At 52.7% G+C, this 70,579-nt stretch overlaps 2 protein-coding genes across 2 annotated transcripts; one reads left to right on the forward strand and one right to left on the reverse strand.

Annotated features, from left to right (window-relative positions):
* Positions 1-20,327: 20,327 nt before the first annotated feature.
* MESP2 (mesoderm posterior bHLH transcription factor 2) lies at positions 20,328-22,272 on the forward strand. The gene is made up of 2 exons (XM_039910262.1): positions 20,328-20,921; positions 22,096-22,272. The coding sequence occupies exons 1-2, from the start codon at positions 20,328-20,330 to the stop codon at positions 22,270-22,272; spliced, it is 771 nt and encodes a 256-aa protein (XP_039766196.1).
* A 10,108-nt stretch (positions 22,273-32,380) lies between these two features.
* LOC100084185 (alanyl aminopeptidase, membrane) lies at positions 32,381-57,523 on the reverse strand. The gene is given in 24 exon segments (XM_029051618.1): positions 32,381-32,997; positions 33,448-33,529; positions 33,898-34,038; positions 37,300-37,316; positions 37,651-37,804; positions 38,199-38,221; positions 38,223-38,310; positions 38,974-39,065; positions 39,537-39,684; positions 40,371-40,426; positions 41,003-41,136; positions 41,422-41,501; positions 41,869-42,044; positions 42,432-42,497; positions 42,846-42,911; positions 43,346-43,489; positions 43,780-43,893; positions 44,028-44,182; positions 44,288-44,414; positions 45,546-45,676; positions 45,795-45,937; positions 50,285-51,162; positions 53,911-53,991; positions 57,462-57,523. Coding segments are annotated over 22 exon segments (2,910 nt in total). The 5' UTR covers positions 50,905-51,162; positions 53,911-53,991; positions 57,462-57,523; the 3' UTR covers positions 32,381-32,844.
* Positions 57,524-70,579: the final 13,056 nt, after the last annotated feature.

Raw genomic sequence — 70,579 nt, forward strand, 5'->3', positions numbered from 1 at the left:
ACAGGAGGCTGAAAGTCCAGAAAGGAGGCTGTTATAGTAATCAAAGCAGGATAGGATAAATCCTGGATTAACGTGGTAGCAGTTTGGATGGAAAGGAAAGGGGAGATTTTAGCGATGTTGGGAATGTTGAAAACAAAGGATTTAGTGATACATTGAACATGTAGGTTGAATGAGAGAGATGAGACAAGAATAATACCAAAATTATGGATTTGTGAGACAGGATGGATGGTGGTGCTGTCTACAGTGATGGGAAAATCATGGAGAGGACAGGATTTTGGGGAAAAGATAAGGAGTTCTGTTTTGGACATGTTAAATTTGAGGTGTCAGTGGGACAGCCGAGTCGAGATGTCTTGATGGCAGGAGGATATGCGAGACTGCAAAGGGGGAGAGAAATCAGGGCTGGAGATTAGGGAATTACCTGCATAGAGAAGGGGATTATCTGCATAGAGGTGGTAGTTGAAACCATGGGAGTGAATGAGTTCTCCAAGGGTGAGGGTGTAAATGGAGAGTAGAAGGGGACCCAGAACTGAACCTTGAGGGACCTCCACAGTTAAGGGAGGCAGAGGAGGAGCCCGCGAAGGAGACTGAGAATGAGTGGCCAGAAAGAAAATAGGAAAAACCGGAGAAGACAGTGTTAGTAAAGCCAAGGTTGGGTAATGTTTCCAGGAGAAGCTGGTGGTCGACAGTGTCAAAGGCAGTTGAGAAGTCAAGGTAGATAGGATGGAGAGAGGCCATCTGAGTTGGCAAGAAGGAGATAATTTGTGACCTTTGAGAGAACAGTTTCTGTGAAGTGAATGTGACGGAAGCCAGATTGGAGAGGGACAAGGAGAACTGGAGGAAAGAAACTTGAGACATGGGTGTAGACAACAGACTCAAGGATTTTGCAGAGGAATGGTAGGAGATAGATGGTGCAATAATTGGAGGGGGGACATGGGGTCAAGGAAGGTTTTTTTTAGGATGGGGAGAGATAGGCATGTGGTGTCTTCCCTTCCAAACCCAGTCCTCTCCTTGACTTCCCCATCACTGTGGATGGCACTACCATACTTCCCATCTCACATGCCCGCAACCTTGGTGTCATCCTTGACTCAGCTCTGTCATTCATCCCACACATCCAATCCGACACCAACACCTGCCAGTCTCACCTTCACAATATCGTCAAGATCCACCCTTGCCTCTCCATCCATACAGCTATCGTGCTGGTACAAGCTCTCATAATATCCCCACTGGATTATTGTGTCAGCCTCCTCTCTGATCTCCCTTCCTCCTACTCCAGCCTATTTTTCATTCCGCTGCCCAGATCCTCTTCCTACAGAAACGCTCTGGCATGTCACTCCCCTCCTCAAAAACCTCCAGTGGTTGCCTATCAACCTCTGCATGAAACAAAAACTCCTCACTCTTGGCTTCAAAACTCTCCATCACCTTGCCCCCTCCTACCTCACCTCTCTTCTCTCTTTCTACTGCCCACCCCGTACACTCCACTCCTCTGCTGCTCTCCTCCTCAATGTCCCCCACTCACACCTATCCCACCATCGACCTCTGGCCCACGTCCTACCACTGACCTGGAATGCCCTCCCTCCACACATCCACCAAACTAACTCTCTTCCCCTCTTCAAAGCCCTACTGAGAGTTCACCTCCTCCGGGAGGCCTTCCCAGACTGAGCCCCCCTTTCCCTCTGCTTCCCCTCCCCCCACCCTCTGCTCTTCCCCCTTCCTCTCCCCTCAGCACTGTGATCATTTGTATATATTATTAATTACCCTATTTATTTTGTTAATGAGGTGTATATCTCCTTGATTCTATGTATCCTTGTTGATGTTGTCTTGTTTTGTTCTGTTTTGCTTTGCTGTTTGTCTCCCCATCATTAGACTGTGAGCCTGTGGTTGGGCAGGGATTGTCTCTGTTGCCGAATTGTACATTCCAAGCGCTTAGTACAGTGCTCTGCACATAATAAGCGCTCAATAAATGCTAATGAATGAATGAATGAATGAAAGCAGTGAGAAAGAAACCACTGGAGAGGGAACAGCTGAAGATGGCCATCAGGGAGGGAAGAAGGGAGGGGGCAAGCACTTTAATAAGGTGAGGAGGAATGGGGTGGATGTGCAGGGGGGCAGATTTACACTTGAGATACTGCTGAGAAAGATAGAAGAGTTGAAGGGGCAGGAGAAGGGAGGGACTTAGAAGGAACAGGGGGGATTTTAGGGCAATCACACCTGAGGGCTTCAATTTTCTCAATAAAATTGGCCGGGTGACTTGGGGCAAGAAATGGGGGGGTACAGGGGCTTTGAGGAGGGAGTGGAACAACCGGCAAGGGCAATGGCATGGATGCCCAGCAGAGAGCAGGCCTCTATTAGTCCCCCACCTTGGACTCCCCAGTCAGAGCAGGCTCCCTGGGGCAGGGATTGCAAGTCCCCCTGCCTCCCTATTGTGCCCCAAAGCCGTACTGGGAAGGAGAAGAGAGATTCCTCCCTCAGCTGACAAGTGGAAAGGAGGTTTTCTGCCCCTCGCTCCCCCTGCTCCCAGACCCCAGCCCGTCAGCCTCCCCGTCAACCCTCCACACACCCCGCCCCCGGCCCCCTGAGACCCCGCCCCTCCCAAAACCGCGCCCCTCCCCCACCTCGTCTTTCAAGTCTCGTTATCTCCCCACTTCCCCGCGGCTGCTCAGTTGGTTTGGGAGCGGCTGGCCTTAATGAGTTCTCCTGGCCGGGGAGAGGGGCCCGCCCATCTCGCGGGGTGTGAGGGCTTCACACCTTCTCTCCAGCCCATGTTTGCACAAGTGCCCGACTCCCGCTCCCTGCCCAGCCTGCTAATGTGTAACTCTGGGAACCCAGGAATCCAAGCAAACTCACCAGCCGGAGGCCAACGGGAGCGGGCCTGGCTGGCGGTGCGGACCCCCGCCCCTGGGCCCCCTCCCCTCCCTCTCCCTACCCCTGGCCCGGCCCTCCTGCAGCCCCAGGGCACGGGCTGGGAGCCAAGGCTCCTTAGGTGAGGGTTCTTCACTCCGGTTTGCTCTACTCCAGACTCTTCTCCCTCCCTGCCACAGGGGGAAAATTCCAGGTCGGTTTTGAGGTTCTAGGGAGCAGGCGGAGGGGGTACTACAGGGGTCCAGCGCTTAACACAGTGCTAGGCACATAGAAAGTTCTTTGCGACTACCATAATAATAATAGTGGGGAGCAGGTCTCCCGAGAAGGGGGTTCAGGAGGAAAGGAAATGCATTCCTAATGTTAATCAATCAATCAATGGTATTATTGAGTGCTTGCTCTGTTACTAAGTGATCGGGACCACAGAGTTAGTAGTCAAGCTCCCTACCCAGAAGGACCCCCACACCCTGCAGCCTGGTAGCCAAAGTCGGAGGTTAGAGGGGAGTGCTGGAAGGAGGGAGTAGGTATTGGGGCAGAGAGGGGGAGAGCATTCCTGGTTTTCACCTGTGTGGCTTGCTGAGCCCACTGCTCTGGGAGTCTGAAGCAGGACCCCACGGAGGGGGCCTAGAGCTGAATGAAATGTCTGGGAGCCTGGGGAGGCAGGGCCCCACCCAGAGCTGCACAGGGTGGGCAGCAAGGTACAGGCCTTGCCTGGAGAATAGGCATCCCAAGTTGGGCCACCGATGAGGTTCAAGAATGCCCAGATGCTTCCTTGCTAACCTGGGGAAAAATCAGACTGTCTATTAAAAACCCTAGGCATTCCCCTCCCATTTTTACGGTGCCCCTCCTGCCACCCACCCTCCTCCTTTCCTCTAGAGTAATCTAAACCCCTGGGGACTAGAACTGTGGTTACCATTGCGGCCTTGTCCTGAACTGCTAAAGTCCCCGGGCATGAGAAACTCCCTCCCACCTCCCTCTATGTTTTCTCATTAAAACCCCAGGGTGCCGGTATCCCCAGCCCTGCTGCCCAGACCTCTTCAACACCACCCCCCTTCCCCATTCTCATCCTCATTAGGGCATTACAGTACCCAGAGCTTCCAAAATAGGGACACCATATGGAATCAATCATTCCGGGCTGGAGATAATCAGTTTAGCTCTCCCAGAGGGGCCGTTTAATGTGCATCGAGATGGAGTCACAGAGGAGTGGGGGAGGGAGAGAGGTAGTCGGGAAGGAGGGAGATTGGAAAGATCTCAGGATAGGATCAGAGGCAAGGGAAATGACTCCTACTTGAAGGTCTGCTGATAATTATGCCATGAATATATAGCACCTATCTTCTGTCGGCATTCTGTCCCTTATCTCCTAGCTGTAAGAGGGAGGGCTCAAAGAGGGGGTGGGTGCTGGCAAAGCTGTAATTATCCTCATTTTCAGGTGGGGAGGCTGAAGCACAGAGAGAGGGTTAGAGACTGGCCCAAAGTCACCATCTCGTCTCATCTCTCATCTCTTGCCCTGCACAACTTTGGACTCTGGAGGCCTTCCTGCTCTTGCTCCTGGGCTCCCCTTCTCATGGCTGGGCTTGCTGAGACAATTAATTGATGAGGATTATGATGATTATATTTGTTGAGTGCTTATTATGTACCAAGCACTCTTCTAACCACTGGGGTACCTACAAGTTAACCAGGTTGGAGACAGTCCCCGTTCCACATGGGACTCACAGGCTAAATAGAAGGGGAAACAGGTATTTAATCCCCATTTTGCAGTTGAGGAAACTGAGGCACATAGAAACTAAGTAACTTGCCCAAGGTCACCCAGCAGACAAGTAGTGGAGCTGGGATTAGAGCCCAGGTCCTCTGACTCCTAGGCCTATGCTCTTTCTGCTGTGCTTTCAATAACTGGAAGGTAAGTTCCCAGTTCTGCCAATTGCAGAGTGGTTAAGACTGGCAATCAAGTGGTAGGGGGCACCTATGAACTTGGCTGGGCAACCCTTAAGCACTTCTGATATTCACACCAGCCCCACAGCACTTAGATACATATCCGCATACTCTCCTATTTCCCCTCTCAGTAATCAATCAATCAATTGTATTTACTGAGTGCTTACTTTGTGCAGAGCACTGTATTAAGTGCTTGGCAGAGTACAATATAACAGAATTAGTAAGCAGGTTCCCTGCATATATTGAGCTAATTTATTTCAAATCTGTATTCCCCTGTAGGCTGTATGCTCCTTGTGGGCAGGGATCATGTCTACCAACTCTGTTATATTGTGCTTAGTACAGTACTCTGCACACAATAAGCACTCAATACATACCAGTGATTGATTAATTGATGGGCATGTTTGAAAGCAGAGGAGAAGGAGCCATTGGAAAATGACCAATTGAACGTGGTAGTTAGAAAAGGAAGGAAGGAAGGAAAAGAAGGAAGGAAGGAAGGAAGGAAGGAAGGAAGGAAGGAAGGAAGGAAGGAAGGAAGGAAGGAAGGAAGGAAGGAAGGAAGGAAGGAAGGAAGGAAGGAAGGAAGGAAGGAAGGAAGGAAGGAAGGAAGGAAGGAAGGAATGAGTGTTTTGATAAGATGAGAAGGAATGAGATCTGAGTCACCGATGGAGGGGGGAGATCTTCAACCTTGTTCTCCATAAGAGATGTGGGGAGAGGGGACAGTAATCAGTCCCTTCTAGATGGTGCCTGGGGAAAAGAATGTCTGCGAGACAGGCTTCCTTCTAGCCCTCCCCCCCCTACTCTTTTAATGATATTCATTAGCACTTCTTGTGGGTCAGTCACTGTACTAGAAACTGGGGTAGATACAAGATTGGACAAGAGTCCATGCCCTACATGGGGCTCACATTCTTAATCCCCATTTTATAGATGAGCTAACTGAGGTCCAGAGAAATGAAGTTACTTGCCCAAGGTTATACAACAGACAAGTGGCCAAACCAGGATTTGAACCCAGGTCCTTTTGACTCCCAGGCCCATGATCTTTCCACTAGGCCATGCTGCTGCTCATCCTGGTCAGTGGCTTCCCACACCCCAGCCATCCAGGCCCTAAGTGCAGTTCTGGCCAGGCAGCCTGTGATGGGAGTGTGGATCAGAGAGGTCCTCCCTGGGGAGGTGCTGGTCTGCCTAGGTGGGAGGACTAGGGACAGAGAACACAATGAGTTAAGTTAACAACAAAGTTAACAATTACCCTTAACCTTGGGACTCCTTGTGTTTCACTATCTTCCTGGCTCAAAGCCTGATTTCTTTCAGGCCCAGAGAAGATCAGGGTCTTCTGAAACCCCAAGTGTAGGGGAGATCCGGGCCATACAGCTTTCTCAAGGCAGGCTGGCCCAGTTTCACCAAGCCAGTTCACCGGGAGGAGGCTTGAGCTGTGGTGACTGGAGCAGCATGGTACAGCTGAATAGAGCATGTGTCGTGGGTTCTAATCCCAGCTCTGCTACTTGTCCTCTGTGTGGCTTGGGCAAGTCACTTGACTTCTATGTGCCTCAGTTATCTCATCTGTAAAATGAGGATTAAGACTATGACCCCTCTGCAAGACAGGGACTATGTGCAACCTGATCTGCTTGTATCACCTCAGTGCATAGTACAGGGCCTGGCACATAGTAAGTGCTTAACAAATACCATTATTATCACTATGAGTTTAGAGGGGATGGGGCATCAAGAGGGAGGGGCTCATGGAAAATGGAAATCCTCTTTGGAAGTCACAGTCCAGAAACTCCAATATCACAATGTTTTCTGGAAGACTCGTGTGTGTGTGCGCCTGTGTGCATGTGTGTGTGTGTCCACCACAACTTCTATCCCTTTGTCTCGTTTCCTCCCTAGGATGATCTTTCTATCCCTTCTCCACTTCCCTATTTTCCTGCTCCCTGTAAGACTTCCCCAAGTCCTCTCATCCTGCAGAAGAACCTGGGTCAGCGGGAAAAGGCCACTTTGCTGTCACTGTCCACTCACCACCTCTCAGGGGCGCTGCTCCTGGGCACCTATCAGGGTCTGTGGTAATAGATACAAGACTCCGGCTGGTGGCCCTTTGACTATGGCAAAGGTCTCCTGGAACGTCCAGCTGGGGGACCGGCAATAATTCCTGGAGCCATAGGTAAGCCGTGTGGCCTAATAGATAAACCAGGGGCCTGGGAGTCAGAAAGATAGGTTCTAGTCCCGATTCCACCACTTGTCTGCTGTGTGACCTTGGGCAAGTCACTTAACTTCTCTATGCATCAGTGTCATCTGTAAAATGGGGATGAAGACTGTGAACCCTCTGTGGGACAGGGACAAATGTCCAAGCTGATTATCTTGCATCTACCTGAGTGCTTTGAACAGTGCCTGTCACATAGTCAAGCGCTTAACAAATACCACAATTATCATTATGTAATCTGCATACTCTAAAACATGCTTCTCAATTCTAGATGAACCAAGGGATCTCTTTTCTGGGCTTTGGCATGCTAGTGGTCCTCATCATTCCATCAGAACTGGATGATTGCATTGCCAGTTGGCTCCTTGCTGGTGCTTGGCCCTTTGTTCTGGCTCAATAACACTCTTCGTTCTTCCCCATCATGTCTGACACCAGCTCCCCCAGCCTGTGGGCCTGGAACAGGGTCGAATCAGTATTTTTGTTCATTTCCCCAGCTGCCAGTACACATGCTTTGGAGCACCGTAGCATATGTCGTAAAAAAAAAAAAATCCCAGCTCAGCCCCAAGATCCATCCAACCCAGGATGCTCAGAGGAACGGTCGGCTCTTAGCCCTCCTGGGCACCCATAGTGGTGGCTAGGGATAGACCAACCAACACTTTCTCATTTTATAAGGGAGAGAAGCTACTTCTGAGAAGCAGCGTGGCTTAGTGGAAAGAGCACGGGTTTGGGAAATAGAGGGCGTGGGTTCTAATCCTGGCTCTGCCTCTTGTCAGCTGTGTGACTTTGGGCAAGTCACTTAACTTCTCTGGGCCTCAGTTATCTCATCTGTAAAATGGGGATTAAGACTGTGTGCACCACATGGGACAACCTGATTACCTTGTATCTACCTCAGCATTTAGAACAGTGCTTGGCACAGAGTAAGCGCTTAACAAGTACCATGCTAATTATTAGTATTATAAAAGCCTAAGAAATCTTATGGAAGCAGTGTTGCCTAAAGGATAGAGCACAGGCCTGGGAATCAGAAGGACCTGGGTTTTAACCCTGTCTCTGCCACATGTCGGCTGGGTGACCTCGGGCAATCCACTTCACTTCTCTGTGCCTCAGTTCCCTCATCTGTAAAATGGGGATGAAACTGTGAGCCTCTGTGTGACAGGAACTGTGTCTAACCCGACTACCCTGTATTCATACATAATAATTTAAATATTTGTTAAGCACTTACTAACTGCCAGGCATTATACTAAGCACTGGGTGGAAACACATAAATTGGGTTGGACACAGTCCCTGCCCCATGTGGGGCTCACAGTCCCAATTCCCATTTCACAGATGAGGAAATTGAGGCACAGAGAAGAAAAATGACTTGCCCAAGGCCTCACAGCAGACAAGTGGCAGAGCTGGGATTAGAACCCATGACCTTCTGACTCTTAGGCCCGTGCTCTATCCACTACATCATCTAATTCAGTCTCCTTCCTGTTTAGATTGTGAACCCCATGTGTGTCAGAGACTGTGTCCAACCTGATTAATTTGCATCTACCCCACTACATAGAACAGTGCTTGGCACAGAGTAAGCACTTAACAAGTACCATAATTATTATGTGACTCTATTCCTGAGCGTGGTTCTGGTCTTCTTTAAAGGGGAAAACTTTGAAGGGTGTCCTGGGTATGACCCAATTCACAGAGCCCGTGGGATCATACTGGGGCTAGCGGCCAGTGATGCCTGGTGGTTTTTTTTTGTCAGCCAGTGTCAGGAATGCGTAGCCTGAGGCAGTATTCATTGTGGAATATGACAAAGCGCTTGGACCAGCGTGGTGGCAGTTTGGATGGGGAGGAAAGGGCAGATTCTAGAGATATTGCGAAGATAGAACTTAGTGACAGATTGAATATGTGGGTTGAGTGAGAGAGAAAAATTGAGGATAATGCCAAGGTTCCAAGCTTGTGAGTTGGAGGATGGTGCTATTGTCTACAGCGATGGGAAAGTTGGGGGAGGACAGGGTTTGGGATAAGTAATGTGACAGTGCTTTGCATAAACTCCTATACAAAATCACAGTGTAATTATCTCCATTCATTCATTTACTCATTCAATCGAATTTATCGAGTGCTTACTGTGTGCAGAGCACTGTATTGAGTGCTTGGAAAGTACAATTAGGCAACAGATAGAGAGAACCCCTCTTCAGCAACAGGCTCACAGCCTAGAACAGGGCGACAGACAACAACAAAAAAACAAGTAGAAGGCAACAATACCATCAAAATCGATGAATAGAATTATAGATATATACACATCCATAAATACACATCCATAAACATCCAATCACCTCCAAGTCCAGGTGCTTTACTCCTCTCAAGCAATTGCCCTGGCTGTCTCTGCAGTCACCTCTGCTTCTCCTGAACCACTGATCACAACTCTCCCCCTGCCTGCAATGTCCTCTCCCCTCAGCTTTGCCAAACTAACACCTCTTCTTCAAATCTCCCCCACCCCATGAAATGACCTATTCCAAGAAACCCTCACTAATTTGTTCCCCTTCATCCCCGTCATCCTTTGAACTCTACTGTTGTGTACTCTCCTAAGCGCTTAGTACAGTGGTCTGTACACAGTAAGTGCTCAATAAATATCACTGATTGTGTTCCATCAGCCACCTCAGTACTGATTGCCTTATTTATTGATGATTTATGCATCCATTTGGCTTTATTATTTATAACTACTCTCAAATTATTTTAGCTATTATATTTTCATCAATATCTATCTCCTATTCTTATTTTTTAATGGTTAAGCACTTACTATGTCTACGCACTGGGATAGCTTCAAGATAATTAGGTTGGACCCAGTCCCTGTCCCACAGGGGGCTCATAGTTTAATTAGGTGGGAGTAAGATTTAATCTCCATTTTACAGAAGAGAAAACTGAGGCACAAAGAAGTTAAGTGATTTGCCCAAAGTCACACAGCATACAAGTGGCAGAGCTAGAATTAAAACCTGGGACCTCCGACTCTCAGATCCGTGCTCATTCTATTAGGCCACACTGCTTCCCACTAAACTATAATGCTAACCTTCTCACTGTACCTCGATTTCATCTATCTCACTGCCAACCTCCTGCCCACGTCCTACCTCTGTTCTGGAAAGCCATCCCTCCTTATATTAGACAGACAGTTGTTCTCCCCCACTTCAAAACCTTATTAAAGGCACATCTCCTCCAAGAAGCCTTCCCTGATTAAACCCTCCTTTCCTCTTCTCTCACTCCCTTCTGCACCACTCTTAATCGTTCCCTCTTTCATCCTCCCTCTCAACCCCACAGCACATATTTATAGATCTGTATATATTTGTAATTTATTTATTTATGTTAATATCTGTTTTCCCTTCTAAACTGTGAGCTCACTATGGGCAGGACTGTGTTTGTTTGTTGTTATATTGTACTCTCCCAACTTCTGAGTATAGTTCTGGGCAGGGATTGTCGCTCTTTATTGCTCTATTGTACTTTCCCAAGTGCTTAGTACAGTGCTCTTCCCGCAAAAAGCACTAAATGAGTACAGTTGAATGAATGCCCACAGTAAGTGCTCAGTAAAAATGATTGAATGAATGAATATAAGCTCCTCCTCATATACCTTTTGTGTATTTCCAAATGCTTAGGACAGTACAGTATCTTCTGCATACAGTACAGGTATATATGTAGGTGCTCAGAACATTGAGTGCTCTGCATGCACTAGGTGCTCAGTTCAGTGTTTTGCACGCAGTAGATGTTCAGTACAGTACTCTCCATGCAGTAAGTACTCAGTACAGTGTTCTGTATACAGTAGGTTCTCAGGGCAGGGCTCTGAATGCATTAGGTGGGCAGGGAATGTGTATACTGACTCTGTTATATTGTACGTTCTCAAGCATTTGGTACAGTGCTCTGTGCATAGTAAGTGCTCAGTAAATGACATTGATTATGATGGTGATGATGATGAAGTGCTATTCTGTCAACACTTCTGATCAGAATACAGACAAGCTTTAATAATCAGAAAGCTCTCTGATCGACAGGAGACATAATCAGAGACCTCTCTGATCGACAGGAGACACAGTGCTTAGAACAGTGCTCCAGCACTTAGATCAGTGCTTAGTACATAGTAAACGTTTAACAAATACCATAATATTTAATTATTATTATCTGACCCATCAAAGCCCATCTCTGCAGTTGGTCTTGGCCAAGTAGGGGCTTCATTCCAGACTGGGAAGAAGAGGAGGGGAGGGAAAAACGTCCCCCCCATGCCCCCGGCCCACCCTCCCAGTACACTGGACAGGAAGAACTTCTTGTCTCGTCTTATGCTGTCGAGTCATCTCTGACCCACTGCGACTCCATGTTCACATCTCTCCCAGAACACCCCACTGCCATCTGCAATCGTTCTGGTAGTGTATCCATAGAGTTTTCTTGGTAAAAATATGAAAGTGGTTTACCATTGCCAGTACTATTGTCACTGCCCAAGCTAGGAATGGAATGAGTATGCCTCTGTTTGTCTCTCCCTCTTGTAGCCGAGACTGGTGGCCTACTGAAAACTTTCCAGGTGCGAGCCTGAGAGGGGAGGGAGAACGTGGGGGAAGAAAAACAGCAGAGTGGCGCGCCCTCTCCTGGCCATAAATTGAAGCCGCCGCTTCTGTCGTCTCCCAAGCCCTGGGCCCCTCCGTGAGGCATCGCATATGCCTGCGCTGACTTTGACTCTAGCTGCTCCCTTTTTAAAGCCCTACTTCTCCAGCTGGAGCATTAAACCCCAGAAAACCCTCCATCGACAGAATTCCCCACTCCGTTGCCAGACCTGAGGGTCTTCTCCTCTGCCATCCCCAACCCACTCCTCAAACAGCAAAACTCCTTTTTTTTAATAGTATTTGTTAAATACTACGTGTCAGGCGCTACATGCAAGCTGATCAGATAGTCCATGTCCCACATGGGACTCACAGTCTTAATCCCCATTTTACAGATGAGGGTCGCTGTGAGCACAGAGAAGTGAAGTGACTTGCCCAAGGCCACACAGCAGGCAAATGGCAGAGCCGGAATTAGAACCCAGGTCCCTCCGACTCCCAGGCCTGTGTTCTCTCCACTAGGCCAAACGCTTCTCACTGTCTGTGGCAGGGAATGTGACTACCAACTCTGTTACACTGTTCTCTCCCAAGTGCTTAGCACAGAGCTCTGCTACAGTAAGCGTGCCACAAACACCATTGATTGATTGATTGACAGCATGGGCCTGGGAGTCAGAGGCATGGGTTTTAATCCCAGGTCCGCCCCTTGCCTGCTGAATGACCTTAGGCAAGTTCCTTAACTTCTCTGTGCCTCAGTTTCCTCATCTGTAAAATGGGGACTAAATACAAGTTCTCACTTTCCCTAAGACTGGTAGAACAGGGACTGTGTCCGACCCGACTATCTCCGTTCTTCATTATTCTAACCCTCCAGCCGCCCCATTCACTGCCTATGCTATTACAGGGGAACTTTGTCTGTGCTCAGAGAGAGCAGAGATGCCCAAGTTGACTTGTCCTCCCGACAAAGGCAAGCTCCTCTCCCTACAGGGCCAAGCCTTGCTCCCATTGGTTGTGTCCCCTGGATGCCAGGGTCACCACTCTCCTTGAGCTCCCCACACCCCCAATCCAGGAGCAGGTCTCTAGGGCTTTGGGGCAGCTTCCCCTCCCAGCCCCCCAGGCCCCTGAGGCTGCAAGGCTGTTTTGGAGGCCCACTCTGGCCCCTGTTCCCAAGTTGACACCTCCACTGCAGAGGGAGAAGGCACTTGTGTCAACAGCAGAGTCCTGGGGTGTGAAGAGGCAGCGGGGCTGGGGCAGTGGGGCGGGAGGCCACGGCTGGCCCCTGCTCCGCTCACTAATGAGAATAACACCCACATCCGAGGTGGCCCGCCCCTTCTCTCTGGTCTGCCGTTGCTGAGCAGGAGTCCCCTCTCCAGGGCCAAGGAGATTTCCACATGGGTCTAGGGACTCCCGGGTGAGGAATTCTCCCTTGTTACCACATCCCCCCACCAAGGATAGGTCCATGTGCTCTATCCACTAGGCCATGATGCTTCTTCCTCTTGCCTGTCTTCCGCACTCTGCCTTCATGGACCTTTCTCCGGGGTTGGTCTGGGGACACCGCAGAGGGTGATCTGAGGGCCGCAGGTGGGGAGGGTGTTTCAGCTGCCAGTTTTGAGGTCAGCAGCACTGATGCTCAGAAAGTTTACAACAACTGAGGATCAGTTTGGCCTAGGGGCTTGGGAGTCAAAAGGACCTGAGTTCTAATTCTGGCTCCATCACTTATCTGCTGCGTGACCCTGGGCAAGTCACTTTGCTTCTCTGTGCCTCAGCTCCCTCTTCTGCAAAATGGGGATTAAGACTGAGAGCCCCACAAGAGAACCGGACTGTGTCCAATCTGATTAGCTTGTATCTACCCTAGGGCTTAGCACAGTGCCTGCCACATAGTTATACCATTTTGAAAAAAAAAAGTGATAGCAACTCTTGGCCCAGGCCTGACCCACCCTGCATCATAGGACTGATCAGATAGGTTCTAACTCCCCTCCTCTGTCCCTAATTGGTCTTTAGGAGAATCGAAAGAACAGGAGGCTGAAAATCAGGAGAGCAGGGACCTAGTCTAGCCCTGCCTTCGACTGCTTGGACAGTACATTTATTTAAGTTAATGTCTGTCTCTCTTGCCAAGACTGTAAATTCACTGTGGGCAGGGAGCGTGTCTACTAATTGTTGTATTGCACTTGGTAGAGTGTTCTGCACATAGTGCGGCATAGTGATTGATTGATTGATTCATTCAATCATATTTATTAAGCACTTACTGTGTGCAGAGCACTGTACTAAGCACTTGGGAGAGTACAATATAACAATATTATTCGGGGAGAATAATAATAACTGTGGTATTTGTTAAGTGCTTACTATGTGCCAAGCATGGTACTAATGTGCTTAGGGGTGGATACAAGAAAATCTGATTGGACACAGCCCTTGTCCCACGTGGGGCTCACAGCCTTCAATAAGGCTTTGAAGGCAGGGAGAGTAATTGTCATATTTGAGGAGGGAGGGTGTTTCAGGCCAAAGACAGGATGTGGGTGAGAGGTCAGCGGTGAGATAGACAAAATCGAGGTACAGTGAAAAGGGTAGCATTAGAAGAGCAAAGTGTGTGAGCTGGGTTGTAGTAGGAGAGTAGCAAGGTGAGGTAGGAGGGAGCGCTTCAAAGCCAATGGTGAGGAGGTCTTTTTTGATGTGGAGGTGGATGGGCAACCCCTGGAGTTTATTGCAGAGTGGGGAAACATGTCCTGAGCGTTTTTGTAGAAAAATGATTAGGGCAGCAGAGTGAAATATGGACTGGAGTAGGGACAGGGGAGGCTGGGACGTCAACAAGGATGCTGATACAGTAATCAAGGCAGGATAAGATGGGTGCTTGGATTAACATAGTTGCAGTGTAAGTGGAGAGGAAAGGGCAGGTTTTAGCAGTGTTGTGAGAGGGGAACCACAGGATTTCGTGATGGATTGAATATGTGAGTTGAATAAAAGATAGGAGCTGTGGATATAGCCTAAGACTATAGGCTTGTGAGACAGGAAGGATGGTGGTGTCATCTACAGTGATGGGAAAGACAGGGGGAGGACAGGGTTTGGGTGGGAAGATAAGGAGTTCTGTTTCGGACATGTTAAGCTTGAGGTGGGAGACATCCAAGTAGAGATATCTTGAAGTCAGGGGGAAATGCGCAAGTATTGAGAGGGAGAGAGATCAGGGCTGGAAATGTACATTTGGGTGTCATCCAAATAGAGGCGGTAGTGGAAAGCATGGGAGTGAACGAGTTCTCCAAGGCAATGGGTGTAGATGGAAAATAGAAAGGGACCCAGAACTGAATCTTGAGAGACCCCCACAGTTAAGAGTTAGGAGGCAGAGGAAGAGTCCGTGAAAGAGATTGAGAATGAGGGGTCAGAGAGCTAAGAGGAGAACCAGTAGAGGACGGTGTTGGTGAAGCCAAGGTTGGATAAGGTTTCCAGGAGAAGGGGGTGGTCCACAGAGTCGAAGGCAGCTGAGAGATCGAGGAGGATTAGGATGGAGTTGGCAAGCAGGAGATCATTGGTGACCTTTGAGAGGGCAGTTTCTGTGGAATGAAGGGGAAGAAAGCCAAATTGGAGGGGGTCAAGGAGAGAATTGGAGGGGAGGAATTTGAGACAGCGGGTGTAGAAGGATGTGTGAAAGGATAAAAATGGTTAAAGAAGTTGGAGGTGGGACCTGGGAGGCAATAGATGACAGTACTAGAATCTGTAGGGGATGGTAGAGGTGGATGATATGGGTTTCAAAGGAGGGGAAAGGGATGGGGGAGGTGGAATGGTGGGAAAGCAGCACTGGGGAGCGAGAAGGAAGCCACGACCTCCTCCTTTCCAAGTGAGGGGGGAGAAAAATAATAATAGTAACGATGGTATTTGTTAAGCACTTACTATGTGCCAAGCACTGGAAGATGAGACCCCCTCTGGGGGGAGCAGAAGGGGAGACCATGTCATTTGAGGAGAGCCAGTTTTCAGTGATGGTGAGGAGGCATAAAAATAATAATAATAGTAATAAAAAGAAGAAGAAGAAGAAGAAGAAAATTGACACAATCAGGAGTTATCTCCCTAAAATCTCCTCAGTCCCTCCCTCTTCAACTTTCCCATCTTTCCCAGCAGTATCTCTAGAGGATATCTGCTTTCTCTCAAAATCCACCCCTTCCACCTGTGCATCCCACCCCATTTCTTTGCATCTCATCAAAACTCTTAACAAGTACCATAATTATTAATTACTACTATTATGAGTTTACAGTCTAGAGGCAGAGAGGTAGTAACTCCTAACTTTCTTCAAGGTGTCATTCCAGAGCCCTCCCTGCCAGGAGATTTTCCCTTTACAAGAGCCAGGAAGACACCCCAGCCCTGAACTGTTTGGTTATTTTAATAATAATAATGGTATTTGTTAAGTGTTTACTATGTGCCAGGCACCGTACTAAGCACTGGGGCAGATACAAGCAAATCGGGTTGGACACAGTCCCTGTCCCATTTGGGACTCACAATCTCACTCCCCATTTTACAGATAAGGTAACTGAGGCACAGAGAAGTTGAGACTTGCCCAAGGTCACACAGCAGACAAGTGGTGGAGCCGAGATTAGAACCCAGGTCCTTCTGACTCCCAGGCCTGTGCTCTATCTACTAGGACTGGGACAGGAGCAGTAAACAATGAAGGGAAGTTTCCCTCATGATGGAGCGGGGATTCCGCAGTCTGCACTTGGCTGAGGCTATGAGTAGGGTTCTGGGGGAGAGAATGGCTAAAGGTGTTGGGAGGAGTTGGATGGGAGCGAGTTGACGGGGGTGGGGGGGGCGGGCGGTGGGCTGAGGAATGGTGCTGGGACAGGATTACAAGGATGGGTGGGGAGGGAGAGCAGGGCAGCATAAAAGATGGAGGGGTTAGGCGGAAGAGAGGAGGACTGGGAAGGGCTGATTGGAGTGGGTGGTTGAAGGGTCATGGTGGGGCTGGTGAAGTTTAAGCGTTGTAGTTGAGGTAAAAGACAGCAATAACTACTTAACGCGTGATACCCCGAGGAGATGGTTGGATTGTCCATGAGGCCTGGAGAGTGAAGAAGCCAAGTGATCGCAAGTAAACAGACTGGTTTGGTAGGAGAAAGCAGGGGCTAAGTAGTCAGGCGGAGGTTAAAATGTAGAATTTAAAACTGTATCAACTTGGGCCTTTATCACCTGGGGATTAGGCAGCCAAACCCTGATCTGACTGCAGGGAAAGAGGGAAGATGAAGAAAATGGCTGCTTCTTGGCCTATTGATTGAAATGGTCAAACTTGTAGGCTGTAAACTTGTTGTGGACGGGGAATGTGCCTCCCATCTCGGTTGTATTGTACTCTCCCAAACACTTAGCATAGGGCTCCGCTCACAGTAGATACCATTGATTGAATTCACTTAACCTCTCAGGACCTCGGGGTCCTCGTCCCTAAAAGATGGTTAAAAATAGCTGCCTTGTCTCAAAGTGATGTTGAGGGATGTTGATGTTACAATCCCTCTAAACTGTAGACTGGTTGTGGGCGGGGAATGTGCCTATCAACGCTGTTGTATTGTACTGTCCCAAGCGCTTAGTACAATGCTATGCACATTGCATGTGCCCAATAACTACCATTGATTGATTGAGCAGATAATTGAGGTGAAAGTGCTTTGAGAAAGTAACAGCACTTAACAAATTTAAAGTGCCATTATCAATCAATCAATCAATCACTGGCATTTATCAAGCTTTTACTGTGTGCAGAGCACTGTACTAAGCCCTTGGGAGAGTACAAGAGGGGTAAGTTGAGGGAAACTAAGGGATAAGGTAGCATAAGAAGCAGTGTGGCCTAGTGGATAGAGCTCAGGCCAGGGAGGCAAGTCACTCAACTTATCTGTGCCTCAGTTACCTCATCTCTAAAATGGGAATTAAGGTTGTGAGTCCCATGTGGGACAGAGACTGTGTCCCAACCTGATTAGCTTGAAACTACCCCAGTGGTTAGTTCAGTGACTGTGACATAATAAGTGCTTGCTAAGTATCATTAAAGAAAAAGGGACCATGTCCAAACTGATTAACTTGTATTTACTCCAGGGCTTAGTTCGGTGCCTGGCATAGAGTAAGAGCTTAACAAATAGCATAAAAAAGTGCTTACCATTAAATACAAAGAACAGTGTCTTGCAACATGTCCTGGGACATCTGTGGTGAAAACTCATGAGGAGCTTCTGAGCCTGGGCTACCAGTTTAATCACCAGTCATTACTATTTACCAAGTGCCTACTGTGCACAGAGCACCATAATGGGTCCTTGGGAGCATGTGAGGAGTTTACAATAGAATGGGAGAGTCAGACAGACACAAATAGTTTTTTTTGTTTGTTTAATTTAATGGTATTTATTAAGTACTTACTAAGTGCCAGGCACTGTACTAAGTGCTGGGGTCGATACAAGCTAATCCTCTAGACTGTAAACTCTTTATGGGCAGGGAATATGCTTGCATATTGTTATATTGTACTCTCCCAAGCCCTTAGTACAGTGTTTTGCACACAGTAAATGCTCAATAAATTCGATTGAATGAATGAATGAATATGAATTATCAGGTTGGACACAGTCCATGTCCCACATTGGGCTCACAGTCTTAATCCCCATTTAATGGATGAGATAACTGAGACACAGTGAAGTTAAGTAACTTGCCAAGGTCACAAAGTAGACAAGTGGTGGAGGCGGGATTAGAACCCTGGCCCTTCTGGCTCCCAGGCCCATGCTCTATCCACTAGACCATACTGCTTCTCCATGAAACTTAACAAGGACTTTACAAATAAGTGGGAACCGAAGGTAAAAAAAGGTCCAACCAGTAGCATAATACTAGGAAAAATAAATAAATTAATTAATGATAAATTAATTATCATGGCATTTATTAAGCATTTATTCCATGCGGTGGGGTAGACACGGTCCCTGTCCCATACGGGGCTCCAGGCTTAATCCCCATTTTACAGATGAGATAATTGAGGCCCAAAGAAGCAAAGTGCCTTGCCAAAGTCACTCACGACACAAGTGGCAGAGCTGATATTAGAACCCAGGTCTTCTGACTTCCACGCCACAGGTCTTTCCACTGGGCAACGCTGCTTTTCATGAAAATGAACAAGGAGAAATGAGCCAGCCATCTATGGACGTAACCTGCCCAGAAGTGCATTCGATTGTATTTATTGAGTTCTGTGTGCAGAACAATGTACTAAGCGCTTGGGTCAGGACAATCCAACAGTAAACGGATATGTTCCCTTCCCACAAGAAGCTACAAGTCACATGCATCCCTGCCCCTTGGCAGTGGCTAGAAGAGGCTGGAGGGGGAGAGAGAGAAAGACAGAAAGACAGATGGACAGACGGAGGGACAGAGGCAGATTGACAGAGGGCGCGGCCTTCCCTGGAGCCAGTAATTTCAGGCCTGGCTAGAGCAACACGTAGCAAGACAAGCGTGGCTTAGTGGAAAGAGCTCAGGCTTGGGAGTCAGAGGGCATGGGTTCTAATCCCGGCTCTGCCACTTGTCAGCTGGGTGACTTTGGGCAAGTCACTTCACTTCTCTGTGCCTCAGATACCTCATCAGTAAAATGGGGATGAAGACTGAGCCCCACATGGGACAACCCGATTACCTTGTATCTACCCCGGCGCTTAGAACAGTGCTGGGCGCATAGTAAGCGCTTAAGAAATACCCATCATTACCCGAACTGTACTTTCCAAGGGGTTAGCACAGTGCTCTCCACTCTCATTAAACTCTCTGTAGATACGATTGGATGAAAGAACCAGGAGGGACTAAAACTGTGACCAGGCCACTGCCTTTCACGGCGTGGCCTTGGGCCAGGGATTTCCCCTACGGGCTCCGGCTTGCTTGCCCGTCTGTGAATAGGGGGGCTGCAGAGCCGGGTCATTCGGGCTTTTCGATGACGATGGAGAAGTCACCTTCGTCCGCCCGTCCCGTCCCGTCCCGTCCCGTCCCGTCCCGGCCCGGCCTCGCCACCCCACCCCCCGCCCTCCAGGCCGGGGAAGCGTTCCCAAGCCGGGCCCTGGCCGAGGAGGGGCTCGGGGCGCGGGAGCCGGGGAGGGTCCCGGGGAGGGGGCGGGGGCAGGACGGTGAGAAGGTTCGCAGCCGCCACCCAGATGAGAATTGTCTCCGCACACTTTCCGAGCATCAATTAAAGGCCCGCAGGAGTCAGAGTCGACACCTCTGCAAATGGAGCCCGTTCCCAGGGTCCCGCGCCCCCTCCCCCCGGGCGCTGCGGGCTCTGACACCTCGCCCAGCCCCGAGGGGGTCTCCGCTTCACACCCCGGGCCCGGGATAAAGGCCGGCCGGTCCCGGCCGCTGCCCAGACCCGGCCGGCGCCGCCCGCAGCCATGGCCCGCTCCCCGACTCCGCTCCTCGCCGAGATGGGCTGGGTCCTCCCGCACGACTGGGACTGGGCCTGGGGCCGCACCCACTCCGCGTCCCCGGCGCCCTCGACCTCCTCCTGCCCCTCAGGCTGCTCCCCCTCGGGCTGCTCCCCGACGGGCTGCTCCCCCTCGGGCTGCTCCCCCTCGGACTGCTCCCCGACGGGCTGCTCCCCCTCCGGCTGCTCCCCGACGGGCTGCTCCCCGACGGGTTGCTCCCCTTCTGGCTGCTCCCCCTCGGGCTGCTCCCCGTTGGGGTCCTCCCCGTCCGGCGGGGCCTCGAGCCCGGCCGAGCCCCCCGCGGGTCCGGCCGCCCCCGGCCCTCCGCCCCCGGGGCCCGCCCCTTCCCGGAGGGCCCGGGGGAGCGGCGGCGGGGTGCGGGGATGGCGGGGGTCGCGGGGGTGGCGGGGAGTCCCGGGCGGCGGGCAGCGGCAGAGCGCCAGCGAGAGGGAGAAGCTGCGGATGCGGAACCTGTCCCGGGCCCTGCACGAGCTGCGCCGCTACTTGCCCCCGTCGGTGGCCCCCGCCGGGCAGACCCTCACCAAGATCGACACGCTGCGGCTGGCCATCCGCTACATCGCCCACCTGTCCGCCCTGCTGGGGCGTGGCCAAGGCCGGCCCGGGCCGCGGGGAGAGGCCGGGGCGACGGCCGGGCCGGTGACCGGGGCGGCGGGGGCGGGGGCGGGCCGGGGTTGCCCGCTCTGCCCGGACCCCGGCCGCGGCTGCCCGCTGGGGACGGACCCGGCCTGCGGGGGCGGCCCCGGCTCCTCGCCGACGCCCGCGGACCCCGAGGCCTGGGCCGAGCCCCTCTGCTGCTCCGGGACCCCCGCGCCCCCGGACCAGCCCCGGGGGGCCGTCCCCGACCCTGGGCAGTGGGGCTCCTGCCCCCAGCCCCACTCCTCGCCGGACTTGCCCGGAGCCACCTACGGGGCCGAAGGATTCTGGGGGTCGCCCCCCGGCTCCGGCCCGGACCCTCAAATCCCCGGGCAGAGAGATCCCGGCGCTGCTTCCTGGTCGCTGACTCCATCGTGCTCCGAGCTGGCTGCTCTGTGCCAGGTACCTCCCCGCCCCCAGCCCCCCGCCCTCCGCCCTCCGCCCCGGGGGTCACACAGGGAAGGATGCAGAGACCAGCTCAGGACCCCACTCCCGGACCCCGGCTCAGGAGGGCTGGGGGCGTCCCCAGAGCCCTCGGCTCAGGAGGGGTGAGGGTGGGGGTCCCCAGAACCCCCGCCTCCCTCCTGCCCCGTTATCTCTCTCCGTGGTATTCGTTAACCGCTTACTACATGCCAGGGCCTGTGCGGACTGCTGGGGTAGATACGAGGTAATCAGTTGGACAGGGTCCCCGGCCCACATGCGGTTCAGAGTCTTCGTCCCCATTTTACAGATGAGGGAACTGAGCCCTAGAGAAGTGAAGTGATGTGACCACGATCACACAACAGACAAGTGGCAGGCTGGACCTCTGTCCATTAGGCCACACTGCTTAGCACGGAGCCTCAGAGAAAGGCGCTTTCCCAGGGGCATTTTCCCACCCTTGGTCTCTCCCTCAGAGCCTCTCCCGGGGAGTGGGGGCTCTAGGAGAGGATAGTCCCCTGCCGGAGAGCATGGCAGGTTCCCTCGCTGCCCAGAGAGGAGAGGCGTCAGCTTGGAGGCCATCTCAGGGAGCTTGGCTAGAGGGGTTGGGGGGAGAAGGGATGTCCACCCGGACACACACCCCTCCCCCGCCGCCTCCAGGCGGACACACATGTAAGCCACCCTGGGTCAGGGGAGGACCCACCATCCCGTGGGACCCCGGGCCCGGTCCTGCCCGGATGCTAGCCCTGAGACCCCAGACCACCCTGGTGGGGTCCTTGAGCATGGCGAGGGGTGGAGGGGTGCCCCTGGAGGGAGCCAGAAACCCAGAAGCAGGCCCGGCTTTGGAGAGGGAAGCTGAGGGGCGACCTGGTGGAGCCTGGCCCTCGGTGGGCCCGGAAGCCACTCCCTCCCCCTCCAAGGAGACCTCTACAGCCACCCCGAGCCCAGTCGGCCTGAGAGAGGCCCGTTGACCCCACTGACCCATGCAGCAGTTGGTCTGCAGGGCCCTGGGGGCCGGGACTGACTCTCGGGAACCGGGATTCCCTGAGACCACTCAAGACACCCGTCTCAGCCAGACCCCTGACCCCTGGGAAGCTAGGCTACATTATTATCCCCAGGGCTGGCCTCACTCAACAGCTTCTCTCTCTTTCATTTCCAGCTCATCTCCAGTTCTCCAGAGCCCTGCTGGCCAACTACCTCCGAAGTCCTCCACCCCACCCCACTGCCCCAAGACCCGCAGCCACAGTGGGGGTGCTGGACTCACGGCTACCTGCCCGGTGCCCAGGACTTGGACCCTTCCCTCCTCTACAGAGAGGAGAGAACTGCCCAGCGCTAGACCCGAGATGCCAGGGCTGCCAGCGCTTGGGGAGAGGGGCGGGCGGGAGGAAGCCTGCTCCGAAATCCATCATGGTTTCGATATGGATGGTGGAGAAGTGGGGATCGAAGCCGGGGTGATCGGAGGGCTTCTCTTCCCTTCGTTGGTTATGGGAGGGGTCGTGCTGCTTCTCGGGGAGCCATGCTTCCTCGAGTCGTTGGAAGGTCGCGAGGAGTCAGAGCTCAGCTTTTCTCCAGCATGCCTCTCACTCCTGTCTTTTCCACCCGCCCTTGTGGCCAGGCCAGCAGACCAGGTCACTTCCTGGCTTCCAGCGGCCCCGCCCGGTCCGCCCCCGAAACAGGCACTGGCTCGAGCAGGCCCTGGACTCCTCTGGCTCCCCTGCATCACCATGTGTGTTGGGGAAGATCCGGCGGTCAGGGCCGATTAGCCCATGAGACTCCCAGATTTGGGTACGCACCTGCCCTTTGCCAGCTGTGGAGTCCAGGAGAGGTGGGCCAGCCGGCGGGGTGAGGTGGAGGCACAAGCTGGGGCTTCCCCATCGTGTCCTGGACTGGAGCCGGGGAATGGCTCAGGGGCCAGCCAGAGCTGCTGCCGCCACCTCCAACCAGGGATACTGAAGAGCCTGAGAAGGAATTCCACTCTCTTGGCACACGGACCTCATGAGAAGAACCCTCTTGACCTCCTGGCTGCATCGGGCTGGCACGGTCTCCAAGCCCCGTCTCCCACACCACAGCCCCCCTCCGGAGGCTCAGCCACTGCCAGCAGGGAGCCTGGCCCGTCGGCCAACACTTCTGGCCTCGGCTTCCCTATTCTGCATGGACACGAGTGGACCCTCTCCTGAATGGACTGCCCAGTCCTGTCCCTCACCGCGCGCGGGCCTAGGGGAATCTGGTGTGTAGTGTTCAAGAACTGCAGAAATAGAATTCAGCTTGGCTCTCCACACGGGGCCTAAGCCAGACAATCTTGCGTCATCTGTGTCTTGTGTGAGCTGTGGGCGATGGGGAATCTAGGCGACCGCTGTTGGACGATCCTATGGGGGTAGAGTGATTAGTGTGCGGGGGGGGGGGGGTCCTTTAGATTCCCTGGGAAAGGTCTGGTCCACAGTGTCTGTGATCACCAGGATTTACCACAAGCACTGGAAGCAGAGCCACGCAGGGGGTGCCGCTGGAGAAGAGCATGGGTAACACTTCTTTTCTCCCACCCTTACCCCAGTGACAGAGACCCAAAAACCCAATTCAGCAGGTGGCTCTCCAGCTCAATCACAGCTTGGACAAGACCAGAACACCCAAAACCTGTGTAGGTCTGGGATAATAATATCTATGGCATTTGTCAAGTGCTTAACCGTGCACCAAGCACTCTTCTGAGTGCCAGACCAAGTACAAGATAATCATCTCAGTAACAATCCCTGTCCCATATGGGTCTCTGTCTAAGAGGGAAGGAGAACAGGTGTTTCATCCCCATTTTACAGATGAGGGAACTGAGGTACAGAGAAGTGAAGGAACTTGCACAAAGTCACAAATCAGGCAAATGGCAGAGCAGGGATTAGTACCCGGGTCCTCCAACACCCAATCCTGTGTTCTTTCCACTAGGCCAGACTATGCAACTTTCCCTCCCTACCCCTCAACCAGGAGCCTCTCTCCAACCTCCCTCTCCCCACACAAAAGCCCTCATATGTCCTCTCCATGGGTGCTGGATTAGGGTCGGGGCTGTGAAGGGAGCTAGAACACCGATATTACACACTGAGTTTGTCCATGCAGTGGCCCCTGAGGGCTGCGGAGATTGCCCAGAGGACAGAGTTAGGGGCAGGGGGGTATATCCCAAATCCAACTGACGCCCGGGCCCAACATCATCCCCTTTACCCTTCATTTGGTTCAAAGCAGTGGGTACTGCCACTGTCTCACCCGCACCCATGGGCTGTGGGCAGCCTGCTGATGACTAGGGCTCTGAACAAGAATTCTCCCCCCGCCTCCCACCCCACCAGCCCTGTCCCCTTGAGCATAGTGGTACCAGAGCCAGTGATCCTCACCGCTGAGAAGTTTCCCTGAACCCCAGGTGCTGCACACCTCCCTGCCGGGTAGACATCACCTTGGCCCTGGTCCTCCCGTTCCCCTACCCTCTACTTCAGGACTGGGGAGCGATTTCTGGCCTGCTCCCCTTCAGTATGATTGTACCTTAGTCAGGGTATCCTGGGTCTGGGGCAGAGGGCAGGGGGCCTAAGGCAGTCCTGACCTCAGACAGGGGTCATGTTGGGTGGGTGGGGGAGGAGGATTCTTACTCTTGACCTTCAGCCCACCACTCCTGGATGGTCACAGTGTTGTTAGACCTGCGGGACTGCACAGTCCACCAAGCAGTATCACTTCGTACATGGCCCAGGTTCCTAAAGTCCCTCTTTGACCAGAGTGGTCCATTTAAAACAGACCCCATTTAATGCCCGACTCACAGGGAAGTTCCTGAGCCCAGTTCTCCCTCAGAAGAGACCCTTCTGACAAAACTTGCTTTGGTCTGGGTGGCAGGAGACTGGGTACCCTCCTGTGTCTCTGTATTTCTGAATAGAGTCAGTGTGGATGGTCTCTCTCTCCACGGAGACCTCAGCTTCCTTCTCCTCAGTGGAGGAGGTTGGGGAGACCTGGTCTCCATGGGCCTGGCCAATCTGGAGCCTATGATAACATAATAAAAATAATAACATTTGTTAAAGAGGAAAGGAGAACAGGTACTGAATCTCTGTTTTACAGATGAGGATCTGAAGCACAGAAAAGGTAAAGGGAGACTTATCCAAGGTTATACTGTAGGCAAGTGTTAGAATGTGAATTAGAACACTGGTCCTCTCACACCCAGGCCAGTGCTCTTTCCACTAGGTCACACTGCTCCTCATCCTTATTTTGTGGGACAGCGGACTTCATTGTTGGGGCTCCTCCAGCTCTCGGCCCCTGAGGGAGCCTCTCAGATTCCAGTTCGCATAGTTTTGCCCCCTGCTGGCAGCCTGTTCTGGCAAAGTGAGATGAGGCTTCAATCTCCGCAAGGGGGACATCAGGCCCCATCCTGTCGCCCCTGGGATTGCTGATCCCTTCCCCAGGGAGCTGGCCACCCAGTAGGACCCTGGTTTCCACACCCACCCTCTGCTTTCGGCCTCTCATGCAAAACTGACAGGCAACAGTTGCAGCCCTTTACTCCATTCCTGAACTGGTGGAGGAGCTTCAGAAGAACACTTTCCATCACCCAAGAGGCACCTTGACCTGGATGGAGGGTTGGGGAGACCCCCCCACCACCAGGGAGGGCCAGTTAGGATAATTGTTCCACTCCTGTTGTTCCACTCCTCCATAGGCCCCCCTTCATCCTTACCCAAATTTTTTTAATGGTATTAATTAACTTATTTCTTACTCTGTGCCAGGCCTTGTATGAAGCACTGGAACAGATACAAGCTAATTGGGTTGGACACTGTCCCTGTCCCATATGGAGCTCATTGTCAATCCCCATTTTACAGATGAGGTAACTGAGGCCCAGAGAAGTTCAGTGACTTGCCTAAGGTCCTCCAGCAGACAAGGGGTAGAACCAGGATTAGAACCCAGGTCCTCTGACTCCCAGACTCAGGCTCCATCTACTAAGCCACACTCTTTCCACTCCATCCCTGCACCTTCCAGCAACTGAGATTCTGCTAGGGGAGGGGAGGGCAGGGGTAGTTGCTTATTTAAATCATCTGCTTGCTACTCCCTTCCCTCATCATCCCTTTCCCCAGCTCAAAACCCTAGGCAGATGGAGGTCCAAGGTATGAGGCCTCTGGGAATTGGAGGGGTGGGTTCCTACAGCGGTAGGGAGCTGGAGTGGGACAGCAGACTTCAATTTTGGGGTTCCTCCGGCTCCCGGCCCCAGGGGGAGCCCCTCAGATTCCACTCAGCAAAATTTCACCCCCCGCTGGTGGACTGTTCTGGGAAAGTGATTTCCAGATGATGGAGTCAGGTGGGCCAGGTCTGATTTTAGAGGGCAAGATCTCTGGTCAGCCCAGGGGGTCTCGCTCCAGCTGGAGGCATTGGCAGCATCCGGCGAACTGGCGGTCCATCCTAGGCTGAGAGGGCTGAGGGACTCTTCCACAGCCTGTGGGCCCTGAGCCCTTGCCCCGGCCTGGTGACACCCAGGATCGGGTGCCCATTTAACAAATACCATTAAAAAAAAAAAGCCCTGACTCTCGGCCCGTGCTCTCTCCACTACGAAGGAAGTGGATTTCAAGTGGCCAGACCTCGGGTCAGATGGGAGGAGGGGGCTGGTCAGGGACTCATCTATTTATAGTCTGCCCACAAGCCGCTTCCAGGAAAATGGGGGCAGGGAGAGGGCTCGCTGAGAAGATTATGTTTCTCTACCAAGATAGCAAGGGAAATGACCTTTTTTTTTTAAATGGAATTTGTTAAATGCTTACTAAGGGCCGGGTTCTGTCCTCAGGGCTGGGCTAGATACAAGATAATCAGGTGGGTTCCAATCCATGTCCCACATGGGGCTGACAGTCCAAATTCTCATTTTACAGATGAGGTGGCTGAGGCACAGAGAAGTAAATGGACTTATCCAAGTTCATACAGCAGACAAGTGGGAGAGCGGGGATTGAAACCCAGGTCCTTCTGGCTCCCAGGCCTGTGCTCTTGCCACCAGATCTTTCTCCCCTCTGGGAATCAGTAGTCAAGCCATGCCGCCTAATTGGATAATAATAATAACTGTCATATTTGTTAAGTCCTTTACTACATGCCAGGCACTGTACTAAGCACTGGGGTAGATACAAGCAAATCGCGTTGGACAACAGTCCCTGTCTCACATGGGGTTCACAGTCTTAATCCCCATTTTACAAGTGAGGAACTGAGGCACAAAGAAGTTAAACGACATGCCAAGGTCACACAGCAGACAAGAGGCAGAGCCGGGATTAGAACCAAGTCATCCTGACTCTCAGCCCCATGCTTCTAGGCCATCTGCCCCTACCCCACTGGGCTGGAGGTAGGGGGATGAACTGGGTCAATGGGGCAAGTTTCCCATGGTGTCAGGCAGGGGGATGGGGAGGGGAGACAGGAAGGCATCACATTCAGTCTGGGTTCACTGGAGAGCAAGAGGGGGCAACCAGCTGGCACACCAGCCCCAGGCTCGTCTTCTGCAGCTTTGGCTACTTTTCCGGGGGCCCGGTTGGGGGCAGGATGGTGTTCCCGGTCTCTGTCCACTCACGCAGGGAGGCTGAACCTCTTCACCAACTGACTCCTTTGCCCCAAGTCTCCAGAAGGTCATTTGGCCACCACCTCTACCACCACCACCACCACTGGACCCTACATTTTCACATCTCCTCCCTGTCAGTCTACCACTCCTTCTCTTTCTCTCCCCCATTTCCCAAAGCACCCGCCCCCCCCCACCCGGCTGCCCTTCACTAACCTCCTAGTTCCCCACCCCTGCAAACCGGGGACCCAAGAGTCAAACATGCTGTTCCCGAAAGCAGCGTGGCCTAGTGACTAGAATACGGGCCTGGAAGTCGGGAGATCCTGGGTTCTAATTCCCGTTCCTCCACTAGTCTGTTGTGTGACCTTGATCAAGTCACCCCCTCAGTGCCCGTGCCTCAGTCCCCTCACCTGTAAAAAGGGGATTAAGACTGCGAGCCCCATGTGGGATGCAAAGTGTGTCCAACCTGATTATATTATATCTACACCAGCGCTTAGTGCAGTTCCTGGCACATAAGAGCAGTTCTCCTGGCTCTTCCTGGAGAAGGAGCGTGGCTCAGTGGAAAGAGCACGGGCTTTGGAGTCAGGGCTCATGAGTTTGAATCCCAGCTCTGCCACTTGTCGGCTGTGTGACTGTGGGCAAGTCACTTAACTTCTCTGTGCCTCAGTTCCCTCATCTGTAAAATGGGGATTAAGACTGTGAGCCCCACGTGGGACAACCTGATTCCCCTATGTCTACCCCAGCGCTTAGAACAGTGCTCGGCACATAGTAAGCGCTTAACAAATACCAACATTATTATTATTATAATAATCGCTTAACAAATACCATGAAAAAAAATGGGGACGGGGGACGGGGAACGGGACTGTGACCGGATCCAGATCTGGGCCGGGGGCTGGGGAGAGCGGGGGGTCGGGCGGCCCCGAGCAGCTCCTCCCCTTCGCCGCGATGGGGCCCGAGCGGGAGGGGGAGGGGGTGTGAGCCCCTGGTAAAGCGAGAGCCGCAGGCCCCGGGGGTGCCGGCGTCGGGGCTGAGAAGCCGACAGCCCGGGGAGGAAGGGGAGGAAGTGAAGTCAGATGCCTAATTACATCAGGAGCCCAGCCAGGAGGGAACTTTAATTTGGGGGGAGACGCCACACCCTGGCTCCGCTTTGAACCGCTGCCCGGACGGCCGCCTCGACCCCCAGCTTCCCCCACCACCTTCCTCTGGGCGGCTTTGATGTGCCGATGGGGGCGGGGGGCCTGTTCCGAGGGAGGAGTGTGTGTCTGCGTGTCTGTGTGTGTCTCTGTTGGGGTACTGTTCGGAGGGACGGTGTGTGTCCGTATGTATTATCTGTTTGTGATGGAGGGGTGCTGCTCGGAGGGATAGTGTGTGTGTGTGCGTGTATGTATGTATCTGTGTGTGTTGACAGGGTGCTGCTAGAGGGATGGTGATTGTGTATGTGTGTATGTGTGTTTGTGTTGGAAGGGTGCTGTTTGGAGGGATAGTGTGTATGTGCGTGCTTGTGTGTTGAGGGGTTGCTGCTGAGGGTGATGGAGGCTGTCTGTGTGTGCTTGAATGTCTGCTGGGAGGATGGTGGGGTGTGTGTGAATATGTGTGTGTGTACCTGTTGGCAGGGTTCTGCTCTGAGGAATGGTGCATGTGTGTTTATGTGTGTGTCAGTTATAGAGGGGTGCTGCTCGGAGGGGTGGTGTATTCATTCATTCAATCGTATTTATTGAGTGCTTACTGTATGCAGAGCACTGCTTGGGCTAGCACGATATAACAATAAACAGACGCATTCCCTGCCCACAGTGGGCTTGCAGTCTAGAGGGGGAGACAGAACAATTCATAAATAAGTAAAATTGCAGATATGTACATAAGTGCTGTGGGGTGGGGAGGGCGGATGAGTAAGTGGAGCAAGTCAGGGTGACGCAGAAGGGAGTTGAAGAAAAGGAAAGAAGGCTTAGTCAGGGAAGGTCTCTTGGAGGAGCTCTGCCTTCAATAAGGCTTTGAAGAATGGGAGAGTAATTGTCTATCGGATATGAGGAGGGAAGGCGTTCCAGGCGAGAGGCAGGACATGGGGGTGAGTTTAGAGTAAGATAGAAGAGATCAAAGTACAGTGAGAAGGTTAGCATTCGAGGAGTGAAGTGTGCAGGCTGGGTTGTGGTAGGAGAGTAGCGAGGTGAGGGAGGAGGGGGCCTGGTGATTGAGTGATGAAACCAATGGTGAAGAGTTCTTGTTTGATGTGGAGCTGGATGGGCAACCACTGGAGTTTCTTGAGGAGTAGGGAAACATGTTCTGAATGTTTTTGTAGAAAAATGATACCGGCATGGACTGGAGTGGGAACAGACACGAGATTGGGTGGTCAGCAAGGAGGCTGATACAGTAAACACTGTGGGATAGGATAAGTGCTTGGATTATGTGAAAGTGCGAATGGCCATTTGTATTTTGTACTGTATTCATTTTATTAATTTATAAATTATATTTATATTATAAAGCATTAAAATGTACTTATAAATATATTTATATTGTATGTATTTTATTGTACTTTGTATTGTAAAAATTTGTATTTTTGCCACAAAAATACAAATTGTAAACGCTCTGGCATTTCCAGTGACAATGTATGGATCTGAAAGCTGGACAGTGAAAAAACTGGATAGAAAGAATATTGATTATTTTGAAATGTGGTGTTGGAGAAGGTTTTGTGAGTACTACGGGCTGCCTGAAAAGCAAACAAATGGATTTTGGAACAAATTAAACCAAAGTGGTCTTTGGAAGGCCAAATGACTTGACTTAGATTAGCATATTTTGGATACATAATCAGGAGGACTAATTCTCTAGAGAAGACACTAATGCTAGGAAAAGGCCAGGGAAAACGTGGAAGAGGCTGATCGGCAGGTAGATGGATGGAGACCATAACAACGATAATGGAAGAACCATTAGAAAAGTTGCAGATTATGGCAGAGGACAGGACGTTCTGGTGAAAGTACATCCATGGAGTCCCTATGAATTGGAAACGACTTGACGGCACTTAATAATAATAATAATAATAATAATAATAGTGTGAATGGAGAGGAAGGGGTGGATCTTAGCTGTGGTGTGAAGGTGGAATTGACAGGATTTAGTGTTGGATTGACTGTGTGGGTTGAATGAGAGAAAGGAGTCAAGAATAATGCCAAGGACTTGCGAGACAGGAAGGATGGTGGTGCCACTAACAGTGAGGGGAAAGAGAGAGAGTGTGTGAGAGTGTGTGTGTGTGTGTCTGTGTGTTGGGGGTCTGGAAGGGTTCCCTTCCTGGGCCCTGCCCCAAGCCCGGGCTTCCACCTCATCCAAATGTCGAGCCACACTTCTCTGCCCACCAGTCCTCAGCCAGGTCCCAGTTTAGAGCAGTCTGGGCCAGCCAAGGGGTCTCTCACCGACTCTCTGTGTGTCTCTCCTCTCTGTCTCTCTCTTTGTCTCTGACTCTTTCCTCTCTCTGCCTCTCCTCTTTCTCTCATCTCTCTCTGTCTCTCTCTGCCTTTGACTCCTCTCTCTGTCTCTCCTCTCTTTCTCTCATCTTTCCTGTTCTCTCTCTCTTGTCTCTCTTCTCTTTCTCTCTCTCTCTCTCTCTGGTTCTTATTCTCCTCTCCTCTCTCTCTGCCTTTCTTCTATCTCTCTCCTCTATGTGTTTCTCTCTGTCTCTGTCTCTCTGTCATTCTCTATCTCTCTTTCTCCTGCCCCTGGATAGTGAAGTTCCCCACCCCTGCCCCTGCCCCTCTCCTCCAGGAGCCCTCACAGGATGCAGCCACATCTGTCCCACTTCCTACTCTCCCTGCCTGATTTCAAGCAGCTTCCGGCTCTTAGCGGGGAATCACTGCCTGCCTGGAGGAGGAAGTGCTGTAAACTCAGCTGAACTAGTGGGATACACCACAGTTGCACTTCTATTCTCCTCTCCCTTCCCCTGCCATCCTCTCCCCACCCTTTTTTAATGGTATTTGTTAAGCACTTTGTGCCAGGCACTGTACTAAGCACTGCGGTAGACGCAAACTAATAATAAGAATTATGATATTTGTTAAGCACTTAGTATGTGCAAAGCACTGTTCTAAGGGTTGGATAGATACAGGGTAGTCAGATTGTCCCACGTGGGGCTCACATTTTTTAATCCCCAATTTTAGAGATGAGGCAACTGATGCACAGAGAAGTTAAGTGATTTGCCCAAGGTCACACAGCAGACAAGTGGCGGAGCAGGATTAGAACCCTCGACCTCTGACTCCCAAGCCCGTGCTCTTTCCACTAAGCCATGCTACTTCTCCAACTAATCAGGTTGGACACAGTCCATGTCCCACATGGAGCTCAGTCTTAATCCCCATTTTACAGATGATGTAACTGAGGCTCAGAGCAGTCAAGTGACTTGCCCAAGATCACACAGCAGACAAGTGGCGGTCCAGGTACTTCTGCCTCCTAGGCCCTTTCTCTAGCCGCTACACCATGCTGCTCCTCTCCTCTCCTCTCCTCTCCCCTCCCATTCCTTCCTCTCTCCTCACCTTCCCGCCCCACTTTTTTAAGGTATTTGTTAAGTACTTACTATGTGTCAGACACTGTTTTAAGCGCTGGGGTAGATACAAGTTAATCAAGTTGGACACAGTCCCTGTCCCACAGGAGGCTCACAATCTTAATCCCCATTTTACTGATGAGGCAACTGAGGCACAGGGAAGTAAAGTGACTTGCCCAAGGTCACACAGCAGACAAATGGTGGAGCTGGGATTAGAACCTAGGTCCTTCTGACTCCCAGGCCCGGGCTCTATCCACTAGGCCAGGCTGCTCCTCTCCTCTTCTTTTCTTTCTTCTCCTCCCCTCTCCACATCAGCCCATCCCAGCCCAGAGACCCAGGGTGAACAGATGAATAACAACTCGACCTAGAAAACCTCTCCCCCGCCCCACAACCAAACACATACTCACTCACTCACTAGCCTGGAAGCTCATCTAGAAGTTATTTATTTACATTTTCTCTTGAAAAAAATATAGATATCTTTCCCCATTGATTTCTCCAATGCTAGGTCCCAGTGGGAGTTGGAGGGAAGGAGGTGGGTTGGAGGAGGAGCAGGGAGGAGTGATGGGAGAGGCAGTGGAGTGCACCCTGACCCAGGAGGGCCCCCCCCCACGCTGCCACTGCTGAGTCTTTCTGCCCAGGGGCATGGGCTTCCCTGAGATCAAACCCAGAGCTTCAGGGCCAAAGCCTTCCTGCTGGAGCCTGGACTTGGCCAGGGGAGGGCAACGGGGCACTGGGACAGGCAGGGAGGGGGCTGAGGCTTGAGCCTAGCCTGGCCTTGGCCCAGGGGGGAGCAGGGGTGGGGACCAGCTCTTGGGGCCCCTACTTGAGCAGAGACGACTCCGGTCTGGCTTGGGCTGCGGGAGGCCGCTTTCCCCATTTAGGGGCTAATTGCTGTTCCTCTGGAACCAGTCGAGAACCACGGCTTTATTGGCGTTCACCCATTTGATGTTGGCCTTGGTGTTCTCCAGTGCCTGCTCCAGCGCCCGTGTCCCTGAGCCAAACCCAATATCCGCGTTGTCCTCCTTGAAGCGCTCGAGCTGCAGGTAAAGGAGGGTAATAATAATAATGACAGTGGTATCTGTTTGGTGCTTACTATGTGCCAGCCACTGTACTAAGTGATACAAAATAATCAGATTTGACACAGTTCCTGTCACACATAGGGCTCACAGTCTTATTCCCATTTTATGGATGAGGAAACTGAGGCACGGAGAAATTAAGTGACTTGCCCAAGATCACGCAACAGAAAGTGGCGGAGTTGGGATTAGAACCCAGGTCCTTCTGAATCCCAAACCGGTGCTCTTTCCACTAGGTCATGCTGCTTCAGGGATGGCCCACCACCCAGCCCCTGCCCCTGTTTCCTGCAGAGCTGAGGGAAGGGTCTGGGGTCCCAGCACCAGCCTCTCCTTCCACTCTGCCCCCGCCCCAGGGATCAGGCTTGGGGGACAGGGCAGTGTTGGGGCAGGGGCTTCACCCAAAGGAGGCCTTACCTCATCCAGCTCATACTGGCTGCTAAACCTCTGGGTCACGGCCTGGATGAGGTTGGAGAAGGAGAAGGAGCCACCGCCGTAACTGCAGGGAGAGCCGCTGCGGTCAGGGGCAGATCGGGCTAAGTTCCCGCCCAAGGTCTCAGTGGTGAGTGACCCTCTCAGCCCCCACTCCTCCCACTGGCCATACACCTCAGCTGAGCCAGTCTCGTGGCCACCCAATCTCCACACTGTCTCTGGCAGGGACCCTCCTGCCCCCGTCCCGGTGGGTGGTCCTGGGGATGTTCTGCTCTGCTGTCGGGGGGAGGGAGGGTGCCCTGCTCCTCCAGCCCCTGTCCCGGGGGTGCCCCAGCTCCACCCACCCCTACCCAGCCCACAGCCACCTGGTCTCCCTCGCCCAGCCCCCTCCCCTCTCCCCGACCCCAGCTCCCGGTTCTCCCCCAGACAGCTCACTCATTAAACAGCTTTTTCCAGTTGCCCCGGACAAAGTCCCAGACCAGAGGCTGCCCGATCACATTGCTAGCAATGCTGCTGATGGTGGAGGTGGCATCCTGCTTGCGGATCTTGGAGGGATCCAGGGTGTAGGACAGGTATCTGGCCAGGATAAGCAGGAGAAGTTGGTTCAGAAACTACTGACCATCGTCCGTGAGGTTTCCCTGACCCTCTACTTGACTAACCACCCTCTTCTCCCGCCACATCGCAGCTTGCATTCTTGGATCCTCCCAAGCCAAGCTTCCTCACTGTCCCTGGTTCTTGACTCTCCTATTTCCAACCCACTTTTCTTACCCTTTCCCCAATCTAGAGCTCCCTCCCGCATCAAAAGCACCGAACCACAGCTCTCCTCAGAATCCAAGACTCTGGAAATACCACCTCTTCCAGTAGGGCTTCCCTGACTAATCCCTTCCCTGCTCTTAGTCATGTCAACCCACCACCCACTCTTTGCCCTTAGGTTTATATCAATGTTTGTATTCTATATGTTTCTCAATTTGCTTACTCATTTTTCCACATTCTTGCCATTACCAGCTGCTTCAATATCTTTCTTCCTGTTCTCATTGTATGTATGCAAGTTGCACATCCTATGGTATTTGTTCAGCTCTTACTATGTTCCAGGCATTGTACTGAGCACTGGGATAGATACAAGCCGATTACCTTGTATCTACTCCAACTCTTAGAACAGTGCCTGGCACATAGTAAGCACCTAATACCATTTAAAAAAAAAAAGCTAATCTAGTCTATGTCCCACATGGGGCTCACAGTCTTAATCCCCATTTTATAGATGAGGTAACTGAGGCACAGAGAAGTGAACTGACTTGCCCAAGGTCACCCAGCAGTCAAGTGGCTGAGTCAACATTAGAACCCAGGTCTCCCATGCACATGCCCCTCTCCCTGTGAGAGTGCCATTTTCCTCAAAGCAGGGACCTCCTCTTCTGTAACTTACATTGTACTCTGTTCGGAGGCTAGTACTGTGTGCTGCACATAGTCAGTACCCAGGACAATGCTCTGCACCCAGAATGTGCCCAGTAATAATAATAATATTAAGGTATTTATTAAGTGCTTGTTATGAGCCAGGCACTGTTCTAAGCACAGGGGTAGATACAAGGTAATTGGGTTGAATACAGTACAGAGCTCTGCACACAGAAGAGCCACAGAGCACATTGTTCTGCTCACAGAAAGCTCTCACTACATTGCTTTGCACCAACTAGGCATTCAGTACAGTGGTTCGTACACAGTAGGTTCTCAGCACAGTGCTCTGCACGTAATAGGCCACCTGTACAATGCTCTGCACTTGAGCAGCATGGCTTATTGGATAGAGCATGGGCCTAAACTTGAATTCTATTCTCCACTCCTTCACCTCTCTGCTGTATGAACTTGGGCAAGTCACTTAATTTAGCTATGCCTCAATTACATCATCAATAATATGTGGATGAAGATTGTGAGCCCCCTGTGGAACGTGGACTGTGTCCAACCTGATTAGCTGATATCTACCGAGCATGCTGTAAAGGGCCTGATACGTAGTAAGTCCTTAACAAACATCACCAAAAAAAGTAGGCACCAGGTACAGTACTCTGTACCCAGTAGGCTCTGACTACAGTGTTCTGCTAACGGTAGATCTTCAGTAGAGTGAACTGTCCACATTATTAAGGGTGTTGTGGGCATGGAACATTTCTGCCAACTCATTCATTCCACTGCATTTATAGAGTATTTATTGTGTGCAAAGCACTGTACTAAATGCTTGGGAGAGTACAGTATAACAGTAAACAGACACATTCCCTGCCCACAGCTCTGTTGTATTATATTTTCCCAAGTGCTTGGTACAGTGCAGTCAGTAAATACCATTGTTGTTGCTGCTGCTGCTGCTGCTGCTGCTGAGTTCAATAAATATGATGACGATGGTGATGATGGAAGGTTTAGTGTCACTTTGCATCTCTATGCAGTCCCCCCAGCCCTGAGGGTGCTCTAGTCCTACAGCCCAACGGACGTCTTCCGCCCCTGTCCTCTCCCCCTCCCTTCAGGCTCGCATCTCCTCCTGCCTCCAGGACGTCTCCACCTGGATGTCGGCCCGCCACCTAAAACTCAACATGAGCGAGACTGAGCTCCTCATCTTCCCTCCCAAACCTGGTCCTCTCCCAGACTTCTCTATCACCGTCGATGGCGACGACCATCCTTCCCGTCTCTCAGGCCCGCCAATCTCGGTGTCATCCTTGACTCGTCTCTTCTCGTTCACCCCACACATCCTATCCGTTACCAAGACCTGCCGGTTTCACCTCTACGATATCGCCAAGATCCGCCCTTTCCTCTCCACCCAAACGGCTACCTTACTGCTATGGGCTCTCGTTATATCCCGGCTAGACTACCGTGTCAGCCTTCTCTCTGACCTCCCTTCCTCCTCTCTCGCCCCGCTCCGGTCTATTCTTCACTCCGCTGCCCCGGCTCATCTTCCTGCAGAAACGATCTGGGCGTGTCACTCCCCTTCTTAAACAACTCCAGTGGTTGCCTATCAACCTCCGCTCCAAACAAAAACTCCTCACTCTAGGCTTCAAGGCTCTCCATCACCTTGCCCCTTCCTACCTCTCCTCCCTTCTCTCTTTCTACCACCCACCCCGCATGCTCCGCTCCTCTGCCGCCCACCTCCTTACCGTCCCTCGGTCTCGCCTATCCCGCCGTCGACCCCTGGGTCACGTCCTCCCGCGGTCCTGGAACGCCCTCCCCTCTCACCTCCGCCAAACTGATTCTCTTTCCCTCTTCAAAACCCTACTTAAAACTCACCTCCTCCCAAGAGGGCGTTCCCAGACTGAGCTCCTCTTCTCCCTCTACTCCCTCTGCCATCCCCCCTTTACCTCTCCGCAGCTTAACCCTCTTTTTCCCCTTTTCCCTCTGCTCCTCCACCTCTCCCTTCCCATCCCCACAGCACTGTACTCGTCCGCTCAACTGTATATATTTTCGTTACCCTATTTATTTTGTAATGAATTGTACATCGCCTTGATTCTATTTAGTTGCCATTGTTTTTACGAGATGTCTTCCCCTTGACTCTATTTATTGCCATTGTTCTTGTCTGTCCGTCTCCCCCGATTAGACTGTAAGCCGTCAAACGGCAGGGGACCGTCTCTTATCTGGTTGCCGACTGTTCATCCCAAGCGCTTAGTACAGTGCTCTGCACATAGTAAGCGCTCAATAAATACTATTGAATGAATGAATGAATGAATGAACATGACTGCTCTTCCTGTCAACGGGCTGCCCGGATCTGTCCTATGCCTCCATGTCCCAGGGGCTTCTGTGGCTAGGTCCCTCCCTGCCCCACCCCAGCCCCTAGTCCCTGGCCCCAGGTCCCAGTCCCAGGGCTCCAGGCTTGGAAACCTGTTCAGTATCCATGGCTGTCTGCTGCAAGCCAGGGCTGACCAGAGCTTGTCACCCTCTGTCACCAGCGGGCCATCCAGAAACTATTCCCTGCCCCCCCAGCCTCTAGCCCCTCCTACCCCAGGCCCCCAGCCCCCACCCCTGATTCTTGCCCCTGGCCCCAGGCTCAGCACCTGTTCAATACCCACGGCTTTTTGCTGCAAGCCAGGGCTGACTGGACCATAACCAGGGTGGCCATCCAGAACTGTTCCCTGTCCCTCCCCAGCCTCCAGCCCCCCAACCCTGGCCCCCAGTCCCCAGCCTCTGACTTCTGCCCCCAGCCCCAGGCTCAGCACCTGTTCAGTATTCCACGGGCTCTTTGCTGCAAGCCAGGGCTGACCGGAGCTTGTCACCTTCCGTCACCAGGGTGGCCGTTCGGAACTGTTCCCAGCCAAAGTCCCACTCTGTTTCGCGCCTGCGGGCAATGGCGTTACAGTAGATGGTCGATCTCAGATTGGGGTCAATCCTGGACAGGAGGTACAGGGGAAGGGAACTGGTGAGAAGCCTCTGGAAGCCCCCTGGACTCCCACTCTGGTTAGGATAAGTGACCCCTTTCGGGGGCCCTTCCCTGCCCCCTGCAGTTAAAAATGATAATAATAATAATAATGGTATAATAATAATAATGATGATGGTACTTGTTAAACGTTTACTGCATGTCAAACACTGTTCTAGGCACTGGGGTCATGTAAGTTAATCCAGGTTGGACACAGTCCCTGTCCCACATGGGGCTCACAGTCTTCATCCTCATTTTACAGATGAAGGAACTGAGGCCCAGAGAAGTGACGTGACTTTGCCCCAAGGTCACATAACAAAACAACTCCTACTACCCTGGTGGATGGGGTTGGGAGGGGACAACTCACTTGTTCTGGGATGGGTTGTCCATCCCACTCGCGAAAGAGCCTCGAGGCCAGCTCCTGGCACTCGATGACCCCATTGGAGCAGGCAGTGCTGATGACATTGATCTCATTGTACCTGAGAGAGAGAGGGGGTGGCATGGGGCGGGCAGCGAAACAGAGGTTCGGGAGGTCTCCTCAACCTGGCCCAGAAGGTTGAAAATTAGACTCGCACAGAGGTCTGCACCAGGGCGTGGGCCCTGCTCTCTTGTCCCCTGGCCCTATGGTCTGGGCTGACTTGCCGGACACCCCTACCCATCCCAGGGCTGCCACAGCCACAGCCCAGCCCCTCTCAAAGGTCCAGAGAGGAGATAAAGGCGGCAGTGGGCCTGCTCCCTGACCTAGCAGCTTCCTGGGATCCAGTGACCGGGACAGGAAATGTCTCCAACTCCTGGGTTTCTGCCCTCCTATCTCCTCAGCTCCCAGGCAATCCCTTGGGAAGGGGCTGATCAGCAGCAAGTCCAAGGCTGGGAATTGAGCAGAGATTCCCCTGCCAGCTCTGAGCCTGAGCCAGAAGTTCCCCTAAAGCTTAGCCCCCTTCTTAGACTCACTTGAAGCCTCCCCACTTCCTCAGCCTCATTGGAAGACCCTCCTGGAGGTAAATACCCCCCTCCAACCAGTCTCATTGGAAACCCCCCCAGCTGAACCTCCTCCTCAGACTCATTGGGAACCCCCTCCCCAAGATGAACTCCTTCTCAGATTCACTAGAAACTCCCCAGGCCCAGCCCAGTCTCAGACTCACTGATCCATCAGGTTTTGGGGAGGCTTGGTCCAGTTTTCAGTGACTCCCTCGAAGTAGGTAAAAACTGGGGTGACCTGCTTCTTCAGGTATTTCTGTTGGAGTGGGAAAAGTGAAGGTAAAGCGTGTTAGCAGGACATCTCAAAACCGGCAAGAAACAAGCCACGGATGTGGGGGGCGGGGACCCATCTTGGTCCCCCTCTACACTTTAAGCTCACTGTGGACAGGGAAAGTGACTGCCAACTCTGCTGTGTTGAACTCTCCCAAGCACTTAGTACAGTGCTCTGCAAATAGTAAGCGCTCAACAAATACCATTGATGATGATAATGGTGATGATGGTGATCCTGTCCTCCCCTGACCAATCAGCAAGCCCCGTTCTCTCTCCCAGCCCCTCATGACTCCAGATGCTTCCACAAGGGAGTGTGAGGTCCATCCTGCCCTCCTTGCCCTCCCCAGGCCACCCTGGCTCTAGGGATGACCCTCCCAACCCAGAGACACTCATGATCTCCCAGAAGGTCCGTCCCCTGTTTGGTGCTCCAGCCCCACCCAGCCCAGCTTCTCCATACCCTCATTGGGCCGTACACTTCAGAGCGGTCAAACATAAGCTTGAAGTACCGCAGGCTGCTGAGCGCCGCTTCCCAGGGCATGTACTCGGTGTCATTGTGCAGGAAGAGAGTGTTGTCCAGAGCCAGGGTGGTGTTGACGATCTGAGCTCTGGGCACAAGCATGGAGTCTGAGCCCAGGAGGTCCAGCAGTCTGGGGCCGCAGGAGCCTGCTCCCCACACGGGGCTCCCCCAGCCCTGTTCCCCTGCTCTGCTTTCCCAAACTACATCCCCAAGCCCGCATCTGATCCCCTTCCCCACTCCCAAACCTTGCATCCCTTGCCCTGCATTCCTTGCCCTGCTCCCCACCCTGCTTCTGTCCATCACACCAGAAAGCCTGGTCACTCATCCTGGCGATTGCCCCCATACTCAGGTAGATTTCAAGACTGAAGACAATAGCATAACCCCTTCCATTGGACCCAGCCCCTTCCCTTTGGCCCAGCTCCTTCCATCTACCTCAGCCCCTTCATCTGACCCGGCCCCTTCCACTTGTCTCAGCCCCTTAAGTCTGCCCCAGCCCCTTCATCTCCCCCAGCTCCTTCCTTCTGCTCTAGTCCCTTCTATCTGTCCCTGTCTCTTCAGTCTGTTCCAGATTCTTTCATCTGCCCCAGCCCCTTCCATCTGTCTCAGTCTCTTAGTCATCCCAGCTTCTTCTACCCCAGTCCCTTCATGTACCCCAGCCCCTTCTATCTGTCCCAGACCCTTCCTTTTGCCCCAGTCCCTTCCATCTGTCCCTATCTTGTCAGTCTGTCCCAGCCACTTCTCTCTACAGGGTTCTGGCCTGGCAGAGACACTCACCTGGCCAGATTAAAGCCATCACTGATGATCTGGGCACGGTTTATGACGGGGATTACCTAGAAGTGGATAAGTGACATGTCACCTAAAGTCTGGAGCTTAGTGAGTAGAACTGTATGAGAAAGTATGAGTGTGAGGATAATGGGACTACAGGTGTGTGTGTGAGGGAGTGTGTACATGGGTATATGTGTATCCATATACGTGTGTGGGAGGTATGCGTATGTGTGTGTTTTGTGTGTGTGTGTGTGAGATGTGTGAATCTATTTGTACTCTATGTATGTGTGAGTGTGTGGGTCTGTATGTACTGTGTATGTGCATGTGTGGGTCTATGTGAACTGTGATTGTGTGTGAGTGTGCATGAGTGTGGGGGAATTCCTATGTGGGTATATGTGTGCTGTGCGTGTGAGAATGTATGGGTATATGTGTGTTGTGGAGGTGTATGTGTGTGTGTGCAGGCAGAGGGAGTTTGAGAGAGGAGGTGAGGAGCCCAAGCCCATTTCAGCAATCCTCCCTTGGGTGTCCTGCCACAGCCACGGGCACCCCAACAGCACCGGCCACGCCAGTGTTCCCCATCAAGGCTTGTGGTCACATCCTGGTGGCACTCAAGGGGGTGACCGAACACTCCCAAAACCCACCTGATGACTTTCGTTCAGCTGATTCTGGATCTTCTTCCAGTTCTCCTGGTCGTAGTTCACCCGGTAGTAACCGGTCACATTGATGTTCAACAGAACCCATTGGCTAGCATTTGCCTTCAACTCTTCAAAAGTCTCTGTGGGCAACGAATGCCAGAGTGAGACTCCCCTGAAGCTGTTTCCCCTTCAAATCCCAGAGGCTCTTGGGGGGGATGGGTGGTCCCTGTCACCAGAAGGGGAGTAGCCTCGCTCAGGCCCAGTTCTTCCCTTCCTTCCCCGGATCGTTGGGTGACCTTGTTGACTCTTCTTGACCTCTGGTGAATGGGAAGTGTAAGTCTTCTTACCTTTGGCTGAGCCTAAGTAGGGACATGGAGAGGGAGGGGCAGGGGGATCCAGAAGGAGCGGAGGGAGGAGCACCATACCCGACTCTGAGCCGTTGAGCCAGAGGAACTCATTTCCTGGGTTGTCTTTGATGTAAGAGATGGGCACGATCCATCGGTAACTGCAATGACACACAGGCATCTCATATCCTGCCAGACACCCTGAGGAGCCTGTCCCCTCTCCATTGGGCCATCAGCCCCTGTGGGTGGGGACAGCCCCCCTAAGTTGTAAACTTCTTGTGGGCAGGGAACATGTCTGCCAAATCTGTTATACTCTACTCTCCTAAGTGCTTAATATACTGCTTGGCACATAGTAAGTGCTCAATAAATACCGTGGATGGATGGATGGTCAATTTTCCTCCCTCTGTGCCTGCCCCAGCACCCGGGATACACCCTAACTCCATCCCAGAGGGCAACACCCAGCACCCAGTACTGACTCTGTCTAGTCACTGCTCATTTGACTCCTCCATGCCCCCCGGCCTCACGGACCCAAACTGAGAGGGGCGTGTGACATTGGATTCAGGGTCCAGCAGGAAGTGTTTCTGAGTGACGTTGCCTGTGGTGGTGTTCAGGGTCAGCACGGGGAAGCCCATCTGCAGAATCCAGCGATCCATGATGACCTGGACGGTGGCTGGCAATTTTGCCGTTGCATTCTTGTCCACAGCCTGCAGGGGCAGGAATGTGGGGAGTCAAAAAGACCCTCATACCGGGGGGCAGGGGGTGGGTCCCTCCTTCATGCCAATGGGCAGGGGGCAGAGTGCCAGTGACTGAAGAGGATGCTGCTTTCCATGTAGGGATCAGTTGCTTACCCTCTTCCTCACGCTGTGTCCCAGGGCCCTCTGGGCCAGAGCCAGGTGCTCATCGGCATGAGGGTCAGACAGGCTCAGAGGCCCCGTGGGTTGGAGCCTTTCAGAGTCCTCAAGGAAAAGGGTGATGCCAAAGGCGTCTGGGTGCTGCTCACCCCCCTTGCCGAACCATGGCTCCAGCCCACTCTGCCCTCCATCCCCACTCTGAGACTGGATGGGGTATGGGGGAGGCCTCTTGGTGCTTACCCCCTGCAGATGATCCCACAGATCCTGGTAGACGGTGTTGTTGTAGGAGAAGTTGTGAAGGTAGGACTGTGGAGACACAAGCTCAGTTATGAGGGGTTGGCTCTGGGGACAGGGGCCTAACCAGCGGGGGACGACCCTGTACAATTGCACAGCTACAGTACTGCAAAGCTGCAGTCTGGTTCCCATTGAAGTGCTAGGGTTCCCCCCGTTCCTCATCCCCATGGCCCCATTCAAGAGCTGTGTGCTAGCCCCAGAGAGAGGCTGAGGAGAGGAGGTCCCGAGGTGGTCACTGGAGACCAACGGGCCTGACTGTCCAACGTCCTGAAGTCCCCTGAAGACCCCTCCAGGCCGGAGCCTGCGTCCCCCATGCCCAGCGTCTTGCTCAGCTTCTGTCCTGGTGCCTTGCTCACTCACCGCCAGCCCGGTCTTGAACAGGTCCTCAGTGAGGAAGCTAGAGAGCATCCGCAGCACTGACGCCCCCTGGGGGAGAAGAAAGAGCAACATTTGTGGGGTGGGGCCAGCTGGGGGCTGGGGGGCCTGGAGGAAGAGTCCAGGGAGCCCAGTAATGGCAGGGAGTCTGGTGTCCAAGGACCCGGACTGGCACCCAACAGGGCATGAGCTCTCGGGCACTCCTGATGGAGAGGGGCGGAGCAGATCCAGACAAGAGGTGCCTGGCGGCCTTGGAGCCGTCAATCAGCCAAGCAGTCAATGGTTGCTTATTGAGCGCCATACTGTGGCAATGTACTAAGCGCTTGGGAGATCCAACAGTATTGTAGTGGGGAGAGACGAGTGGGTGGGTGGGGAGGCCTCACCTTCCTCCCCTCTGCCAGAGGAGGGAAGGGGGTATCCCTGCCAAGTTGGGAGCCCACCCCTCGGCCAGTCCAACACCCCCCTCACCTTGAGGCGGGCCTCACCTTGCTATAGGAGATGGAGTCAAAGAGCTCGCTGATCTGGGCTGGGGTCTTGATCTCCTCTGCTGGAGTGGAAAGGGGGTGGGACGAGGCCAGGGCATCGATGGCCATCACTCGATACACGTCATTCAGCACTATCAGGTCCTTCTGCAGAGGAGCCCAATCCCACCCCATCAGAGCAGCCCCCAACCCCGGCCCCCGACCCCGCCAAGATGGAGGATCTAGGCCTTGAGATCTCCCTCAAGGTCGGGGAAGAAACTCAGGGGCAAGGAATGGGCAAGTATCCTCAGCAAGTGGAGAAGACACCCGCCCAGAATGCTCTCCTATTCCCAGCATCCCGGTTCTCTGGGGAAGCCCTGGAGCTGATGAACCAACCCTCCCCGGGCCCCCTTGCCCCACCCCAGTCTCCAGGCAGAGCCGGGCCCCCCACCACTTACCAGGTTCCATGAAGGCTCGGCTCTGTCGGCCCCCAGGTACTCCACATAGGAGGCGAAACCTTCGTTCAGCCACAGGTCATTCCACCAGGCCACGGTCACCAGGTTTCCAAACCACTGCACCGAGAGATGGTGCTTAGAGATCAGAGGCTCCCGACCCCCACTGTGTATCCCTGCCTTCCCCTCCCCCATTTCCCATGGCTCCCACAGGCACCCGGTGGGAGGGGCACCCACCCCACCCCACTTTGTACCTGGTGGGCTAGCTCATGGGCGATGACAGTGGCCACCCGCTCCTTGTTGCTACTGGAGGAGGTTAGCGGATCATAGAGCAGCGCACTCTCCCTGTACGTGACCAGACCCCAGTTCTCCATGGCCCCAGCGTTGAAATCAGGCAAGGCAATCTGGTCTGGGGCAGGAAGGGGCCACATTAGTCCGTCTGCCAGCCCACCCCAGGCCCAAGATAGTTGGGGGGGCCAGCCCCACCGCACAGTGAGCCCCATATGCCACTCACCAGACTTGGGCAGCGGGTATGATGTGTTGTAATGGTCCTCAAAGAATTTGAGAATTGGTCCCGTTTTGTTCAGGGCATAATCTCCATGTCCTGCCTCAATAGCTTTGGGGCGAGCCCAGATCCGGATCTGGAAAGGAAGAATCCTGTGTCAGGGTTTGTCAGTGAGGGGCCAATTGCGGGGCTGGATGATTGTCACGGTGACTGGAGGTTGGAGGTGGGCAGGGTGGCCGGGGTACTGGAGTCTCCATCATCATCATCATCATCCTCATCATTAATAGTATTTATTGAGCCTTACTGTGTGCAGAACACTGTACTAAGAGCTTGGGAGAGTACAGTACAAGAGAGTTGGTAGACACATTCCCCACCCGCAGTGAGCTTACAGTCTAGAAGACACCTCTGCTTCTTTCTGCAGGAGGAAGGTGTAAGCAAGGAGCTGGAGGCATGGGGGAGAGCAGACTGAAGGGCATGGGAAAGTGTCTCATGCTTCTGTTGCAGAAGATGCAGCAGATGCTTAATAGATACCAGGATGAGTCTGAGATCACAAGTCTAGAAAATGCCCTATAAACTGAAAGCCTGGTGACAGAAAGAAGTGGAGAGGACAGATTGGCACACAGTGCCAGGTTACCTGGGCAACTAAAGCTCTGGCACTAGAGGCCAGGGATTGTGCCAGGGAAGGTGCATGGCCTAGTGGATAGAGCACCAGCCTGGGAGCCAGAGGACCTGGGCTCTAATCCCAGTTTTGCCAGTTGCCTGCTGTATGACTTTAGGCGGGTCACTTAATTTCTGTGTGCCTCAATTTTCTCAATTGCAAAAATGGAGGCTCAATACCTGTTCTCCTTGTTGCACGGACTGCGAGCCTCATTTGGGACAGGGACTGTATCCAAATTTATTAATTTGTAACTACCCCAGCATTGAGAACAGTGCTTGACTGTAAGTGCCAAACAAATACCATAAAAAAACAAGGCCAACAATCAGGTTCTGGGCTATCCTTTAGTGCTTATCTTAAAGGAGATGAGCACTGAGATATTGAAAGCAGACTTGGATGGAGGTTGGGGAAGGGGGTGGGGCTGGTACAGGTCTGCCTGGATGAAGTTCATTATCCCTGTCTCACTGCATTCTCATGTACCCCTCCACCAGGTTTCTCCTCTCTCCCCACCACTGTGGGATCCAGTAAGAAGCCACTTCCACATCCTTGCCCACAGAAAAGGGGACCACCCCCTTCCCCAGACCTTTTCAGAGAAGGGTACCCCCTCAGCACCTGCACATTGTTGTCTGACTTATTCTCCACGTTGGTAAATTCGCTGACGATGTAGGCCAGGAGGTAAGTGGACATCTTGGGAGTTGTGTTGAAGTGAGTGAGGTTCCAGCCATTGCCCAAATATGTGGTGCCTGCAGGCGGGAGAGAGTCGGGGATGGGGGATGAAGAAGAAATGTTTAGAACTCAGCCGCTCGACTTCACCAGCCCCTCAGTGCCACCCTGGCTGGGAAGCCCGGAGAAAGCACTTACTTTTGACGGGCATGTTGGAGAGGGCAGTGTGGTTGGAGTAGTGAACAATGGAGATGTCGAACGTGGCCTTCATGGCCGGCTCATCAAAGCAAGGGAAGGATTTCCGGGCATCAGCCGCTTGCATCTGTGTTGTGGCCACCACCCTACACCGGAGGGAAAGGACTGAGTCCAGGGGTCCCCGGCATGACCAGAGGGCCGGGGGAAGGTCTCCTGCTCCCTTCTGCCAGGGACAGAAGCAGGAGAGAAGCTGGAATGGGAAGCAGCGTGGCCTAGTGGAAAAAAGCCTGGGCCTGGATCTAGAGGACTTGAATTCTAACACTGACTCCGCCACTTGCCTGCTGCCACTGACCTAAGGCAAGTCACTTCACTTCTCTGGGCCTCAGTTTTCTCAACTGAAAAAATGGGGATTCAATACCTATTCTCCTGACTACTCAGATTGTGAGCCTCATGTGGGACTGTCTGACCTAATTAATGAGTACCTATCCAGTGCTTAGAAGAGTAATTGCCACATAGTTAGTGCTTAACAAATGCAATAATAAGAATAGTAATAATAATAATTGCCTTCCTAAGCCCCCTTAGCAGCCTTAATGGCCAGTTGAGGGAGCACCCAATCCCCACAACAGCTGGATATAAAGGGAGAATCAATCGCTCAATCAATAATATCAATTGACCGCCTGATGTGTGCAGGGTGCTGTAACAAGTGCTTGGGAGAATACAGTAAAAGTGGTAAACCCGATCCTTGCCCTCAGGGAGCTTACACTCTAGCTGGGAGAGACAGACACTAAAATTCATGACAGGAGCAGGAGCATTTAAAGATGTACAGAGAAGCCCTACTGGGGGATATTGATTCTCACTCTAAGCTTCAAGGCTCTCCATCACCTTGCCCCTTCCTACTTCTCCTCCCTTCTCTTTTTCTACTGCCCACCCCGCCCGCTTGGCTCCTCTACCGCCCACCTCCTCACCATCCCACGGTCTCGCCTATCCCACCGTCGACCCCTGGGCCACGTCCTTCCGCAGTCCTGGAACGCCCTCCCTCCTCACCTCCGCCAAACTAATTATCTTCCCCTCTTCAAATCCCTACTTAAAGCTCACCTCCTCCAAGAGGCCTTCCCAGACTGAGCTCCCCCCTTTTCCCTCTGCTCCCTCTACCCCCCTCTCCTCTCCGCAGCTAAACCCTCTTCTCCCCACTCTCCCTCTGCTCCTCCTCCTCTCCCATCCCATCCCCTCAGCACTGTACTCATCCGCTCAACTGTATATATCTTCATCACCCTATTTATTTTGTTTAATGAGATGTACATCATGCTGATTCTATTTATTTGCTATTGTTTTAATGAGATGTTCTTCCCCTTGACTCTATTTATTGCCATTGTTCTTGTCTGTCTGTCTCCCCCGATTAGACCGTAAGCCCGTCAAAGGGCAGGGACTGTCTCTATCTGTTGCCGATTTGTACATTCCAAGCACTTAGTACAGTGCTCTGCACATAGTAAGCGCTCAATAAATACTATAGAAATGAATGAATGAATATTGGAAAGCTGAGACTACTTGCTTAGGTGACTCTGAAGTGCTGAATGGACAGGGTTGGGGTGGTATAGGCTGGTTCAGGGTGGCGAGATGAGAGACTAATCAGGGAAGGCCAGCTGGAGGAGCTGTGATTTCAGAAGGGCCTTGAAGATGGAGGAAAGCAGTGGTCCGCCAGATGTGCGGGGGGGGGGGGAGTTTCAGGTCGAAGGGAGAAAGTGAGTAAGTGATCGATGACAAGAGATACAAGAATGAGGCACAGTGACTAGGGTGGCCTAGTGGATAGACCATGGGCCTGGGCATCAGAAGGACCTGGGTTCTAATTAATCCCTGCTCTAATCCCAGCTCTGTCATTTGTCTGCTGTGTGACCTTGGGCAAGTCACTTAACTTCTTTGTTTCTCTGTAAAATGGGGATTAAGACTGTGAATCCCATGTGGGACATGGACTGTGTCCAGCCTGATTACTTTGCATCTATCCCAGCACTTAGAAGAGTGCCTAGCACAGAGTTAGCACTCAACAAATACCATAAAAAAGGGGCAGTGCGTGAGCTGGGGTGTAGTGGGAAAGGATAGTAGATAAGTAGGAGAGAGATAGCTAATTGCATCAAGTAAAACCTCTTGATGACCAGCTTTGAGGGAAGACAGGAATGGGCAACCCTGGAAGGCTTTTGAGGAGTGGGGAAATGTGAGCAGTATGTTTTAGGACAATGACCCAAGCAGCAGAGTGAAGGAAGAACAACTAGAGAGTACAGTGCTTGGCACACAGAAAGCACTCAATAAATACGACTGAATGAACTAGAGAGGGGACGAAGCTGGAGGTGGGGAGGTCAGAGAGGAGGCTGATACGGGAATTAAGCAGGGATATGACAAGTGCTCAGCCCATTATGTCAGATATTTGACTGGAGAGGAAGGGGGAGGATTCTAGTGATGTTGTAGAGGGTTAGGACCTCTAGATTGTAAGCTCATAGTGGACAGGGAATGTGTCTACTAGCTCTGTTATATTGTCCTCTCCCAAGTGCTTACTTAGTACAATGCTCCGCACATGGTAAGCACTCAATAAATGCTTGATTGATTGTTTGATTGATTGATTGATAGGGGGAGCAACTTCACCCCACTAGATCCCTCCAGCTCCAAATCACGGTTCTGCCCTTGGGCCCTTTCCAGAGTCATCTCTCTGAAGACCCCAGGGACCTGTTCCATGCCAGCTCCAGTCATATGCCCCCTGCCCCATATCAGCTGGTCAGCTTGGACCAAGCCGAGCTCAAGTGTGTGGAGGGAGGTGGCAGAGTGGGGGAAAAAACATCCCATCTGAGTCTCAGATCCCCTCAAGACCTGACATCCCCACCCACAGGACCCTGGCTTAGGCACGGGTTACAAGGTTCCACAGTGTTCAGGAGAATGTGGAGCCCTGACCACAAGCCCCACCCAACTAGTGCCTTCCTCCCACCCACTCAGCCCTGTCCCAGCAGTCTCAGCCCTGTCCCAGGCCCAGCCTTCTCCTAGCCTCAGCCCTGTCCCAGATTCTTCCCTGTCCCAGCAGCCTCAGCCCTGCCCCACTTTCTTCCCTGTCCCATCCCCATTCCAGATTCTGCCCTGTCCCAGCTTCTTCTCTGTCCTAGCCCCAGTCCTGTTCCAACAGTCTCGGCCTTTTCCCAACCCCAGCTCTGTCCTAGCCTCAGCCTTGTCCCAGATTCTGCCCGGTCCCAGCCTCAACTCTGTCCCAGCTGCAGCCCTATCCCAGCAGCCTCGGCCCTGTCCCAGCTCCAGTCCTGTTCCAGGAGCCTCAGCCCTGTTTGTTTGTTCGTTTTGTTTTATGGTATTTAGTGCTTACGAGGCAATGTTCTAAGCACTGGGGTAGGGACAAGCTAATCAGGTTGGACACAGTCCATGTCCCACATGGAGCTCACAGTTTAAATTCCCATTTTACAGATGATGTAACAGGTACAGAGAAGGTAAGCGATTTACCCCAAGGTCATACAGCAGACAAGTGGCAGAGCCAGGATGAGAACCCAGATCCTCTGACTCCTAGTCCAGTGCTCTTTCCACTAGGCCATGCTGCTTCTTCTGCCATATCATACACACTTGATCCTCCTCCTCTCCCCAAACTCTATGCTCTCCTCCTCTTCTCTGCATTGCTCACCCAATCTCAACCTCCTCTCCTGGGCCCGTCGCCTGCCCACTGGCCCCCAGGCTGGGTGCTGGTCTCTCTCTCTCTTTCTCTCTCAGACTCTCTCCCTCCCTCCCTCCCCATCATTCATCAGCCAGACATGTCCCTGTGTGTCACCCTGGCCCGGGAGGCATGGACTAACTGTTCCAACTTCTTCTCTGTCTCAGTGCCAGCCCTGTCCAAGCTGCCTCATCCCTGTCCCAGCCCCAGTCTTGACCCTGAACTAGCCCTGTCCCAGCTCCAGCCCTGTCCCTGCCCCATATCTGTTCCAACCCCAGCTCTGTCCAGCCCCAGCCCCAACCCAGCCCCATCCCTGCCCCTGCCCCAACCCTGTCCCAGCCCCAGCCCTGACCTTGTCCCTGCCCCTGCCCCAGTCCTGTCCCAGCCCCAGGCCTAGCCATGTCCCAGCCCAGCCCTGTTGCAGCCCCAATCCAGACCCAGGCCCAGCCCTCGTCCTAACCATGCCCCAGCCCAGCCCCATTGTAGTCCCAACCCAGCCCCAGCCATGTCCCTGCCCTAGCCCTGTCCCAGCCCAGCCCAGCCCTGCCCCCAGCCCAGCCCATCCTCGCTCACCCCTGTCCTAGTCCATCCCTGTCCCAGCCCCAGCCCATCCTAGCTCAGCCTTTGTTCCAGTCCAGCCCTGACCCAGCCTCAGCCCTATCCCAGCCCCAGCCCAGTCTCAGCCCCAGCCCCAAGCATGCCACTGACCCAGCCCTGTCTCTTCCTGCCCCAGTCCCAGCTCTGTCCCAACCCAGACCAGATTCAGCCTAGTCACAGCCCTGAACCAGATCCAATCCAGCCTTACTTAATTTTTCCATTTTCTTCATACTCGCTGCGATAGAAGCCAGCCAGATCGTCAGCCAGTTCCCCAACAAACGTAGTGTTCATCTCGTAATGCTTTCCAGCCTCCAGCTTCTCATTCAGGTGAACCACTAGGTACTGTGTCTCCTCGACCAGCTCGAAGCTTTTGGTAGTGGGACTGGTGGCGCCTTCCAGGCCCTTCAGTGTCACTGGCGACTTTTCATTTTCCGACGTGTAGTTGAGCTTTTTGCTGTGGATAATGATGACATCAGTGGGCTCCTTGCAGGTGAAGCGGACGCTGCTGCTGCCGTTAAAGATATACAGGCCCTCGGCGTTTGGGTACAGGTAGGGTTGCAGCCGAACCGTGTACGAGTCTGGAATCAGCGACTTGGGTAGTCGGTATTGATTCCACGGCAACTTTGGGTCCGGCGTCGTGTCTGCTGTGGAACGGGTAGACGTCGGGTCCACCGTCGGGGTCACCGAAGTGCCCCCCGAGCCGTCCAGGTTCTTGTTCTTCTCCTGCGAGTACACCACCGACAGTGCAATGATGGTGGCCACTGAGGCCACGGCGAAGAAGATGGTCACAAAGCCCAGCGTCTTGGAGACGAAGAAGCCGCTGGCCATGGTGGCAGGGCTCAGTGCAGGGTGGTAGGGAGGGAAGGGGAGGGCAGTGGGGCCCAAGTAGACGGCAGGAGAGCGACAGCAGGGTGGCCCGGGATCTTTATATCTGCTAGCTGTGAGGAGGGACTAGTGGCCGTGAGGGGTCTGGTAAAAATTAACCCGGGCCGAGGCAAAGTTCACGGAGAGCTTCTAGCTTGTGCCCTCTCCTTGGGCTCCAGAATTGTTTCCAGCTGCCCGTCCCGCTTCTAGGGCACACAGACCCTAGCAGGAGCAGATGCAAGGATTCAAGTCAGAGGAAGGGGCCATCGGGTCCTCCCTTTCCATTTCCGTGAAATACAGAACTGGAAGAGGGGGCCCTCAACTGCAGCAGGAGCGGTTTAGGACACATCTGAGGGGGGACTTCTAACCAATGGTACTTCTTGAGAGCTTACTTGTCTTATGGCATTTGTTAAGTGCTTACTATGTGTCAAGCACTGTTCTAAGTACTGGGGCACATACGAGTTAATATGATCAGACACAGTCCCTGCCTTACAAGAAACTCACAGTCTAATGAGCTTACAGTTGCAGTAAGCTCGCTTACACAGTGAGCTGATAGTTGTCTAGGTTGTCAGCTCGTGGTGGGTAGGGAATATGACTGTTTAGTGTTGTACTGTACTCTCCCAAGTGCTTAGTACAGTGCTCTTCACACAGTAAGTGCTCGATAAACACGATTGACTGATTGACTCCCTAACGACGAGAGAGAACAGGTATTAAACCCCTATTTTACAGTTGAGGAAACTGAGGCAAAGAGCAGTTAAGTGACTTGCCCAGGGTCACATAACAATTAAGTGGCAGAGCCTGGATTAGAACCCATGTCCTCTGATTCCTAGGTCCATGGTCCTTCCTTTAGGCCATGCTGCTTCTACTTAATGTGTGCAGAGCACTGCACTAAGCCCCTAGGAGAGTACAGTATAACAGAGTTGGTAGACATGTTCCCCGCCTGCAGCGGATTTTCCCACTAAAAGGAAGAGTCACATGATCCTGAAGGATTGGAAAAGACATCCAGGGATCATTTGGTTCAGGATCCTGCCTTGGGCCCAGACTGGGTTTCAAGGGACATCTACCTCAACACGTTTAAAACCATGACTTGGTGCCTGGCCCACCGCCCACCCTTCCAGTTCTGTGTAATCTAAAGGACGCCTGGTTCTCTCTTGTCAGGTTCCCGGGGACCATTGGAGAACAACTACCCTCTCCAACCCCTGCTGTCTTCCCACAAATAAGAGCCCCTGTTCAACTGCCGTGCATTGGCCTTGCTGGAGGTGAAGCTGGGGATCGTCTCAGGAGAAACTCTCCCAGTTCTCCACCGTTCCCTTCTACGTCAGGTCCCAAGGGGGACCCCAGGACCCTACTAGCAGGAGAGACATTGCTGACCTCAAGGATCTTACAATGCTGAAGGGCAGGGATCTTGGACTGCTAACTCTATTGTACTCTCAAGCCCTCAGAACAGTGTTTGGCATACAGTAGACTGTAAGCTCCTGGAGGGAAGGGATCCTGTCTACTCACTCTATTGTTCTCCCTTAGCACTCAATACAATGCTCAGCACACAATAGACTGAAAGCTGCTGGAGGGAAGGAATCATATCCACTAACTTTATTGTACTCTCCTAAGCAGTCAGTATAGTGCTCTTCACACAGTAGGCTGTAAGCTCTTTGAGGCCAGAGCTCCTGTGTATTAACTCTACTGTACTCTCCCAAGTGCTCAGTACCATGCTCAGCAAACCAGAAATAACCAGTACTAGTGATTGATTGACATTCCCTGTCTCAGTTTCCCTACTTGGAAAGTGGGGAACACAAGGTTCCAGGTGGTCCAAGAGAAGAATGAGTAGGGAGGCCGACGGTTAGGTCCCTGGAGACCGTGTCTTGGACAAGCTAGTCCAAAGGTGGGCTCCTGCAAGTCCAAAGGTGGGCTCACTTGGCTTACCATCTCCTGGCTGGGCCACGGCTGGGACTGACAAGAGATCCCTGCCCCAGGACCACTGGTAAATCTGTTTCCCAAAGGGTGGCTGTGAAGGACCTCCTTCGGACCCTTTAGCAGGCAAGGTCCTGGTTTGGGGGAACCCAGCACCCAGCCTCCAGCCCTATTCAATCATTCATTCATTCAATGGCATTTATTGAACACTTACTATGTGCAGAGCACTGTACTAAGTGCTTGGGAGAGTACAAAGTAACAATAAACAGATGAAGCTGGCCAGTTAGAGACTTCCTACCAGCCTCACCACTCAGGGCCAGGCCCTTCCACCAGGCATCAGAACTGGAACCAGTGGTCCAAGCTGGGGACAGGATCCAAACACAGCTCTGGGAAACCAGGCCTGGGGCTGGCGCTGCTCTTTCTGGCTGGGACTTTCCAAGCCCACCTCACCAGGTTCATCCATGGAACTCATGCCAGGCACAGAGAGCCACCCCACCCTGCCCCCAACCTTCCTTTCCCAGCACCCCTGATTGGCCCATGGGAACCAAATCAGAACATCTGTGCCAGCTCCGGCCCCGGTGATTGGAAGAGACAGTGGAGGAGCGGCGGCGTAGGAGCCTTTTGCGGTTAGGCAGCCTGAGTAGAGCAATCAGTTCTATTGGGGGCCCGGGCTCATCCTGCTCCTCGGCTCCGGGCCCCAGAGATCCAGGCATCAAGACCGACAATCCAGCCTGGGAATGAGGACGGAGTGGGAGCGTCCGGACCTCCTGGGTCTGCAGGCACAAGACAGTCTCCCACACACACACCTCCAGCCTCCAGCCCGGCCCCTCCCTTTCATTCATTCAGACATTCATATTTATTGAGCACTTACTGTGTGAGGAGCACTGTACTCAGTAATTTGGAAAGTACAATATAACATAAGCAAACACATTCCCTACGCAAAATAAGTTTACAGTCTAGAGGGCCAGTCCTCCTGGCCTGTGAACACCCCAAACTGGTCCTCCGTTTACTATGTAAACAGTGCCCAGCCCCTCCCCATCCATCTCTTCCCAGCCCCCTCACCTGCTGTTTTCTTTTCAGATTTCCGTCTTGACGGGCTCCCTCCTCTTCTGGAGCCGACCCAGGTCTTGGAGGAGGGAGGGACTGATGATGAAATATTAGGAATATAAATAAACCCAAAACTCTCATTCAGGTTGCACTCTCAGGGCGGAAACACCAGTGGGTAGTGATGCCCACTGAGCCCATGAAGGGGAAGGGAGGTTGAGGCTGCAGCTCTGTCCACCAGCCCCTCCTAATGAGCCTGCTGGCCGGAGAGCAGCCCAGCCCTGGCGCAGAGTCAGGCTGGTACGAGCCTTGGATGGGTGGGGTTGGGAGTGCCCACTCAGCTGCCTGCCTCCAGGTCCTGCATCTCCCCCCCCCACCTTAAGAGAGTGGTCACCCTGGCACAGAACCGCTGCCCCTCCCCTCCTTTTCTCAACCTGCGGCTAGCAGCACTTTGGACTCGGGAGCTGGTTGGCCCGCAACCCTCGGTGCCTGGAATAGACCTCCGTGGGGAGGGGGCACAACCCACCCCCACCCTGCTGTGCTGGAATGCCACCGCTGACCCTGGAGGCCAGACCACCCCTCTCCCAAAACCACCCCTCTCCCACGCTTCTCTGCCCGCTTCAAGGGAGAGAGGGCTGGGCCCCTCCTACCAGGAGAGTCCCAGCCCCAGCTGTTAGGGCTGGGAACGTCTGGGACTTCTGTGCTTGGATCTGTTCCGCTATTAATACTCTCCACTTCCATCCCCCCAGGGACTTCTTGAAGGTTCCCTCCACGGAGCCTGGAAGGGTGGGAAGGAGGCAGGAATAGAAACTCCACTTTACAGGAGGGTGGCCTGGGGCCCAGAGGGACGATAAGTTGTTCAAGGTCACCCTCTGAGGTGGGGGCTTGGTGGGGCGGAGCTGACCCCAAGGCTCCTGGGTCCCCAAGAAGGGCCCCAAGTCCAGCACTGCACTGTGGTGGTCCAGACTCCGGCCACGAGGGGGATATGCTCTCTTCCTGCTTCCCCAGGTCTGGACTCTCTGTGTCATCTTCTTTTTTATTTTTATGGTACTTGTTAAGCACTTACTATGTGCCAGCCACTGTTCTAAGCACTGGGGTAGATACAAGGTAATCAGGTTGGACACAGTCCTTGCCCCACATGGAGCTCACAGTCTTAATACCCATTTTACAGACAAAGGAACAGAGGCCCAGAGTAGCCAAGTGACTTGCCCAAAGTCACACAGCAGACAAGTGACAGAGCTGGGATTAGAATTCAGTTCCTTCTGACTCCTGGGGCCATGCTCTATCCACTAGGGCATGCTGCTTCTCTTTGTGGGCAGGAAACATGTCTACCAACTCTGCACTCTTCCAAGTGCTCGATACAGTGCTCTGCACACAGTAAGTGCTCAATAAATACTACTGATTGATTGATTGTTTGATTGACAGACCAGAGTCCCGAGCCAGCCCACTGAGGTGCAGGTGGGAGTTTCCTGGGGGGCCTGTGAGGACCTGAGAAAGTCCCCACCAGGGAACTGGGCACCGCCATCCCCAGCCCACCCTCCTCCAAGGGCAGCCCATCCCCCTCCCAGACCAGATGTGTGAAGGCAGCGTGTAGGGGAGGTGGGGCTGGTGAGGTGGGAGAAGGGGATGGGAGTAAAGTATTGGGGGAAGATGGAAATGGGTGTAAGGGGCGAAGGTGGCAAAGGGCCTGGGGGTGGGGCAGGGCACTAAGAGTTGGGGGGAAATGGGCATGTGAGTGGGGCAGGGAGGCATTCTTGGAGATCCAAAGTGGTAGCCACTGCCTCCCCTCTATCCCTTCTTCCTCTCTATCCCTACCCTTCCCCCTTCTGCTTCAAGTGTCATTGGCCGGAAACACTCAGCTGACCAGTCTCCTGGCCTGGAAGCTGTGAGCTGGCCAGTCCCATGTTCAACTGGATGTTTGCCCTGAGCCCTGGCAGAGGGGAGAGAAGGAGGAGTGACGGGGCCAATCCTGAAATAACATGTGAATTCCCCTGCTCCTGTTTGCATCTGTGCCCATACCGGCTTTTGTCCACCTGCCTGACTCCCAGGGCTGCCCCACCACTGGCCGGTCATGGGGAGGGGGACCGGGGATTGGTATGGGCCATTAGACATGTCCAAGTTTGGGCAGGAAACCCCCCTCCTTTCCCCCCAGCCCACCCTGTCCTGTCTGTGGGGGAAGACAACAGCTGCAGTTTGGGACTCTAATCACCAGCCCCCACTACCCCAGATCCCCAGACTGTCCCATCTCTAGTTCCTCAAACCATCCCTCCTCACAGGTCCAACTACCAGACTGCCCCACCCCCAGGCACCCAGATTCTTAGACCGTCGCACCCCCCGACTCTCAACTTCCCCACCCCCCAGCACCCCCAGACTCTCAGACTGCCCCACGCCAGACATTCACATCATTCCATCCCCCTGTCATTGCCCCATCTTCCAGATACCCACATTTTTCTCTGGACGCCCACATCGCCTCCCCCCCAAGACAGCCACACCGCCCCCCAGACACTCAAGCCACTCCCTGGACACCCACGTCACCCCTTGGCCAGCCACACCACCCCTCGGACATTCAAACTGGCCCCCGGACATCCACGCCACCCCCCGGACACCCCCACCACTCCCGAGACACTCAAGCTGGACACCCACGCCATCCCCAGACGCTCACCATCAGTCATATTTCCAGAGCGCTTACTGTGTGCCGAGCACCGTACTGAGCACTTGCGAGAGTACAACACAGCGACATAAGACCACAGTCCCTGCCCAGGACGAGTTTACATACAATCTCTCGGACTCCCACACCACCTCCGGGGCGCCCACACCGGTCCCCTGACATCTACGCTGCCCCCTCAACCCCAGAGCGGGAACTGCCCCCAGCCCTGAGACCCCTCCCCAACTCTGCGGATCGTTCGCTGGAGCCCCCCCACTCACCGTCCTGCCTCCGGCCACGGGCCGGGACCCCCCGCCGGCCGGGACAGGGCGCAGGCCGCCCCTCTCCAGTCCGCTCGCCCTCCCGCCTCCTCCTTGCCCCAACCCCGGCCGGCCGGCCGGACTCTGGCCAAGCTTCTCCGAACATCGAAGGGGAAGCCAAGCGACCTGGCCACTTCGCTCTCCCGCTTAACCTCTTCCCTGCCAGGCCGGGCCCTTGCCACTCAAGAGGGGCCCGTCCCGGGACAACTGTGGGGGCAGGGCTCCTCCTCCCTCCCGGCCACCGGACACGGCAGGGACCCCAACGGCCCTGGCTCAGGAGGCCGCCGGGGAAGGGGAGAGAAGGAGCCGAGCTGCCGCCGGGGGCAAGAGGCTGGGAAGTTCTTTGTTTCTTGGGCAAGCCTCCCGCCAGGGTCCTGCCCCGGCTCCGGCCCGACCCCTCAGGCCGCAGGCTCCACCTGGACCTGGCCCCAGTTTCAGGCTGAGAGAGGCCCGGGCCCCCTCCCCAATTCGCTCAGGCCCCAGCAACATCTGGCACGGCCGGGGGCCGGGGCCAAGCAGGGGCCGGCCGGGGTCCCAGCCCCTAGCCCCCTCCCCGCTGGGCGGATCCCCAACCCTGCCCCGCACCGACAGACGGCTCAGCTCACCTGCAAAGCTCCCTCGGCCGGCCGAGGGCCAAGCCAGACTGACGTCTCCAGATTTGGGGACTGGGCTCTGCTCCTAATGCCAGCCCCGCCCCCGGCCCGCCCTCCCCCGCCCCCCCCCCCCATCACTCCGGCAATCGTATTTATCGAGCGCTTACTCTGTGCGCAGCTCTGTACCGAGCGCTTCGGAGAGGACAACGCTGCCCTCAACGAGCTAACTGTCTAGAGGGGGAAACAGACGATAATAGAAATCAATAAATTACAGTGCTGTGGGGCTGGAACCGGGGGATACAGGGAACAAGTCAGGGCGATGCAGAAAGAAGCTGAAGAAGAGGAGAAGAGGGCTGAGTCAGAGACGGCCTCTTGGAGATGCACCTTCAGTAAGGCTTGGAAGGGTCGGGACGGGGGCGGTGGTCACTGTCTGTCCGATATGAAGGGGGAACAAGGACGCCCACCCAGACTAAATGCTAGAACCTTAAGAATGTCCCTCAGGGGCGTGGCCCACCCACTGGACCAACAGCGACCCAGGAGGCCCGGGAGGCCCAGGGCTGAGCCGCATAGCCCGTGGCTACGGAGAGAGCTCTTTGAAGGCAGGGATCCTGCCTACTAACTCTGTTGAACCATCCCAAGTGCTGTGTGCAATGCTCTGCAAACAGTAAGAGCTCAATAAATAATGATAAATAGCAATATTGGTAGTTGTTAAGCGCTCACTATGCCCCAACCACTGCTCTAAAGCACTGAGGTCAGTACGAGTTAATCGGGGTGGACAAAGTCCTTGTCTCACATGGGGCAGGAGGGAATAGGACTTAATTCCCAATTTACAGTTGGGGTAACTGAGACACTAAGAAGTTAAGTGACTGGCCCAAAGTCACACAGCAGACCACAATCAATCAATAGTATTTACTGAGCACTCATTATGTGCAGAGCCCTGTACTAAGCAGTTGGGAGAGTACAGTACAACAGAAATAGCAGTAAAGTTCCCTGCCCACATAAACTCATTCACCTGGATTACTGCCTCAGCCTCCTTGCTGACCACCCAGTCTCCTGTCCCTTCTACCCAGACTATTTTTTTACAGAACGTTCAGGTCATGAGGCCCCACGCCCCCAAAAATTCGAGTGGTTGCCCATCCACCTTCACATCAAACAAAAACTCCTCACCCTTAACTTTAAAGCATTCAATCACCTTCTACCTCACCTCGCTACTCTCCTGCTACAACCCGGCCCGCAAACTTTGCTCCTCTATTGCTAATCTTCTCACTGTACCTCGATCTCCTCTATCTCGCTGCTGACTCCCTCAAGCACAACCTGCCTTTGGCCTGGAACGCCATCCTTCCTCGAATCCAACAGACAATTACTCTGCCCCGCTCAGAGGCTTATTGAAGGCACATCTCCTCCAAGAGGTCTTCCCTGAATAAGTCCCCCCTTTCCTCTTCTCATACTCCTTTCCGCATTGCCCTGACTTGCTCCTTTTATTCTTCCCATCTCCCAGCACCACAGCACTTATGTCTGCTTTAATGTCTCCCCCCAAGACTGTAAGCTTGTTGTCGGCAGGGAATGTATCTGTTTACTGTTGTGTTGCACTCTCTCAAGTGCTTAGTACAGTGCTCTGCACACAGTAAGCGCTCAATACATAGAATTGAATGGATGTGGCAGAGCCGGGATTAGAACCCTCTGACTCCCAGACCTGTGCTCTTTCCACTAGCCCAAGCTGCTTTTCTAAATTCCCCCTGACTGAATGGCAGACTGAGACGATGATGGTGTCTGTCTGTCCTGTCCCCAGGGCCCGGGGGCGGGAGTGGATTTAGGTGTACCTGAAAAACCAGATTAGGTTGACCAACCATCCTGGATCCTTTGGTTTGTGGCCACAGCTGTCTGGGGCTGGAGCAGTTCTGGATTCTGCCGGGCCTGGGCTGGAGGCTCAGCACTTCACCTTGCCCCCTGCTACCTCACCTTACCACTCTCCTACTACAACCCAGCCCGCAGACTCGGCTCCTCTAATGCCAACCTTCTCGCTGCACTTAGATCTCTTCTATCTCGCCACCGACCCCTCACCCACATCCTGCTGCTGGCTTGCAACACCCTCCCTCCTCAAATCCGACCAATAACTCTCCCTCCCTTGGCACATCTCCTCCAAGAGATTTTCCCCAACTAAGCCCTCCTTTTCTCCTCTCCCACTCCCTTCTGCGTCATCCTGACTTGTTCCCTCTATTCATCCCCTCTCCCAGCTCCACATCACGTATGTTCATATCTGTAATTCATTTATTTATATTAATGTCTGTCTCCCACTCCAGACCGCAAGCTCGTTGTGGGCAGGGAATGTGTCTGTTTATTGTTGTGTTGTACTTTCCCAAGTGCTTAGTACAGAGCTCCGCACACAGTAAGCGTTCAATAAATTCGATTGAATGAATGACACTTTACTAAGCCTCTGCCCTGCTTGCTGCCGTTGCCCTGCACCACTGCCCACCATGGCACCACTGCAGAGTTGGAGGCCTTGTTTCAGCCTGGCCTTGGGCCAATGGTCCCGCCTCTAGAGGTGTTCTGGGGTGCTAGTAGGTGTAATAGGGATGGGTTGATGAAGCTGGCTGGCTAGAACCTCCTTGTCGGCCTCCAGTTTCCAGCCTCCACCCATTTCAACTACGGCCCTCATCCTTTTTCTTTTCTTTTTTTATGGTATTTTTAAAGCCCTTACTATGTGCCAGGCACTGTAATAAATGCTAGGGTGGATACAAGCAAAGCAGGTTGGACACAGTCACAGTCCCACATGGAGTGCACAGTCTTAATTCCCATTTTACAGATGAGGGAACGTAGGCCCATAAAAGTGAAGTGAGTTGCCCAAGGTCACACACAGCAGACAAGTGGCAGAGCTGGGATTAGAAACCAGGTCCTTCTGATTCCCAGGCCTGTGTTCTATCCACTAGACCACGCTGCTTTGAAGTGACTTCCACAAGGTCACACAGCAGGCAATTGGCAGAGCCGGAATTAGAACCCAGGTCTTTCTGACTCCCAGGTCTGTACTGTATCCACAAGACCATACTACTTCTAACTTCTCACTGCTGTTCCGCTGCCTCCCATCACAGACTCCCAGTCTTCCCAGTCTCCTGAGAGTAACAAAAAGGTTGACTGTGGGTAGAGCTCCCTACAGGGCATCTACCCATGTGCAGAGCACTACAGGACATTACCCTTTTTTAAGAGCACTGTATTGAGTATCTATTGGTGGGTCAAGGAGCACACTGCAGCCAGGATGACCCAGTTCCCTGGAGGAGTTCCCATCCAGAAAATCTGGGCCCAGAACTTCCTCCAGGATGGAACTCCAGGGGCCAGAGCTCAGATGACCCCAGGACCAATTCCTATCTTGCCCCACCCCCTGGCATTCCATGGGAAAAATTGCTCCCTAGGTCCCGATGAGCAGCTGTAGCCTGGATGCAGGAGTGTTGTCTGGTGTCTGTCCCAAAGGTGGGAAGTTGGGGACTCTGGGTGCTTAAAGCCATGCTCCCGACCCCTTCTGCACCCCTTGTCTTCTTTCCCTCCACCCTGCCAAACCCCTCTCCTTCACCTCTCCCCCAGGCCCCTCTAAAATGATACTTCCTCCAAGAGGCTTCCTGACTAATTTCTCGTCTCATCTCCCCACCCTATTTCCCCTCTTGCTGCCACTTCTGCACCTCCATGACACCTAAGCATTAGACAGTAGACATTAGACATCTAAACATTAGAGAATTCACCCCCTGAGCACTTGGGGTGCTCCGCCCAGTGGCACTTAACTTGTACCAAATGGTTAAACTCTGCTGCTTCCTCCTACCTATAATTTATTTTAATGTCTGTTGTCACTGCTGGATTGTAAAATCCTCGAAGTCAGGGATTGCTGCTTCCCTACCTTCCTAAGCTTAGCCCTATGTATGTATGTAAGTCCTACACATAGTAAGTATAGTAAGCCCTATACATAGTAAGTCCTCAAAAAATATGACTGATTAATTGTCTGCTGTGTGATCATGGGCAAGTCACTTCATGCCCTGTGTGCTTCAGTTATCTCATCTGTAAAATGGGAATGAAGACCGTTAGCCCCATAAGGGACAGGGACTGTGTTCAACCTTGTACCTACCCCAGCACTTAAGGGCTTAACAAATACCATGATAATAATAATCATTATTATTACTATTAATATCATTCTCATGCTTCAATGCTTAGAACAGCACTTGACACATAGTAAAAAGTTAACAAACACCAAAATTATTATTATTACTGCAATGTACTCCTCCAAGTGCTCAATATGGTGCTCAGCCCAGAGTAAGCAAGAACACATTGAATGCAACTGATTGATTGCTTTATTGAAGAAGTCACTGGAGCCCTGCCCAAGAGGGAAGACTGGGAAAGAGACTTGGGGATGTTGGGTGCACAGTGGAGAGGAAGGGAAGGGTAGGAGGAGTCGGGAGAGAGCACAGAGAGGAAGATGACACTGTTAGGTAAGCGAAGAAAGCTAAAAAGGAATTTTCAGCCTCTGGAGGTTCTTACCTTCCCCGGCCCTTCCTTACTCCACTACCCAGAATTCCAAAGCCCAGTGTTGGAATTGGGACTGGGGAGCTGGGAGCAGGGTCCTCCATTGTCTGCAGCCAAGCTGACGCATCAACTGATGCTCCCGTGAGCGTCACCTTCATCCCCGGATCCTGACAACGGGGCAGCCAGGGGCCTGGCTTGCTGCTCCTGCTGCCTCGACATTGGGCCCAGCTGGGTTCCCTGGGCAAAGCTGGACGGGAGATGGGGAGGGGTTTGTTTTCCTGATCCCAGAGGTTTTCCCTCCCAGAGCAGCTTCTCATTTTCCAGCAGCTTCCCCGAGCAGCTATATGTCTAAAACTGAGCTCATTATCATCCCTCCCAAACCCTGTCCTCTCCCTGACGATGGCACTACCATCCTTCCCGTCTCACAGGCCAGCAACCTTGGTGTCATCCTTGACTCAGCTCTCTCATTCACCCCACACATCCAATGTGTCACCAACACCTGCCTGTCTCACTCTTGGCTTCAAAGCTCTCCATCACCTCGCCCCCTCCTACCTTCTCTCTTTCTGCTGCCCACCCCTTACACTCCGCTCCTCTTGCCACTCACCTCCTCACTGCCCCCGTTCACGCCTATTCCGCCGTCAACTGGCCCACGTCCTCCCACAGTCCTGGAATGCCCTTCCTCCTAACGTCCGCCAAACTAACTCTCTTCCCCAAGGCTCACCTCCTCCAAGAGGTCTTCCCAGACTGAGCCCCCCTTTCCCTCTGCTCCCCCTCTCCGCCCCCCCCCCCGTACCTTCTGCTCTCACCCCTTCCCCTCCCCTCAGCACTGGGTTCATTTTATATATTATTTATTTTGTCAATGAGGTGTACATCCCCTTGATTTTATTTTTCTTGATGATGTTGTTTTTGTTTTATTCTGTTTTGCTTTGCTGTCTGTCTCCCCCGTTTAGATTGTAAGCCCATCATTGGGCAGGGATTGTCTCTATCTGTTGCTGAATTGTACATTCCAAGCGCTTAGTCCAGTGCTCTGCACATAGTAAGCACTCCTCAATAAATACAATTGAATGAATGAATGAGGGAACTGTTTATCAGCCAGGATGAATGGCTTCCCCCAGCCCCTCTCCACCCCCAGGACCAGCAGTAGGACCAGAAGTGACTCTCCGGCTGTGGGCCCTCAGCCAGGAGGTGGGAGATGCTGTGACGGTAGGGTCAGTGAGGACCTGGAGCAGAAGCCAAGAAACACTAATGACTAGAAGCTCCTCCCAGCCGGGGCCTTTGGGGAGGCCAGGTCCGGTAGGGTTAATGCTGAGCTGGGTCAGGGGACCCATGTGAGGCGGGAACATTCCTGCGAACCAATCACCCGTTGCGCTTCCGGCACTGGGCACCTCAGCGGGGCCGGCGGGAGGCACGGCTTGAGAACCTGGCCTGCTTAACTCTCCGTGGGAAGTGGAGGCTAGTGGGGGAGAGGAGGGGGAGGAGGGGGTTCGAGGTCGAGCAAAGGTGGCTCTGTGGGCCCATCCCAGCTCGGCTGGGAGCAGCGTCCAACCCGTGAGGTGGGAGGGGACGGGCCCATGGGTCTCCCTTCAGCCCCAGTGTACCAGTCCCGGCCACGGGGGCAGAGGAGGGACAGCAACCCTGGCTTTCCAGCTCGACCCCTCCAGGTCCGAGCTCCAGCTGCAGAGTGGCCAACGCAAGACCTGATGGACAGCAGCAGCGGCTTTTTGGGTCCTGGGGCGGTTGGGTTGGGGGGCAGGGGGAAACCTAATAGTTTCCTCATCTGTAAAATGGGGATTTCAACACCTGTTCTTCCTCCTACTTGGACCGGGAGGCCCATGTGCGACAGTAACCGTGTCCAATCAATCAATCAATCAGTCATATTTACTGAGCACTTACTGTGTGCAGGGCACTGTTCTAAGCACTAACACAACAATATGAAACAGTCCCTGCCCACAACAAGCTTACAGTCTAGAGTATACAGTCTAGAGGTGTCTGACCCAGTTATCACTTCACCTAAAATATCAGGTTATCAGTTATCATAGAGAAGCAGCATGGCTCAGGGGAAAGAGCCTGGGCTTGGGAGTCAGAGGTCATGGGTTCAAATCCCGGCTCTGCCGCTTGCCAGCTGTGAGACTCTGGGCAAGTCACTTAACTTCTCTGTGCCTCAGTTACCTCATCTTACCTCATCAGTAAAATGGGGATTAAGACTGTGAGCCCCATGTGGGACAAACTGATCACCTTGTATCCCCCCAGAGCTTAGAACAGTGCTTTGCACATAGTAAGCGCTTAACAAATACCACCATTATTTTATTATTATCATTTATCTCCCCCAGTGCTTAATACGGGGCTTGCCACATAGTGAGCTCTTAACAAATACCACAGTTATTATTATCATTATTATTATTTTTACTGGGAATACCTGGCCCTGGGTCACCCCCTTTCCGGATGGGAGCACCCTGCTGCTAGGGCGTGGGCTGGGGTGAGGCAAGTGGGGAAGATCAACCCTGTCAAGGTTGCAAGGTGCTGGAAAAGGTTAAGGGAAACCTGAGCTGGAAAAGAAGGGCAACTTTCCTCTCTGGTTATGGTAGTTGATGGTTATAATGCTTGTTTTTTTATGGTATTTATTAAGTGCTTACTATGTGTCAGGCACTGTTCTAGCTATACTACAAGTTAATCAGGTTGGACACACTCCCTGTTCCACCTGGGGTTTACAGTCTTCAACCCCATTTTACAGATGAGGGAACTGAGGCCGAGAGAAGTCAAGTCACATGTCCAAGGTCACAGTGGCAGAGCCAGGATTAGAACCCGGCTCCTTCTGACTCCCAGGCCTGTGCTCTATCCACTATGCCATGCTGCATCTCTAAGCAGCTTGTAAAGCACTTAATATGTGTCAACCACTGTTCTAAGCGCTAAGGTAGATACAAGTTTATCAGGTTGGACCCAGTCCCTGTCTCCCACTGGGTTCACAATCTCTGGAGGCCAAGCCCTCCTCATGGGCTTTGTCACAATTCCTGCCCTTAAGGAGTTTGCAATCTAGCCAGGGAGGCAGACATTAAAATAAGTTTCAAGTAGGGGGAATGCAAAGTGGATATGTATCTGAGCTGGTGGCTTTATGTAAGTGGCGAGTAAGTCAATATGTGCAGAAGTATCGATCAATCAGTCATATTTATTGAACGCTTACTGTGTGCAGAGCACTGTCCTAAGTAGTAATAATAATAATGATGGCACTTGTTAAGCTAATAATAATAATAATAATAATGTTGGTATTTGTTAAGCGCTTACTATGTGCAGAGCACTGTTCTAAGCGCTGGGGTAGACACAGGGGAATCAGGTTGTCCCACGTGGGGCTCACAGTCTTAATCCCCATTTTACAGATGAGGGAACTGAGGCACAGAGAAGTTAAGTGACTTGCCCACAGTCACACAGCTGACAAGTGGCAGAGCTGGGATTCGAACGCATGAACCCTGACTTACTATGTGTCAGGCACTGTTCTGATAGATACAAGCTAATCGAATTGGACACAGTGCTTGGGAGAGTACACTATAACAAAGTTGGTAAACCCGTTCCCTGTCCACAACAAGCTTCCAGTCTAGAGGGGGAGGCAGACACTAATAGAAATAAATTATGGTTCTGTACATAAGTGCTATGGGGCTGAGGGGAGCTACTAGTGGTTGTGAGTATACGAGGGGCATAGTTGAGACAGAAGTGCTGAAGTTCATGGGGGTGAGGGGTGGGGGCAGAAATCAAACCAGGAGGAGATGTGATTTCAGAAAGGCTTTGAAGATGGGGATTTGATGGATTTGAAGCAGGAGGGAGTTCCAGGTTGGAGGAAGAGTGTGAAAAAGAGATGGGAGAAAGATGAGAAAGAGGGACAGTGAGTAGGCTACCGTGAGAGAAATGAGGTAGATGAGCTAGAGTGTTGAGGGAAAAGGAGTGGATAAGTAGCTGATTGAGTGCTTTAAAGCCAATGGTGAGGAGTCTCTGCATGATGCAGTGAGGCATGGGCAAGGTAGTTAAGGTTTTTGAAGAGCGGAAGACAGGAGCAAAATGTTTTCGAAAAATGATCTGGGCCTCAGAGATGGACTGGAGAGGGGAGAGACGATGCAGGGAGGACAGCTGGTGCCATTATCACTGACAAGTGCTTGGTCCAGAATGCCTTGCCTGGATGGAGAAGCAATGGGGGAACCTGGAAATGTTATGGAGGAAAAACCGACAGATTGAATGTAGGTGTTGAAAGGGAGGGAGGAGCCAAGCAAATACCAAGGTTGTGGGTTTCAGAGATGGGGAAGCTGGTGGTGATGTCTTTATTGTGATGGTGGAGGAGAGAATTTTGGAGGGATGGTGAGGAGTTCAGCTTCAGACATACTGAAGACATTTAGACACCTAGAAGAACGATGTGGCCTTATGGAAAAAGCACGGGCCTGGGAGTCCTCTGACCTGGGTTCTAATCCTCGCTCCGCCCTTTGCCTACTCTGTGACCTTGGGTATGTCACTTCACTCTTATGAAAATGGGGATTAAATCCTACTCCCTTCTACCTAGACTGTGAGCCCCATGCGGCACAAGGACTGTGTCCAACTTGATAATCTTGTAACTACCCCAGTGTTTAGAACAGTGTTTGGCACATAATAAGAGCTTAACAAATTAATAATAATAATAATGGTAATGATAATAAAAATGAAAGCTTAGAAGGTCTATGTGAGATGGTAGGGAAGGTAAGAGGTCAGATCTAGTGAGGCAGATTCAGAGGTGGTAGTTGAAACTGTGGGAGGGAATGAGCTCCCCGAGGGAGTGAGTGTAAATTGAGAATGGAAGGAGACTTGAAGGTCACCCACCATTAGGGGAGAGAACTGGAGGAAGAACCAGTGACAGGGCCGAGAAGAGGCAGCTGAAGAAGTGAGAAGGAGAACCAAGAGAAGAAAGAATGAGAGAAAGCGAACTTGGAGTTTCCAGAAGCAAGCAGTGGCCCTCAGGGCCAAAGGAAATCAAGAGATCAAGGAGGATTAGGATAGAGTCCAATAGCTTTGTCAAGAGGGAATTTATTGGTGACCTTGGAGAGGAGTGGAGTGGAGTGCAAAGGCAGAAAGCCAGATTGTAGAGGGTCAAGAAGGGAGCTGCCAGAGAGGAAATGGAGGCTGCGGGTGAATTCAATCTGCTGGAGGGGTTTGGATGAGAGCGGGAGTTGGGAGATGGAGTGGCAGCTGCAGTTTGGTGGCATCCGGGGAGAGTTTCTTGAAGGGAAGGGAGGTGTAGGCATGCTTGAAGGTAGAGGGGAAGAGACCGAGAAAGAGAGAGCAGTTGAAGTTGGTGGTCAGGGTGGGGAGAAGAGTGGAAACGGGTGCAATTTTATGGTTCTTGAGCAAATTTCTGGCCATTCAGTTATTCTCCAGGAAGTAGCCCCTCATTCCCCAGTTGGGCCTTCAAGGGCAGATCAGGACCAGGAGGCCTAAAGGTCCTCAGGGGACACAGACTTCTGGACCCACCCTGGAACAGACCCAAATTTTGGGTCTTCCAGACCCTCTTGGATGTTTTCTCCTCCAGACTCACCCTGCCAGGAGGTGGGTCAGGATTGCACCTGGGGCCCTGAGATTCAAGCTTTTGCCACCTCCGCAGTCTCTAGGGCACCAGTACATTCTGTAATTTATTTATTTCTATTCTCACTTTAGGCTTCAAGGCTCTCCATCACCTTGCCCCCTCCTACCTCTCCTCCCTTCTCTCTTTCTACTGCCCACCCCATAAGCTCCGCTCCTTTGCCGCCCACCTCCTCACCATCTCCCGTTCTCGCCTATCCCGCCATCGACCCCTGGGCCACATCCTCCTGCGGTCCTGGAATGCCCTCCCTCCTCACCTCTGCCAAACTAATTCTCTTCCCCTCCTCAAAACCCTACTTAGAGCTCACCTCCTCCAAGAAGCCTTCCCAAACTGAGCTCCCCCTTTTCCCTCTGCTCCCTCTGCTCCTCTTTTACCCCCTCTTTTCACCTCCCCTCAGCTAAGCCCTCTTTTCCCCCCTTTCCCTCTACTCCTCCCCCCTCCTTTCCCCTCCCCTCAGCACTGTACTCGTCCGCTCAACTGTATATATTTTCATTACCCTATTTATTTTGTTAATGAGATGTACATCACCTTGATTCTATTGTTTTGTTGATGAGATGTACATCGCCTTGATTCTATTTATTTGCTATTGTTTTAATGAGATGTTCATCCCCTTGATTCTATTTATTGCTATAGTTATTGTCTGTCTGTCTCCCCCTCTAGACTGTGAGCTCATTTTGGTCGGGGAATGTATCTGCTTATTGTTATATTCTACTCTCTCAAATGTTAGTACAGTGCTCTGCACATAGTAAGTACTCAATAAATATGACAGACTAACTGACTAAAACCGGTCTTCCTTTATGGGGCCAGGAGGATGAGTGAAAGCCTCTTGTCATCTCATTTGCTTCTCCCTCTCCCCGCTCATAGATGGCATTGTCCCTACTGGGTTGTGGGGGTCAATCGACGGTTTTCATTGAGCATTTTCTGTGTGTAGAGCACAGTAATAAACATTTGGGAGAGTAATAATAATAATATTTATGGTATTTGTTAAGCACTTACTATGTGCCAAGCACTGTCCTAGACACTGGAGTAGATACAAGGTAATCAGGTTATCCTGCATGGAGTTCACAGTCTTAATCCCCATTTTACAGATGAGGTACCTGAGGCACAGAGTAGTTAAGTGGCTTGCCCAAGGTCACACAACAGACAAATGGCAGAGCCAGGATTAGAACTCACATCCTCTGACCCCAAGTCCATGCTCTTTTCACTAAGCCACGCTGCTTCTCTGTAATATACACACAGTAAGCGCTCAATAAATATGATTGAAGGAATAGAGTCAGTAGATCCGATCCCTGCTCTCGTGGGGCTTACAGTGTTCAGGGGAGACAGACACGGGCAGGCCGAGGTCATACTGCATCCTGGCAGAGGGGCAGGGAGCAGGGGCCGGGGCAGACTCTCCCTCTCAGCCGGAGATGGTGGCCCTGATACCTCGGATACAGATGTTGTGGAATTGGGGGGGGGGGGTCCTTGGCAGGGTGCCCAATAACACCTGGCTAAACTCTGACCATTAATAATAACAACTGTAGTATTTGTTAAGCACTTATTACATGCCAAGCACTGTAGTAAGCACTGGGGTAGATACGAGATCATCAGGTTGAACACGGTCACTGTCCTACATGGGGCTCACAGTCTAAGAGGGAGAACAGGTGTTTTACAGATGAGGAAACTGAGGTCCAGAGAAGGTAAGCGATTTGCCCAAGGTCACACAGCAGAAAAATGGCCTAGCAGGGATTAGAACACAAGTCCCCTTAACAAGTCTGATTAACTTGTATCTACCCCAGTGCTCTTTCCACTAGGCCAGGTCATTTTAGGGTATGTGTGTGTGTGAGAGAGAGAGAGAGAGTGGGGGTGGTGGCTCATCCTGGCAATGAACTCACAGAGGGGGAAAATGAGCACGGGCCAATGGCGATTTTGAGTGGTCAATCAGAAAGCATGGGGGAAGCAGCATGGCGTGCTGGATAGAGCATGGGCCTGGGAGTCAGGTTATGGGTTCTTATCTCAGCTCAGCTACTTGTCTGCTGTGTGACCTTAGGCAAGTCACTTCACTTCTCTGGGCCTCAGTTACCTCATCTGGAAAATGAGACTGTGAGCCCCACGTGGGACAAACGACTGTGTCCGACCCAATTTGCTTGTACCTCCCCCAGTGCTTAGCACAGTGCCTGGCACACAGTAAGTGCTTAACAAATATTCATTCATTCAATAGTATTTATTGAGCACTTACTATGTGCAGAGCACTGGACTAAGCGCTTGGAATGAACAAGTCGGCAACAGATAGAGACAGTCCCTGCCATTTGACGGGCTTACAGTCTAATCGGGGGAGACGGACAGACAAGAACAATGGCAATAAATAGAGTCGAGGGGAAGAACATCTCGTAAAAACAATGGCAACTAAATAGAATCGAGGTGATGTACAATTCATTAACAAAATAAATAGGGTAATGAAAATATATACAGTTGAGCAGACGAGTACAGTGCTGAGGGGAGGGGAAGGGAGAGGGGGAGGAGCAGAGGGAAATGGGGGGAAAAGAGGATTAAGCTGCGGAGAGGTGAAGGGGTGTGGTAGAGGGAGTAGAGGGAGAAGGGGAGCTCAGTCTGGGAAGGCCTCTTGGAGGAGGTGAGTTTTAAGTAGGGTTTTGAAGAGGGGAAGAGAATCAGTTTGGCAGAGGTGAGGAGGGAGGGCGTTCCAGGACCGCGGGAGGTCGTGGCCCAGGGGTCGACGGCGGGATAGGCGAGACCGAGGGACGGTGAGGAGGTGGGCGGTGGAGGAGCGGAGCGTGCGGGGTGGGCGGTAGAAAGAGAGAAGGGAGGAGAGGTAGGAAGGGGCAAGGTGATGTAGAGCCTTGAAGCCTAGAGTGAGGAGTTTTTGTTTGGAGCGGAGGTTGATAGGCAACCACTGGAGGTTGCCTACCATAATACCATAATTATTATTATTATTATCATTATTAATAAAATAATCGAACATTTCAGGACTGGGTTGTCTTCCTGGCTCTTGTAAGGGCAGGGAGGGCTCTGAGATGAGACCTTGAGGAAAGTTAGGAGTTACTAC

The sequence above is a fragment of the Ornithorhynchus anatinus genome, chromosome X1, assembly GCF_004115215.2.
Source record: "Ornithorhynchus anatinus isolate Pmale09 chromosome X1, mOrnAna1.pri.v4, whole genome shotgun sequence".
NCBI classification, from domain to species: Eukaryota; Metazoa; Chordata; class Mammalia; order Monotremata; family Ornithorhynchidae; genus Ornithorhynchus; species Ornithorhynchus anatinus.

Bases quoted from the DNA above. Each gene is read 5' to 3' on its own strand.
- MESP2 (XM_039910262.1), top strand. From the start codon at position 20,328: ATGCGGAACCTGTCCCGGGCCCTGCACGAGCTGCGCCGCTACTTGCCC. The intron at 20,922-22,095 runs GTACCTCCCCGC...TTTCATTTCCAG, and splicing joins AGCTGGCTGCTCTGTGCCAG to CTCATCTCCAGTTCTCCAGA.